The sequence below is a fragment of the Hippopotamus amphibius genome, chromosome 1 (genome assembly GCF_030028045.1).
Source record: "Hippopotamus amphibius kiboko isolate mHipAmp2 chromosome 1, mHipAmp2.hap2, whole genome shotgun sequence".
NCBI lineage: Eukaryota > Metazoa > Chordata > Mammalia > Artiodactyla > Hippopotamidae > Hippopotamus > Hippopotamus amphibius.
In genome coordinates this window covers 112867106-112928419 of record NC_080186.1, presented here as the reverse complement: position 1 = coordinate 112928419, position 61314 = coordinate 112867106, and the positions used below count along the sequence as shown (strand labels likewise).

The following is a 61314-nucleotide window of genomic DNA, read 5'->3' as shown; positions in this document are numbered from 1 at the left end:
AAGTCCCAAGTTCTCTTTAGATAGACACTGGAAGTAAGACTGTAGGTATCAGAGATGAAGGGAGGCGGGGAGGCGAGGGGCTGCCCAGGCTGCTCCTCACATCTCCCCTCTCCCAGCCTGGGAGATGCCTTGGATCCTGGGGCCCGACCTTACTGGCCTAAAGACTCTGTGCAGAGACTTTACTGCATCTGGACTGTGGGGAACATCACTCTTCTGCAGAAGAAGTAAAGGTGGTTGCGTGTCAACACCTCAAAAGCAGAGATTTCCTGACCAGAAATCGAACCCGGGCTGCAACAGTGAAAGTGCCAAATCCTAGCCACTAGGCCACTGGAGAGCTACACGCTCAGGGTTTGTAAGTGGTAACAGGAACCCTGAGAAGGGCTGCAGAGGCTGTTCATCACATCCCCCCTTCTCCCAGCCTGGGAGCCAGGGGCTCAACCTCACTGGCTTAAGGATTCAGTGCAGAGACTCTACTGCATGTGGACCTTGGGGCACCTCCCACTTGTGGGGAGGGAGTGAAGATTGCTGAGCGAGGAGATCCCTCAAAAGAACAACAAAAAAAAGAAAAGGCAAAAAATAAAAACTCAAAATGCCGAGACCAGCTCGGCGACTCGAGGTGAGTGACGGGTGCCGCAAGCTTGAAGAAGACACAGACACAGACTGAAGAGAAAAGTGGGACCGGGGGGCTCAAGACCTCTCGGATCAAGAGCCTTGCTGATTGATCCCACGTTGCTTTTATTGAGTTCTCGGCATAGTCTAAGGGTCTGACACTCCCAGGTTAATCCCATAAACAATCAAAGGCCTCACATGACTGGGGGCAATGATCTTTGTTTGCCTCCTGGGTCCTGATTTGAGCTGGGTGTGGAGAGCAAAGCAGCCCTGGGGGAAGGAGACCTCTCTCAGAAGGATTAAGGGTCTGTGCCCCACCCGTGTTGGCCCCTCTGTGACTGTGCCTGTCTTAGGTTGTTCCTCCCTTGAGGAATCTTACCCGTCTCTGGCTAACCAGTCATCCTCCAGGGCCAAACACGGTGATATAAGGAAGGCTCTATGCACCACCCCTGTTGGCCCCTCTGCGGCTGTGCCTGTCTTAGGTTGTTCCTCCTCTGAGGAATCTTACCCGTCTTTGGCTAACCAGCCATCCCTCAGGACCAAACAGGGTGATATTAGTCTCCACGCCCCGCACCCTCAGCTCCTCCACTGCTCAAGCAGGACATTCTGAATCCCATCGCTCGGCCCACATACTTCAACATTTTCAATGTTTCAAAAAGGTTCCAGAATGTCTTCCCACATCAAAACGGCGCGGAGGACGCCACAGAAGCGCTGAGGCGAAAGGGCTCGTGAGGAAAGAGCGCGCGGGTCGGGCGCTTCGGGGCAGAGAGGGCGGCGGGCGGAGCGGTTGCCGAGTGGGAGTCGAAGCAGCGCTCGTTTCCCAGAGCCCAGAGCCCTGACCGCCGGCGCCCTGAGAAGGGCCACCGAGGCGCGGGTCCGCGGTGCGGGAGGGCCGGCGTCTACATTGCTGGGCGTCCGCGTCGCCTGGGGCTCAGAGGCACCTAATCCCAGGCTCCTGCGGCGTCCGGGAGCTGGGGAGTCAGCGGGGGCGACCCCTGCCCTCGGGTGCGTAGCTGAGGAACTGGAGACCCTGCGTGGGATGTGGGAGCCCGAAGCTAGACTCCGCTGGCCCCAGGGACCTCGCTCCGGAGGAGGTGACGAACCCTAAACCAGGGCCTTTAAGGGAGCTGCAGTCTCCTTACCTGAGGTGTCGTCCGTGCTCCCAGGATCCTTTTCTTTCAAAATTGTGGGCAGTTGTGGCAAGAGGTGCAGTTCTTGGGTGTGTCATTTAGTAGGCTGTGTCTGTCGTTTCCGTAGTGTAGTGGTTATCACGTTCGCCTAACACGCGAAAGGTCCCCGGTTCGAAACCGGGCGGAAACATGCGAAGTTTTTCCTGAAACTTACATTCACTTTTAAAAACAAACAAACAAAAAAAAACAACGGGCGAGTGGGATGGATTGTGGTAACGCGTGCAGCTACGTTTTTATTCCCCCAAAACACAGGAGGAGTTCCGTTATTACCTGAAAGCCTACTCAGCACGAGGAACCAGCTCTCCTTTCTCTGCTCTGGGTCACTTTGAGGACAAAGCTACAGACAGTCCAAGGAGGGCACAGGAGAAAGCCAAGTTAAGGTTTTCTTTACATTCGGAAATCCCCTCACAGTCTCATCTGGCGCCTAAATCTCCTCTGCACGCTGACACGTATTTTGTCCCTGAAAAGAAGACCTTTCTCGCTGTGAAGCTCACTTGCTTACCGCCCCGCCCACCACCACCACAGCACACTTGCGGAACACCTCGATTTGTGTGACAGAACAAAAGAGACTGAGCCCAACTCCGCACGGGGTGCTCCACCCAAAGACAGACGAGTATCAGGCTCCAGAATTGCAGCTGGTTAGGGGCCCGAAAAGGAGTCCTTACACGTGCGGTTATCAGGAGCGCCCTGCAGTCAGGTCAGAGATTAGCAAGTAGAAGCAACCACGCCTCACCAACCCGCTGAGAATCAAGTTAGCCCCTGACAGAAGGAAACAGGTTCAGAAAAAGAGCATAACCTTGGCTCCACCGCACACAGCGCTAAAGCTAGACCAGGATGTGAACCCAGCCAGTTACCTTGCGGCCTGGCCTCAGAGCCCAAAGCCTCTCCCTGGCCCTGAGAGGTGAAGGGCAGTGAGCAACGGGCCAAGGGCTGGGAGACTTGCACAGCTGCATTCAGCCGTGGGCCCTGGGACTCGCCTCCTTTTCTGCTCTGCCATTGTCAAAAATGTAACCTTTACTGTCACAGTTTTCAACTAGAGAGGCCAAATTAGAGAGAGGTTTGTTATGTCTGGTTGCCTGGTAGCTACAATTGAGCGCTTTTACTGTTGCGTCTTGAATTCAATTTCAGGTCAGGAAAGCTCTAAATTGCACTAAATCTTCCTCTTTCCGACCAGAGGTAGTTTGCCCGAAGGCCCATGCAAGACCTTGTGCCCCGTTCCTACTGCCAGGTGCTCTTCAGGTGGGGGAGGGGAAATGCGATGACCCACCGGGGTTTCTACCCTCCACTCTTTTCTTCCTTTATTTCAGACACCTAGTGTCTCACATATGGCGTTTTCATCCAAAGAGAACCTGAGACTTGAGTTCCCAAAAAGCTCATTAAGAAAACAAAAACAAAACCTTTTAAATATACAAAAATTTTGAAATACTTACATCTTATATTCTGCACCTAACCGTACAGCTAACAAGTTTCCCACGTTTGCTTTCTCACTTTCTCTCCATATACACAATTTACTACACCATTTGAGAGTAACTTGCAGACATCTCAACTCAAGACCACTAGATGGGCCACCGTTGCTCCTTTTCTTTGGCATCTCCCTCAAAACCAGCTTCTGAAGGACCTGTCCTCCAAGGCCAGGGGAAGCCTTTGTCCTCGCGAGGAGGCCCCTCTTGCCGCTTCAAGAACCTAGAATCTGTTCTCTTCAGGCTGTAGAGAAGCTTCAGGTGGTGTTTTATTTGGCTCTCCCCCAAGTGCAGGCCAGGCTCACTCCGTGCTGGTAGAAATCCCCCAGGACCGACCGCCCTCCAGACTCCTCTCCATTCCTTTGGTGGGCAGTGGGGTCTTAGGTCAGTCTGAGTGCTAGAACCACCTATCTCAGGAGAGACACTTCAGGGAGGTACAGCTGCCCCCTTGGCTCTTGCCTGGCTCTCTGTGCCCCCAGGGAACATAAAGGGTTCTGATCAGACAGAAGGTGAAGGATATTTCCTGTAGTAGGAGGATGAGGGGAGCAGATGGGAAATGAGTCAAAGAGAGGGGGAAAGTTCTCAAGAGCTTCCCAGAATTGTCTGCATGGATGCTGTCAGGAGGGTGGCTGCCCTGCAATAATGGTACTTAGTTTTATGCTGTCCTGGCCTTGACCTGGTCCTGGGTCCAATCTGAGTCCAAGCAGACAGAGGCATTCTGACTTGTAGTATATATTCCACTGTGCCTCTCTCCAAAGTGGGGTAGTCACTGAGCTTCTAGTTCCAGGATCCCAGTGGATGGCATCCATGGATTGAGTTTTTGTTTTTACTTTTTCTTGAACTTTCTTTCTTGGTGACATGTAACTTGGGGGGAAAAAGTGTAGCCCCAAAAAAAGTTTAGCTCTGGATAAATTTGTGGTCTTTGGTGCTAGGCAAAAGAAAAAAAAAGACTTTAAAGAATTCTAATAATTGACATAATGGCGTAGACAATGTCTGTGTCATGTCATACTGCTAATGATGACTCCTTGTATGCATCACACCAGTTTAATAATTTCAGTCTAAAAGCTATTTTATGTTGTCTTCCAGATTTTCTAATAATGAAGAAAATGTTGGTAGCAAAGAACTCTAGTTCTATGTTTGTAAAATTCTCAGATTTATTTTCTATTCAAAATCCTAATGACAGTGAGCTGCCTAATTTTCTTATACTAGTTTTACTGGTCCAATAAGCAAACTTAAATTCCATAAATATTTAAGTTTATAAAATTTAAAAATATGTGTTGCAGTAAGTTAAATATACTATATCTTTTAAATGGAGATTGTCTTATAATTCTAGAAGTCACTGTGTTAATTTTTCCACCCACCATTTTTGGGTAATTTGTCTCGTATTTTTATAGATTATAAAGTGGCCATATGGTAACAGATTAAGAGGAAGTGTCAGTACTTTAAGGGATGTTGGTGAGTATGGCCATCACTGTCACTTTTAAGAAGTGTAAAACACATGCAATGTCTACTTCAGGAATTCAGGAGTTGTCACTGGAGACTCGCTGTTTTCCTGAAGTGTTATTTATTTTTTTAAAATTTGCGTAAGGGGTGTTCTTTGTTACCTGCCTTCTAGATCATGAGTCACACTTTTCCCATTCTTCGTTAGGTTTTCCCTGTCTTTTTCACTGCTAGTGCCAGGGGAGGGGAGGGGAGGACACATCTAGAAAGGACACAGTGCCAAGCTGTTATGCTTCCACCATGCCTTTTTTTTTTTTTGGATGCCTCTAGATGTGGGCTTAGCAGGGCAGGGACCTTGGGTTTGCTCACGATGCAGCATCTCACCCAGAGTAAGCCCCTAATATGTACTCGGTGATTGAAGGCATTCTAATGAGAGATCCTGGAAAGCAGAAGAGGAGAGAAAAGTAGGTAAAATTGGGGGCAGTCTAGCATATATATGGAATCTAGACAAATGGTACTGACGAACCTAGTGGCAGGGCAGGAATAGAGATATAGAAGTAGAGAATGGACTTGAGGACACCAGGGGGAAAGGAAGCTGGGACATAGTGAGAGAGTAGCACTGACATTACACACTACCAAATGTAAAACAGATGGCTAGTGGGAGACTACTACAGAGCACAGCAAGATCAGCTTGATGCTTTGTGAAGACCTAAAGAGATGGGATAGGGAGGTTGGGAGGGAGGCTCAAGTGGAAGGGGATATGGGGATATATGTATACATATAGCTGATTCACTTTGCTATACAGCAGAAACTAACACAATACTGTAAAGCAATTATACTCCGATAAAGATTTTAAAAAATTGAGGGCAGTCTAGAGTATGAGGGAAAGGAAGAGACAGACAAAGACAAACACAGAGAAAGAGAGAGAGAGAGAGACTGATTGTTCAGGAACCATATTTAGTGTGTAAAAGCCAAAGAGCTCAATTATGCTCATGAGATTCCACAGAAGAACCAAGGGAAGGTGAGCCAATAATTCTTTGTGTCCAGGTGTGCACAAGATGCATTATCAGCAGTAGGATTCTGTTGATTCTAATGATTTGTCTCAAATGGGATAATTTTTCTTTCAAAAATAGCCAAACACTGTGAAGGAATCACATAGAGACTGTTTTCAGCATGCTAATGCACCCTGGTATAGGAAGGAGACCAGTCACTAGATCGTGTGCATTCAACGAAGGCAAAAATGAAATTCACAAAGGAAAGGGAAGAGGAACAAATGTCTGAGAATAGTGGTTTGAGGGTTTCCCCACCTCCAGTCAATAAGCTGCGTGTCAGGAAGCAATCTCAGATCATTCTAGTCAGCCTTCTCTGGAGCTGTTTATGTAGATCACCACTGAGAACAATTACAATTGTTGGAAGACTTTCTAAACTTCTTGGAGGTTTAGTTGCTGAACATATGCAATAGGATGTCTCTGGGTAATGTCCACATTGTCCTTCTGTTGTATTTCTTGCTTAGTTGAGTCAGGAGAGCACCACTCCCCTTTTTAGAATATCAGATAGATGTATAGAAAGCTTGTTGTACTGGCAAGAAGAAGGATCTTTCATCAAGTTGGAATAATACATTGGAATATAAATAAGCACAACTCCTATTGAAGCCATATAAACATATAAAAAGGAACATATAAAAAGATGCCTTCAGCTTCTAGCAAATGTGGAGTGACAGAAATTATTGAGTACTTTCCTGCCCTCAAGAAAAGAAAAAGAAAAAAGACATGAAATACTAGTTTTCCAGACACTAGAAATCAGGCAACAAAGGAGAGAAACAAACAAGGTGAGCCCTACCATTGGCCCAGCTTACTGCTTTCAGAGAGATTCCAAGCTGGGCATGGGGAGTAGAATCTGAGGTTAGGTCCTCGAGTGGAGATAAAGCTGAGATTCTTTGGAGAGCAAGGCAGCTGGAGTCCATAGGACAAAGATCCAATGATGACAGAGATGGAAGAGAGACCCCTAGACTTATGAAAAAGATCTTCCTCAGGTAGTCAGCAGAGTTCTGGTCATGGCCTACATGCAGAGAAACTGCATGAAGCCAAGGAAAGAATATTTCGAAAAGACCCTAGAACTGTGACTGGTGCTCACACCAGAAAATCTTACTCACTCCCATAAGCCATACTGGACTGCTCATCATTTGTTGGGCATTGGCCAGAGCCCTTGGGAAGTTTGCCTCACTAGTGGGAACACTCAGTCCTAGAATGACCTACTGAGAAGTCATAAAAGCAAGATCTAAAGACATTAAACTGATTACAAGTCACTTAACTGTTCCCCAGAATAAATCTCAAGATTAATAGGATTGCCAAAATAGCCAGTTTCCCAAAAGGAAAACTCTGACAATGTCTGGTATCCAATCAAAGAATACCAAGCACGCAAAGAGGCAGGAAAACATGTCCCATAAGGAGGAGAATAATCAATCAGTCAAAACTGAACCAGAGCTGATATAATTTAAAATTAGTAGAGAGGATATTAAAATAATTATTCTGGCTGTGTTACATATGTCCAAACAGTTAAGTAGAGATGTAGAACAAATACAAAAAGCAAGAATCAAACTTCAGAGACAAAAAATATAACATCTGGGATAATACATTCACCAGCCAGAATTAACAACAGATGAGACATTGCAGAAGAAAAAAAAAAAAAAAAAAGACCATGGAACACAAAGCCACAATCAATTTTAAAATATCCAAAATGAAACTCACAGTCAAAAAACTTTTTTAACTAGCATGCATAAGTGAAGGGTAGGGCAACTTTAAAAGGCCTAATATAATTGGAGTCCCTGAAAACACTGGGGAGAAATTTTATGGAATAAAATACTTTTGAAGAAACAATGACAGAAAATATTCAAATCATAATTAAAATTATAAACCCACTGATCCAAGGAACCAAATGAACCCTAACACAAGGAACACGAAGAAACCCACACCTAACGCATTGTACTTAAACTGCTCGAACCCATCAAAAAAGAAGATACCTCTAAAGAAGCCAGGAAAATAAGATATGCTGCATACAGAAAACAAAAATAAAGATTATATCAGATTTCACATCAGAAGTGGTGGATATAAGAAGACAGTGAAGCAACATCTTTAGAGGACTGAGGGGGGAAAAGTTTACATAGAATTCTACGCTTCTTCCTCCCACAAAGTCTTTGGAAAATAAAATAAAAAAATTTACAGACACACAAATGTTGAAAGACTTCATCACCAGCAGACCCACACTACAAGAAATGTTAAAGAAGTCTTCCAGGAAAAAGGAAACACACCAGGTAGAGATCTGGATGTACACAAATTGATGAAGGAAAACAAAAATGGCATCTTCAGGGAAAATATACAACATGTATCATTATTATTATTAGTGGTGTTGTTATTGGTATTATTATTATTATTATTACTAGTTAAATCTTATTAAAAACATGGGGCAGTTTAAAGAAAAGTAACAACGATGGATTGTGGGGTTTATAACATATGCAAAGTAAAAGGCATGACAATAGCATAAAGGCCGGCAGGGGAGAAATGTGAAGAGGTGTGGCATCACTTGAAGGCAGGTTGTGGTTAAGTTACAGATGTATGCCCTAAAGGCCAAAGCAGTCGCTAAAATAACAAAAGAAAGACTTATAGCTAATAAGCCAACGAAGGTGAGAGAATGGAACAATATACAAAACCATGTAAATACTATGATAGAGTAGTTGCTCTTACAGAACTCTACTCTATAGACATGTGCACACGAATGATTTTTTTATTTGTAAAAGAAAAATGCATAGAACCAAATTAATTTCAAAAGTATATGGAAAGGGTTCAGTAAATACTAGTACAAACAATGGAAAAAGCTTCACTGCTAAAAGGAACCCAGAGTAAAACGATGAATTCTGGATTCCAAGTGACTTGTTTTCCTCCAGAGCCCTTCTGTGAGGATCAGTGATCTTCTCGGCTTATATCCTCCTGTCGTGCATAAGACTCGAGGGGCAAAGGGTAACGTGGGAATTCTGCACTTTTAGGGAAATGTACAGGGTAGAAATAACCGCAAAAGTTTTATATTGCAAACTGAGAGTCGTCCCTGGGTGGGCTCGAACCACCAACCTTTCGGTTAACAGCCGAACGCGCTAACCGATTGCGCCACAGAGACAACTGACAGAGGCTGCTTCTCCCCCCTCCCCCACCTCATCCGCATTGAGAGCAAGCATGACTTCCACTCTGGACAGAGCTACTCGCCTTTAGCAGGACAGTTGTACCGGCTCCAAAGCCTCGGAACACCGGAGATAACCGTGGGAAAGCCGTGCGTCCGGCGATTCCGAAGGCAGAAAGGCAGCCGAGCATCCCCGCCGCGCCTTGCTCCACTCCAGCCGCAGATGCCGGAGCCCCGGAGACGCCCGGGGCCACGACCCTCCCCGCCTGAGCCGAGTGGGGCCCAAGGGAAGCTGAAAGCTAGGTGGGCTTCGTGATGGCTCCCCGTTTGCTCCGCCTTCTCCCCACTTCTGCGCCCCTGGCGCTGCCCCCCTTCCTCAGCTCGGACGCGGAGCCGGAAAGAGGGGTTGAGGAGAGCTGAACAAAAGAGAAATATAAAGAGGCGAGAATGAAGCAGGGGAGGCAAGGACAAAGCAAAGATAACTTCCTGGAAGCCACTGCACAGACAAGGGCTGGACGCAGGGAGATGAGAAATGCATCAGAATTGGGAGGGAATAACGGAGGAAAGATGTAAAGGAAAATCAGGAGTGCCTGAAATTATCCAATAAGAAAGCAGCGCAGTAACCGGAACGGATTTATGTCAAAACGAGAAGAGCAAAAGCTGCAGCCTGCCACAAGCCTGGTGGCGCGCCGTGATCGTATAGTGGTTAGTACTCTGCGTTGTGGCCGCAGCAACCTCGGTTCGAATCCGAGTCACGGCAGTATTCTCTCCACATTTTGCGTTTTGTATCTACCAAAGCAACTCTTGGCTTGTCGCTGGCCACCAGACAGAGTAAGGTCACAGAAGAATGGAGGTCAACTCATCAGTGCACTAGGCTATAGAGCTCTGGATGTGCTCCAGTTCTTACTACCTAAGAGAAAATATCTAAAGTTCAGGTTCAAGTTCTAAATGAGTCTTGTGTGTAGCTTCCACGAAGGAAATGGTCTAGTCATACGGCGATTTTGTTTTTGGTGGAAATGTTTCAAACATCAGTCATGCTTTTTTACACAAAATAAAACAGATTTTAAAGAGTTTAGAATATACTGCAAACCTGTCATGGTCTACACTGGATGTTCTGACATCTGATCGCCAATTTTTAGGCTAAAAAGGAAATTATTAAGGAGTGTTTACAGAACAAAATGCACAAATCATTAATGGGCAGCTATTTGAATATGGAAATGTGTGCTCATCACCAGGATCGACAGAAAATTTTTGTTATTCAAGCATGGCTCTTTGATACATTCCAGGTAGTGCTTACGCATCCGCCGCTGCTTTAAACGTCTCTGATGGGTCCACCCCCTCAGATTAGGCTTGCCCTTTCTTCAAGTTCATGTGAATGAGTATATAATTTTTCTATCTAGCTGTTAACAAGCAACATTATGTTTTCCATAATATGCATGTTATTGAGTTTCTCACACCTTAATTTTGGTGTTGATGATAAGAATTACACTAATGTAAAACTATGTCACAAATGATGGACATTTGGTCATTTCAGACTACAGCATTGGGGAAAGGCTCATATGAATGCCATTCTACTAGTTATTTGTGGATATGAGAATAAACGTCCATTGAAGAAAAGGGAGCTATGGACAGGAATTTGGCAGGGAAAGCAAGACCAATGGCTTCTATCCTAGAGGTTTTAGTATGAGGGAATGAAGGGGAGCCATGAGACAGGTCATAGAAAAGTGGAATATTTACTGCCACTGAAGAGCACTTGAAAAATGTTTCCTTATTTGCCACCAGCAACAGCTGCAGAAAATTGCCTCTTCTCACTTCTGCAATTTCTCTTGAGTGCATCTAATGACAAAACATAATTTCTATGCAGAAGCCAAGCTGCAAGAGAATCTCAGACAAATCTAGACACAGACCTTACATTTTTCACAAAACATAACTCAAAATAGTTCATAGACCTAAAAGGAACACGCTAAATATAAAACTTCTAGAAGATAGCATAGGAGAAAAATCTATGTGACCTTGTGCTTGACACTAAGTTTTTTGGGTATGAAACCAAAAGCACCATTGATGAAAGAAAAAATTGATAAATTGGACTTCATTAAAATGAAAATCTCTGCTCTGCAAAAGACACTGTTAAGGGAGTGAAAAGACAAGCCACAGACTGGGAGAAAATATTTGGAAAACAAGTATCTGATAAAGGACTTTATCTAAAATGTACAGAGAGCTCTTAAACCTCAGTAATAAGAAAAATTTTTAATCCAATTTTAAAAATTGCAAAAAAGATCTAAACAGACACCCCACCAAAGAAGATATACAGATGGCAACTAAGCATATGAAAAAATGCTTAACATCATATGTCATTAGGGAATTGGAAATGAAAACAACAACAGGATACCATTATACACCCATTAGAATGATTAAATTAAAAAAACTAACAATACCAAATGCTAGTGTATGTGTGGAACAAGAGAAATCATCATTCACTGCTTGAAGGAATCCAAAATGATACAGCCACTTATAGAGCGAGTTTGGCAGTTTCTTACAAAAGCTACACATAGCCTTATAATATGATCTAATAATCGTACTCCTCCTAGGTATTTACAGAGATCTACTGAAAATTTATCTCCACACAGAAATTTGCACAAGAAAGTTTAAAGCAGCTTTATTAACAATTGCCCCAAACTGGAAGCAAGATGCCCTTCAATAGGTGAATGTATTGAACAAAATATGGAATAATACTAAGCAATAAAAAGAAATGGGCTATAATCAAAAGGCATGAAAGAACCTTATATGCGTATTACTAAGTGAAAAGCCAGTCTGAAAAGACTGCATACTGTATGACTCTAATTGTACGACATTGAAGGCAAAACTATAGAGATAGTAAAAGAGTTAACCTTAATGCAAACCATGAACTTTAGTGAATAATAATGTATCAACATTGGTTTATTAATTGTAACAAATGTATCACGTAAATGCAAGACATAAATACTAGAGGAAACTGTGTGCAAAGAAGGAGTAAATATGAGAACTCTGCTATCTGCTCCCTGTTTTCGTAATCCTCAAACAGTCCTAAAGAGTGTTAATAATACAAAGCAAATATCTACTGACCGCAAGATTAGAGTGGTGGAATGTAAAACCAAAAGGCAAGATAAAAAGATTTTCTCGTGGGTGCGCCTCTCCACTGGGGGCTCATCTTTGTTCTTAATTTTACCAAGACCAGGAAACCAGGGCCTACCTCTCCCAGGAAGGTCAGAGGCCCCCCTCCCCGACTTCCTTCATCTCCACACGAATTCCTCCCCACAAACGTCCCCCTCCTTGGGCCCCTGACGCTTCTCTTGCCACAGCTATGGTCCTTCAGTGACTGTCATTTATTGATCTCCACTCCATAGTGCGATGTAGCCCAAGGATAGGTTAGGAGAAAGGGTCTGTAGTAACAATGGTTTCAGTTTCAAGTATTCCAAACCGTACAGATCCAGCAGACACACTTTGGGCTTCAAAGACACGCTCTCTTCAAGGTATCAGAGGGCTGGGGAAAAAAAAAAAAAAAAAAAAAAAAAAAATATATATATATATATATATATATATATATAAAACATATACGTATATATATGCACGCTTATTGTCATCTAGTGAAGACTAAAACCGGCCGAGCAACCACCCATTTTAAGGGGGGAAACCGACGGAAAAAATCCATGCATGGGCTGGGAGTCCAACCCGGGTCTCCCGGGTGGGAGGCGAGAATTCTACCACTGAAGCACCAATGCTTCGGTCCAAGCAACTTACCTAACACTCCTCCAGAAGAGTCTTGGGGAGGCCTTTGAAACGTGTTCTGAAAATAACAGGCCTCTTTGGTAGACACGCAGAACAAACTGAAAAAACTAACAAAAAAACACACCCAGAGCAAAGGCTTGCATAGGAGGCTTACGTCAGGCAATAGCATCAAGGTGTGGCTTTCAAATCAAAATACCGCGCTTCACTTCCTCACTAAGGATGTGTTCATGCTCTTTGCCCTCCCATCGCTTGGTGCCTCCCAAACCTGTTGAGGCAGAGGGTGGTGTGTGATGCCAACAGGGAACTCACTGCTGTGTTGAGGTTTAGTATTTGTGACTCTGAGATGCATGGGAGACACTGACCTGTGAATTACGAGTTGTGAGTTGAAGTGCATGTTTGTAGTTTAGAAAGAGGTGTGGGAATACATGTAGATCTGGTTGATGTCGGTGGGAAATGAAAGCGCGTTGGTCAGAACTGGTGTGTGTCTTGGTTATTGGGCAGAGGGCAGACAGAACCAAAGCTCTTCAAGGTCAAGGTGATGGTCTTTTCCTTATTGAGCTCAAGTTTATGACAGCCTCCACCTAGCTCTGCTTCTCAGCAACAGAAGCATGACTGCATGTCTGCAGCTCCTATCTTTCAAAAAGTCATAAAGATTCCTAAGCCCCAACATGTGGGGGAACCCCCCCCCTTCTTCAGTGTAATTTCCCCAGGGAAAATTTGGGAAAGCAGTCTCTCCGTATTTCAATTTCATCAGAGGATCAATATGTTAACATTTCAACCCATCATTACTTTTCTAAAAACAGGTCTGCTCCTTGTGTAACCAAAGCACCAAAGCCTCACCTCATATGCACCTCAGAGTTACAAATGCTAAAACTCAGCACAACATGGAGTCCAATTTAGGAGATTAGATTCTCCTATATAAGCAAACATTGATTGCAAACTTAATATTAATTACTCTTTTAATGGTTATGATATGTCACATATCCATCCAAATGCTTTGAACACCTTAAGAAGTAGACACATTATTGTCATAACGGTTACAAGACTGACTCATTATTTTTGTACAAAAAACAGTTATAAAGAACTAACTCCATTAACCAATGTGTTTCTTCATTATCTCTGTTTTGATTCTGGCCCTTTTTTCTTCTATTTCCAGTCTAATTTTGCTTCTGTTTCTTATCTCTTCCCTGGATTAGAATTTTAGACCCAACAATTCTACTCCTGGGTATATATCCGAAAGAAACAAAAACTCTAATTTGAAAAGATACGTGCAGCCCAATGTTCATGGCAGCAATATTTACAATTGCCAAGGTATGGGAGCAACCTAAGTGTTCATCAACAGATGATAAAGAAGATGTGGTATGTATATACGTATATATATACTATTCAGCCATAGAAAGAATGAAATTTTGCCATTTGCAGCTCATGGATGGACTTGGAGGGCATTATGCTAAGTGAAATTAGTCAGAGAAAGACAAATACTGTATGGTATCACTTACATGTGGAATATAAAAAATACAACAAACTAGTAAATATAACAAAAAAGAAGCAGACAGATACAAAGAACAAACTACTGGTTACCAGTGATGAGGGAGAGGCAACGTGTGGGTGGGGGTGTGGGAAGTTCAAACTATTGGGTGTAAGACAAGCTCAAGGATGTATTGTACAACATGGTGAATACAGCCAATAATTTGTAATAACTGTAACTGGAAAGTAACCTTTAAAATTGTATATTTAAAAGTCTTAAAAATAAATTAAAAATTTTTAATTCAAAAAAATAAAGAATTTTACTTGCCTAACCTAGCAAGTTATATCATTTTCTCAGACTCTCTAAGGTAAAAATGTGAGGTTGACAGTTGAAAGTTTAGGGTCATAAACAAGAAATCTGGATGGATTTCTGATGTTTTTCTGCAGAGTTCTGTTCTGTGGTTGGAAAGGGCCTTTATCAGACTTGTGAACTGAGCTGACAAAACCGATATTTTTATATTTTCATTTGACTGTCCCCACTTCATGCTATTGCCTGATTGGGTGTCTCCTTCGCAAGGCTTTGTTTCGAATGCCTATCAGTCTGTGAGCTCGGTCTTCCAAAGACAAAGGTGTAAGCCTATTTTAGAACTTTTTTGTTTCCCTGCCGCCAGTCCCGCGATTGCTCTGGAGATTCTTTCTAGGGAGCTGTCAGAAGCGGCAGTCGACAGTGGCATTGGTGGTTCAGTGGTAGAATTCTCGCCTCCCACGCGGGAGACCCGGGTTCGATTCCCGGCCAATGCAAAATTTGTAGTTAGTTTCGCTTCCCTCTGCGACTTTCCACGCTTACTTCCTCTTTTGCCTGGTGCACAGTCAAGTCCGAGTATTCCATGGCTCTGGCCACCGGGACTAGGAAATGGCCACCAGGAGTAGGAAAATGAGAACTAAAATCCTCAGCAGTTCCGAGCAAAGACTATAAGGAATCTAGCTAAACTGGGGCTTCGCTGAGTGTTGGGTATGTGGAGTAGCATTTGACTTGAAGCGCAGCAACCACCTTGTTCTTGGGTTCGTACCTTTCAACTTGCAAGTGTTTCTGGAGGGCCTGCTATTTAGAATATTTGGACTTGTTACTTTCAGTTTTTCTCCTGGAATATCCTAGGAACGCAAAAAGCCATCAGTTCGCTGGTTCGCGCTCTGGACCTTGGATTGACGGCTGAGCCACGTCTCGCCAGGGAGCGAGAATCAAGAGAGGAAGGTCCCAGACGGAGGGCAGCTGCGGAGCCCGGCAGACACCCAGTGCCCCGCGCGGCGCCAGGGGCCAAAGAAAAGAAAGGCATGTGGGGAGGAATCCCAGTGGACAGGAGGGGAGATGCGGAGAGGGGGCCTTGCGCAGAGCTGGCGAGAGGCCTCTCAAGTCTGGGCACCGGACACTGTGCTGACTTTAACATCGTCAGCCACCTCGGCCTCTGCGTGTCCCGTGGGCCCATCGGTGTTCCAGGAAGGATCCCGTGTACCTGGCAACGTGTGTCAACAGATGTTAGCCTGAAATTATATGTATAATATTTTAAGGGAAAATGAGCTACCTAATCTGGGATATGTTTACCCAATTTTATTTTATACCTCTTGGAGGTTCCTTAGAAATGGTTCCAAGTTGAGGGTACTAGGGGTGTGGCTGCGTTGAGACTAGGAGTGATTAATTTTCACCCCAAAATCTGTGGAGGATCCCCCACCTAACAGTAGTTTAAAATCAAAGATCAATGGCATTGAGCAACTAAGCCCGTGCGCCACAACTATTGAGCCTGCGCTTTAGAGCCGGTGAGCCACAACTATTGCGCCCATGTGCTGCAACTACTGAAGCCCATGCGCCTGGAGGCCGTGCTCCGCAACAAGAGAAGCCATGGCAATGAGGAGTCCGCGCACCACAACGAAGAGTAGCCCCCACTCACCGCAACTAAAAAGAAAGCCCCCGCACAGCAAAAAAAGACCCAACACAGCCAATTAAATAAATAAATAAATAAATATTTAAAAAAAAAAAAAAAAGACATTTCAGGAGGTTCCCCCACGCCCGCCCCCTTCTGTTTTAAAGAAAAACATGGCATTCATTTTCAGGAGTTTCCATATTCTGAAATTGTTTTTCTACATTTTGAGTATAAAAGGATGGCAATTCCTCAATTCCTCCCAAGCTTTAACAGGTAATAACCTACCTCATTCCCCACCCCCCCACTTTCTTCTTCTCTTTCTTCCTCTTTCTTTCTCTTCTTCTTCTCCTCCTCCTCCCTCCTCCTCTGCCCCTCCTCCTCCCCACTTCTCCTATTTTTCCTCATTCACCTCCTCCTCTCCCTCCACCTCTCCCATCCCTACCCCTCTCCTCTTCCTCCTTCTCCTCTTTCTTCTCTTCCTATCTTCTTCTTCACCAATCTGTAATGTTATCTCATTTGGGTTTCCCTTTTAATGCCCCTTATTGGTAATGAATTTGAGCATGAATACATGTTTATTAGCCACTTGGATTTTCTCTTATAAGGGTTGCCCCCCCCCCAAGACCTTGTTAATTTTCCTATAGGTCTGTCTGTCTGTTTCTTCTTGTTTTGTAAGAATTCATTAAATATCTTCAGTACCAGTTAATTATGCTAACTGCAGATACATTTGCTCAAGTTGTGACTTGTCTTTTTACTCTTTATTCTGTATTTTGATGAACAGAGATGCTTGATGTATTCAAATTGATGTTTCTTCATTAAGAGACTGTCTTATTTTGAAAATCCTAGCTTACACTTGAGATCATGGAAATATCCTGCTATACAATATCAACTAAAATCATTTTAAGTTTCATTAGATATTTAGGTACTTAATCCACACTGAAATGATTCTGGTTATGGTAGAGGTAGGGGTTGCATTTCATTCCCCCATCGGCTCCCAAGTGCATGTGATTGAACTGTATGTTACAAATGTTGAATATTTGCAATGTTTTTAATGACTTTGTTTCTTGAACCCTTAATTTAGCCCAGTTTCTCTGATTTTTAAATTTTATATGTACCAAATAAACTCGATTTTCTTAATAATCCTAGTAATTTATCATTCATATACATGAACACTTATAGTATTCATTTTTCATCTTCACTTTTTTTTTCAGGTGTGTACATGTCAATCCCAAACTCCCAATCTACCCCTCCCCCACCCCTTCCCCCTGGTAGCCATAAGTTCATTCTCTAAGTCTGTGAGTCTGTTTCTGTTTTGTAAATAAGTTCATCTGTATCTTTTTTTAAACAACCCAATCAAAAAATGGGCAGAAGACCTAAATAGGCATTTCTCCAAAGAAGACATACAGATGGCCAAGAGGCACATGAAAAGCTGCTCAACATCACTAATTAGTAGAGAAATGCAAAGCAAAACTACAATGAGGTATCACCTCACATCAGTTAGAATGGCCATCATCAGAAAATCTACAAACAGTAAATGCTGGAGAGGGTGTGGAGAAAAAGGAACGCTTTTGCATTGCTGGTGGGAATGTAAATTGATACAGCCACTGTGGAAAACAGTGTGGAGGTTCCTTTAAAAACTAAAAATAGAACTACCATATGACCCAGCAATCCCACTACTGGGCATATACCCAGAGAACACCATAATTCAAAAAGATACATGCACTCCAATATTCACTGCAGCACTATTTACAATAACCAGGACATGGAAGTAACCTAAATGCCCATCAACAGAGGAATGGATAAAGAAGATATGGTACATACATACAATGGAATATTACTCAGCTGTAAAAAGCAATGAAACTGGGACATTTGTAGAGACATGGATGGACCTATAGACTGTCATACAGAGTGAAGTGAGTCAGAAAGAGAAAAACAAATATTGTATATTAACACATATATGTGGACTATAGAAAAATGGTACAAATCAACCGGTTTGCAAGGCAGAAATAGAGACACAGATGTAGAAAACAAACATATGGACACCAAGTGGGGAAAGTGGGGAGGATTGGGGGGGAACAAACTGGGAGACTGGGATACCAAATTGTACACTCTAAATATATGCAGTTTATTCTAAAAAATAAAAAAATAAAAAGTTAAAAAAAAGATTCTGCGTATAAGTGATATCAAATTATATTTGTCTTTCTCTGTCTGACTTACTTCACTTAGTATAATAATCTCTAGGTCCATCCATGTTGCTGCAAACGGCATTATTTCATTCTTTTTAATGACTGAGTGATATTCCACTGTACATTTGTACCACATCTTCCTTATCCATTCATCTGCTGATGGACACTTAGGTTGCTTCCATATTTTGGCAATTGTAACTAATGCTGCAATGAACATTGGGATGCATGTATCCTTTTAAACCATGTTTTTCTCCAGATATATGCCCAGGAGTGGGATTGCTAGATATGGTAGCTCTACTTTTAGTTTTTTAAGGAACCTCCATACTGTTCTCCATAGTGGCTGTATCAGTTTACATTCCCACCACTGGTGCAAGAGGGTTCCCTTTCCCCACAAGGGGAAAAGCATTCCCCTTTCTTCACACCCTCTCCAGCATTTTTTGTTTGTAGATTTTCCAATGATGCCCATTCTAACTGGTGCGAGGTGATATCTCATTGTAGTTTTGATTTGCATTTCTCTAATAATTAGTGATGTTGAGCATCTTTTCATGTGCCTGTTGGCCATCTGCCTGTCTTCTTTGGAGTAATGTCTATTTAGGTCTTCAACCCATTTTTAACCAAAGCAACCCAATCAAGGTTGTTTGTTTTTTGGTCATCCTCACGTCTTATACCGTTTCTTTTTTTCTCTTGACTTTCCTCAATGGCTAAGAACTTCATCACAGTGGTGAAAAGATGTGGTCAGAGTGAGGTCTATTTGTCTGACTCCTGATGGTTCCTGATTGGTAAGGGTGGGGGGGAGGCGGAAAGGCAGTATTTTATCATCAACTATGTTTGCTGAAGGTTTTTTGTGTGTTTCTTTTGTTTTCATTTTTGAAATTACCTGTTAGCAGATTAGGTCTGTTCTCTTCTATACTATTATGCTAAACTTTTAAAAAATAGTAAATCGATGGTGAATTTTTTCAAACGTACCTGTTCTGTGTTTTATTTTTATTTTTTATTGGCGCACAGGCTTAGTTGCTCCGCGGCATGTGAGATCTTCCTGGAGCAGGGATTGAATTTATGTCCCCTGCATTGGCAGGCGGATTATCAACCCCTGCGCCACCTAGGAAGCCCTGTTCTGTGTTTTAGTGATTATTATTTTTCTCCCTTACATTGTTAATGTGGTAAATTAGATTAATTTATTTTCTAATGATAGTCAACTGTTTTCCAGGATAAGCCCAATTTTGTCACAATATATACTTTTTTAATACATTGTTTGATTCAGTTGTTTGTTTGTTTGTTTGTTTTAAATTACAGCTATACTCAGCAATAAGACAGACCTATAATTTCTGTTTTTACATTGCCTTTTTTAGGGCTTTGGTTTCAATCTAAACTCATAAAATAAGTTGGAGAAAATATGCCATCTTTTAATTCTTTTGGAATTTATTTGCTTGGGAGTCATTTCTTCTAATGAACTTTTTTGGTCCTGGGGCTTTCTTTGCAGGAAGATTTTTTAATTCTGATTTTTAAAAAAGTTAATGCTTGTAGGACTGGTTCATTCCTGCCCCCCCCCCCCCAAATCGTTATTGGAATATGTTCAGTTCCGCTAAAAATTTTAATTTGTTGGCATATATGTGTTTATGAGATTCACTTCTTGTTTCCTTATGTCTACAAGTTCAGCAGCCATGACTTCCTTCTTCCCTCTTAACAGTTTTATCAGTTTTAGTAGTCTTTTCAAAGAGACAACCATTTATATTTTCTCTTTTGCATATTTATTTCTAATTTTAAAATTCCTGCCTTTCTATATAATTTCTGCCCCTAATTGCTTTTGTTGTTGTTGTTGTTATTCTTTTTGTAACTTTATGAGATGGAGATTTAGCTCTTCAGCAATCAGCCTTGATTTTCATAATTTACAGTTAAATCTGTGTATTGTCCTCTAAAGACTGGTTTAGCAGCACCTTCTGCATATAGATAGTATTTTCAGTTTTGTTTGATTTGGAATATTTTCTAATTTTCACATCTGCTTTGATACAAGGATTGGTAGACTGTTTCTAAAATTCCAAATACATGAGATTTTGTTCTCATAGTTTATAACTGAATTCTAGATACTAGTTGATTCTCTTGAAATGTTATTTGTGGATACCTCTACAGCCCTAGGATGAATATGTTTTCCTCTGAATATGTTCTCTAATAGGCTCTTGGGGTTTGTTACCAGCTGGGAAACAACACACCAAGTTGATGTCTTATGGTTTCCCAGACTACCCAGGCTACATGTACTCAAGGCTAAATTTGCTAGAGGTCAAGTCTGTGGTCACAATTTCTCAGGAACTTTTAAAACATTCTTATTCCTTATACTGTTTGTGGATGCAAGGGTGCCTTGTCCAAAGAGCCCTGGGGATTGAAGGGGCAGGACTAGATGGGATGACACTTACCCCTGAAGGCTTAAGACATTGGAATCCCATCTTAATGTAGTGAGGACCTCCTATAAGGCTTTCCAAGTTATTCTGGGACTAAAACTTGCCTTCTATTTTTCTTGTACTCATGGCCCCCTGGAACAGAATATGAAATAAGCTAACTAGACAATCCAACCTCAGAGTGTAAGCGGCTTTGATGCCACTGTTTTTATTTTTTGAACAGGCACCTGTAAATGTTAGTGACAAGCTTGGCATCTATCTTGGGTCTTTTTTAAAGCTACTGATCAAGCTTTAAAAAAAAAAAATCTCTCCATTGAAATTGAAGTAGATTGTATTCTCTTACTTTGAAAACTATATCTTTATAATCACCTGAATGTATAGGATTTTAGAATTCCTCTACTTTTTGGAGTGACACACCAGGAAAAGGAAGCATGGTGAGAATCTCCATCACCACTTGCCTACTGGCCTGCTGGAACCAGATTGTGTTTTGCACCTCCAACACATCCATACTGCATCCACTAGTTCTCCCTAAAAAGAGGTCTCTTGATACCACACTGCCTATAAGCCCTAGGTTTGAGTACAAACAAACAAAAGTACACTCTGCCCTCAGTTTGACAATTCAAGGAAGAAAGATCCACAATCTCTACACATGGGTTTAAAGACTCTTGAGCAAGGGATTCTTGGATTGGGTTCTTTGTACATTTGATAGGCCTATGGGAGAGGGAGGACATGGGCTCCATGTGGGAATGTCCTCCTCGCTCCACATGGTCCTTGCCTAATGGAAGAAGGCACAGCCAGAAAAGGGCCAGAGTGGGGCCCTTGGAAGAGCTCTTCCTCCTGGCTCCAAGCACAAATTGAGTAGACCAGCATGTGAACAGTGGAAGCACTAACATTCCCCAAGAAACAGTAATATACTTATGTCATTGCCAACCATTTTATTAGGATGTTGTTACCTAAGAACAGAAGAAAGGAGACAAATAAAACAGAAGAGAGTGAGAAAAAATTCTCCATTCTAGCTAATCCAGGGTATTGTGCCAATTGCCTAGAGTCCTTGAACTGAGACAAGCTAAGGCAATTGGCCCCAAGGATTTGATTGTTGGCAAATTTTTGTTAAAGATATTTAACACTGACAGGTTGGCTACAGGGTGGAAAAAAGGACAGTGTCTATCCTACAGAATTGCCAAGGATTTATAGGTAAGAACTCTCTGCAGCATTATTTTTGATACTAAAATATCAGAAGCAATTTATTATTCAACAATTATGTAACATTTAAGTGTGCATTAATATATTCAGACAATGAAAATGCAATTGTTAAAAAGGGAGTTAGACAATCCTGATGATTCAGATGATGCTACTGATAAAATAATGAGATCAAAATTTTTGAGCATTTGTGGCACCCTTACATACATTTCCTTATTTGAAGCTCAAGAAAATGTGTAATCTGTGGTAGAGGGTGAGAGGTTCCGAGGCACAAAAGGAAGATAAGCACTCGAGGAACACCAAGATGGAAAACGACAGGGGAGGGAGGAAAAGAGGAGGAAGAGGGGGAGAAGGAGGCTGAAGCAGCTGGTTAACCCTGGTGGGGAGAGGGCACTCTTGCTCCACAAGAGTCTCTGCAACCACAGAACTGCCATCTTCTTGGAGGAATCACTCTCCTTCGCTCTTGTTGAGACAAGACGCTAAGAACGCCTCGTCCTAGATGATTTCTCCTCTCAAGGACCGGCCAAGAGAAGCGTCGTTCCGAAGTGGTCCACTGAGCAGAGTCCGGGCTTCTGCTGGATCATTTCCCGGATACCTCTTCTGGGTAACAGTGGAGCCCGCAGGATTTCGTGCTGTTCCCTGAGGAGCAGCGGGGGAGACGCCAACCTGGCCGGTTCCGTGAGCCGCGCGACCCAGGCCCCTCAGGGAGGAGGGAAGATTCCAGGCCCCTAAGCCGGGCCCCTCAACGGGCTGAGCCAAAAGAATCAGCAAAGAAACGGGTTGCCTCCTGCCGCCGCAGGTTCTCTCTCCTCCCGTTGTTAGGAAACTTTGATTCAACTCCCTCCACAAGCACTGGAGGTGGGGCTGGGTCATTACCGTGGGCTGGGGGTGACAGGGAACAGCTTACTGTCCCCAAGAAGGCAGCTGGGGTGGAATGGGAGAAAGGAGAAGGAAAAGCCGGGTGACAGGCCAAAGAGGTTGGCCAACCCCGCGCAGGGATACAGCGCTCTGGCCCCCAGAGCTTCCTTGAGAAAGCAGGCCTCTGGCCTCCTTGTTCCTGGAAGGGGTGCCTACTTCCGATCTGGCCCCAAGGGGACTGTGGAGCTCGAGGCCTTTGGGGGACTTCTCCCACGCTTTCCCACCACCCCCGCCATGTGGTTTCTCTCTGGCTGATGCCTGCCGGCCAGCCTGCAGACAGAAAGCTTGAAACAAAAAACAGGGCCCATCCATACACTTTGGTCCAAAATAGGAAAGCCGGGAAGATGTGGGTTGGAGCCCTGGGTGTGGGGCGCCTCTTGCTCTGGACCTGAGCCCCCGGAGCGCAGTGAGGCACCATGGAAGAGAACTCGCCTGCCACACGCTGAGGGAAATCAGCGGAGAGCGCAAATGCATACCCCTACTGGCACAAATTCGGAGGTCAAGTTTCCCGCATTTGGGGAAATCTATGAAGTCAGCAAGCCCTGAGTGCAATGGGCAAGCGTCGCGCTGGGAAAACCACCATCGTGATTATGGCATCTCTCCTGCCAGGTAACTAGGGGCACATACCCCGCAGGCACAGTGCAGCCTCCCACCCCTCCAAGGTTCACTCAGGGTCGCCACCCTCCCTTCCACCCGCCCCAGGCTGTTTTTCTAAACAGCTTTATGCAAAGGAATTCAAGTGAAGACCTCCTCTCCCAAATCTCCCCAACCCTCCCCTCCCCCTCTTCGCCCCCGCCCCCCGCCCCCCCCAGAACTCTCAGCACAGTCCACAACACTGACCACCTTTCAGCAGCGGCTCCAACACAGACCAACCCACAGCCACTACGCTGTCTCAACTGACAGTTCTCTGCCCTCGCTCAACTGACAAGTGGGTGGAGATGGCAAAGGCCTGGGAGGCTGGGCGGGTGCTCTGATGCTGTTCCAGTCATTGGATCTGCACCTGTTGCCCCTCCAAACACCTCGATCTGGGTCTCTGTCTCAGAGAGACGCCTGGGGAGGATCCACCTGCACCGTGGTGATGGACCTCTCGATTCCTGTTCCTTCTGGGAAGGCTAAGCCAGGGTCTTCCTGGATTACAAAGGAAGATATCTTAATGACCAAAAGTTATAAGAAAATATTCTTGACATTTTTATTCATTAGGGAAATGCACATTAATACTATAAGGAGATATCATTTCACATCCTCCTCCAACATGGCTATATTTAAAGGAATTAGTATGGGGGGGTGGGGAGTAAAGGGGAAGCTGGGATGAAGTGAGGGAATAGTATAGACATATATATACTTCCACCTGTATAATAGATAGCCAGCGGGAAGTTGCTGTATAACAGAGGGAGATCAACTCAATGATGGATGATGCCTTAGAGGGCCGGGATGGGGGGGGGGGGGGAGTCGAGGGAGGAAGGGAATATGGAGTATGTGTATAAATACAGCTGATTGACTTTGGTGTACCTCAAAAACTGGTACAAGAGTGTAAAGCAATTATATTCCAATAAAAAAAAGGAATTAGTACACCAATGCTGACAAGAATGCTGGAGCAATTGCAACAATAGTTGCTGGTTTGAAACTATTCTAGCATACTATCTGTCAATTTCTAATAAAGTTACTCTTGTTCCTACTCCATGATTCTGCAGTTGCAGTACCCCTATGAATGCACAAGTATACAAAAAGATTGGTATGGAATATTCATCAAAAAACCAAGAATATTCATCAACAAATAACACCAAAATTACTCCAATAACACCAAAATTACTCCAATAATACCAAAATTAAGTGAAACACAAAATAATATGGATATGTTTAATGAACATAGTGTTGATATTTTAAAAGCCAGATACAAAAAATATACATTCATTTACTTGAATTTCAATAGCAGGCAATAGTAATCGCGGCAGTAGACCTCAAAATAGTGATTAACCAAGAGAAGGTAGGAAATGCCTGGAAAGGGGCTCAACGGACATTTCTGGGATGATGGCAATATTCTATAACTTGATCTGGGTAATGGTTTCATTTGCTAAAAATTAAAAAGAAACTGCTTTAAAGATTTGTGCTTTTAAGTCTATGTGAACTGTAGCTCAATGACACTGTTCCCATAAAAATTGTTGGATGATGGATGGAGACAGGCTGGTGTAGATGATAACTAGTTTGCATTTGATTGTAAACTCATAAAGCCTCATTTTCATTTAGTAAAAACAAACAAAAACACTGATACCTGAATTATCTTTAGCAGAAAAACGGTAATGACGGCATTATTATTAGTGGAATGTACAGACAAGACTCCTTGAGAGGCTCACTTTCACTCTTAGAGACCTTTTCTGCTCAATAGTAAGAGAAGGCCACCGGCAGATTTACTCCTCTTCTGACTGTGTGCACTATGTGGCCAGCGGTATACTCTGCTCTCTGACCACTTCTTAAGGGGCGTAGCTGGTGCTGGCATTAAAAGCAAACGGAGAGACCAGTCACAGACACCACCCTGCTATAGCTCGGATTATGCTGAGATTGCTGCAGCCACCACATAGTATTAACCAACAGACGGTCATGATGCTCCACAGGCTGGCTGGCAGCCGCTGAACTTCCCATAATTTTTTTTAAAGAACGTTTATTGAAACAAATGGGACCTCATGAAACTTAAAAGCTTTTGCACAGCAAAAGAAACCATAAACAAGACTAGAAGGCAACCCTCAGAGTGGGAAAAAATAGTTGCCTATGAAACAACGGACAAAGGATTAACCTCCAAAATATACAAGCAGCTCATGAAGCTTAATACCAAAAAAGCAAATAACCCAATCCACAAATGGACAGAAGACCTAAATAGACATTTCTCCAAAGAAGACATACAGATGGCCAACAAACACATGAAAAGATGCTCAACATCACTCATCATCAGACAAATGCAAGTCAAAGCCACAATGATGTATCACCTCACACTGATCAGAATGGCCATCATCACAAAATCTGGAAACAACAAATGTTGGCGAGGGTGTGGAGAAAAGGGAACTCTCCTGCACTGTTGGTGGGACTGTAAGTTGGTACAGCCACTATGGAAAACAATTTGGAGGTTCCTTAAAAAACTACAAATAGAACTACCATATGATCCAGTCATCCCACTACTGGGCATATACCCAAAGAAAACCATAATCCCTAAAGAAACATGTACCATAATGTTTACTGCAGCACTATTTACAATAGCCAGGACATGGAAGCAACCGAAATGCCCATCAACAAATGAATGGATAAAGAAGATGTGGCATATATATACAATGGAATATTACTCAGCTATAAAAAGGGATGAGATGGAGCTATATGTAATGAGGTGGATAGAACTACAGTCTGTCATACAGAGTGAAGTAAGTCAGAAAGAGAAAGGCAAATATTGTATGCTAACTCACATATACGGAATCTAAAAATGGTACTGATGAACTCAGTGACAAGAATAAGGACGCAGAGGCAGAGAATGGACTGGAGAACTCGAGGTTTGGGAGGGGGCGGGGGGTGAAGGGGAAGCTGAGACGAAGCGAGAGAGTAGCACAGACATATATATACTACCAGCTGTAAAATAGATAGCCAGTGGGAAGTTGTTGTATAACAAAGGGTGTTCAACTCGAGGATGGAAGATGCCTTAGAGGACTGGGAGGGGGAGGATGGGGGGGACTCGAGGGATGGTGGGGGGGGAGTCGAGGGAGGGAGGGAATACGGGGATGTGTGTATAAAAACAGATGATTGAACTTGGTGTACCCCCCTAAAAAAGTAATAAATGAAAAAAAAAAACAAAAAAAAACCAAAAAAAAACTAGATTATAAATATCTTCCATGATAGGTATCACATTTGAAAATGAAAATATTTCAGAAATTATTCTTTAATGAAAACGATTAGGGATAACACAATCTCCAAAATATTCTGTCGAATTGTGATAAAGCATCATACAGGCCAATGTTGGGTTCAGATCAGTATTCCCTCAAAAGGCCCCACAAGTTAAAAGAGGCAATTGGCCGCGCGGTTCTTATAGTCCACCAGTAACCTGGAGTGTTCCAACTCCTTATAAAACTTTCTTTAAAAAATTTTAAAATTGTGTTATTTATTTTATTTGCTTAGTTTAGTTGTGAATTAAAAAACTGACATTCTTTCCCTCTGATCGCAATGAATGTTAAGGACTTTAAGTAAACAGTAATAATGAAAATTATTAAATTTTCATTTTCAAGAAAAAAACGTTTATTGAGATATAATTGACATACAATAAGCTGCATATATTTAAAGTGTACAATTTGATATTTTTTCTTATTAGTAATGTATATATGGCAATCCCAATCTCCCAATTCGTAATTTTTTGAAGGTAAATATATTCACACTGTTTTTGCTGTTCAATTTTTGGACACTTATGGAAGTTGGTGCTTTTCTTTTTCACGCTCTTCTCCGATTCTGCCTCCCCATTCTGCTACTTAATAAAAGCAATTTTTATCTCTCAGGATCTGGCTCAAGCCTCCTCATAGGCTTACCTGGGAGGTCTCGTTGTCTCATCCACGCCTCTGCTTTCTTTCGCTCCTTTTCACGTTTCCTCTTTTGACCTGATCCTTTTCCCCCGTTGCAGCCATACCGACCACCCCTACTAAACCTGCGGCGCAGATGGTCGGGTGAAGGCGGAGCAAACAGGGAGCCGTTAGGGAGCCCACCTGGCGTTCACGGCGGGTGTGGAGCTTGGAGCGGCGGGGACGCCCGGCTGCCCTTCTGCCTTCGGAATCGTTCGACGCACGGCTTTCCCACGGGTTTCTCCGGTTTTCCAGGGTTTTGGAGCCGGTACAACTGTCCTGCTCTTATTTATTTATTTTTTCTTTCTTTCTTTCTTTTTTTTTTTGGTTGTCCTACTTTTAAAGACTGATGCCTCGGCAAAGAGTGGAAAGCGTGCTTGCTCTCTGTGGGGATGGGGTGCCCGGAGAGGGGGAAGGAAAAAAGTAAAAAGTTGAGGTGTCTCTGTGGCGCAATCGGTTAGCGCGTTCGGCTGTTAACCGAAAGGTTGGTGGTTCAAGCCCACCCAGAGACGCATCTTTCCTGCTTTAGGATGAGGGGATTCAGTGGTTACTGTTTTCTACACACCCTCTTCCTTTAAGGCCCAGCCAGCCTCCTCCACTACTATATTCCTGCCCCCTGTATTTTGTGCACAACAGGAGGATCTAACTAAGCCCAAATCACCATAGACCCTCGGAGAAGAGCTCAGGGGGGAAACAGGTCACTGGGAATTGAGGAATTCTCAAAAGAGTAGACGCATCATTACCCTGTGAGTTCTGTAAACAATGAAGTTTCTTCCATTGTTTGTACTAGTATTTATTTACCCCTTTGCATATACTTTTGAAATTACTTTGGTTCTATGCTTTTATTGTTACAAATAATGCTGCAGTCATCATTCTTGTACACATCCAAAGGGCAGAATGCCAGAAGAGCAACTGATGTATCATAGATTATATATGGTTGTGTATATGATTCCATTTTCTAGCCTTTGTTGACTTATTAGCTGTAAGTCTTGTTATTTCAGCAATTGCTTTAGGCTTTACAGCATACATCTGTAACTTACCACAGCTGGCCTTCAAGTGAGTCATACCTCTTCACATTTCTCCCCTTGCCTGCCTTTATGCTTTTGTTGCCATGCATTTTACTCTGCATGTTATAAACCCAAGGTTTATAACCATCCAAGTAAAAACAATCCAAGTAACAATAATCCAAGGTTATTACTTTTCTTTAAACTGTCCCATGTTTTCACCAGCCCTGGGACTGGCTGGGCCCTGGCCCCACCCACTAGTAGGCCAATAGAAGTGACCAGATACCAGAATCACCCACAGTCAGCTCTGTCAGGAACCAGCCCCACCCACCAGGGCAGTCTGACACCAGCTCTGGGACTGCTGGGCCTTGCAGCCAAACCCCAGGACCTGCTCTGCTCACCAGTGGGCCAGTACTAGCCCTAGCATCTGGCTTCACCCACCTGGGAGCCAGCACCAGCCCCGCCCCCAGGGGTTCAACAGCCAGCTGCCTCTTGACCTGAAAGTGCCATCTAGCGGCTGCAGATTCCAAACAAGGCAGGGCCTGGCAACCAAAGAGACTGGGGCCAGCTAATCCTATCAGACTATCTGTAGTCTGGCTACCTGTAGTCAGCCAGCCACAACAGAAGGACCCATGCAGGCCACAGACAGTTCACCCCTAGAGCATGTAGATCTGGTGATGAGAGGGTAGTGGGTTGCTGGGCTGCTGGGACCCACAGGAAGTCCCCTACAAATGGCCACTTCTCCAAGGTCAGGAAATGTAACCAACCTACCAGACACATAGAAAAAAAAAAAAACGACAACAACACATTAGGCAAAATGAGGTGATGGAGGAATATGTTCCAAAACCCCAGAAGAACTAAGGCAGTTGACCCCAGTAAAGGTTAGATATCAGAGAAGCACAGAGCAGGAAAAAGGCGATTCCTATAGCCCATGGCTGAAAGCAGCTGTGCGAGCTCCCAGCCTTTGTTCCACTGCTCATCACCTTTCATCACTCTCCACCTGGGCAAAGCTTTGGGCTCTGAGGCCAGGCCACAAGGTTCCAGGCTGGGTTCCATCTACTCTAGCTTTAGCGCTCTGTGCAGCAGAGCCAGTCATGCTCTCTTTCTGAACCTGTTTCCTTATGAGTCAGGGGCAGACTTGGTTCCCAGCGGGTGATGAACGGATCTGTCCACTTCCTAATCTCTCACCTGCCTCCAGAGCCTCTTGATAATACACGTGTACTGGCTTCTTTCCCTCGGCGACCAGCTCAATTTGTGGAGCCTGAAATTATTTATCTTCGTGTCTTTGGCTCAAGACCCCGATGCAGACTTGAATTCGTTCTCTTTTCTTCTGTCACGCAAATCAAATTGTTTCCACAAGTGTGCTGGGGTGAGGGAAAGCCAAGGTTGCTTCACAGGGATGCATTTCTTGGTTTTCAGAGATATAATGTGTCAGCGTGTAGAGATCTAGGCGCCTGAAGTAAAGGTGAGAGGATTTCCAGATGTAAAGATAACCTGAAGTCAGCCTTCTCCTGTGCCCTCCTTGGAATGCCTGTGGCCTGGTCTCCAAAGTGACTGTGAGCAGAGAAAGGAGGGCTGGTTCCTATTGCTCTGTCGGCTTCAGGTAGTAACCGAACTCACCCTGGGTTTGGGGAGAGAAAAACGCAGCTACACATTCTGCCACAACCCATTCCACTCGCCCCATGTTTGCTTTTTAAATGTGAATGTAAGTTTGGAAAAAAACGAAGCCGTGTCCGTTTGGTTTCGAACCGGGGACCTTTTGCGAGTTAGGGGAACGTGATAACCACTACACTACAGAAACCACGGTGTCGCAAGTGTCCACAGAAACATTCAAGACATGTATGTGTTGCCACGACCGGCCCGCCAAAGCATTTTAAAGGAAAAGGATCCTGGGAGCACCTGCGATCTCTCAGGCCGGTACACTGCAGCTCCTGAGAGGCGTTAGCTTAGGGTTCGTCACCTCCTCCGGAGCGAGGTCCCTGGGGCCACCAGAGTCTAGCTTCGGGCTCCCACATCCCACGCAGGGTCTCCAGTTCCTCAGCTACGCACCCGAGGGCAGGGGTCGCCCCCGCTGACTCCCCAGCTCCCGGAAGCCGCAGGAGCCTGGGATTAGGTGCCTCTGAGCCCCAGGCGACGCGGACGCCCAGCAATGTAGACGCCGGCCCTCCCGCACCGCGGACCCGCGCCTCGGTGGCCCTTCTCAGGGCGCCGGCGGTCAGGGCTCTGGGCTCTGGGAAACGAGCGCTGCTTCGACTCCCACTCGGCAACCGCTCCGCCCGCCCCCCTCTCTGCGCCGAAGCGCCCGACCCGCGCGCTCTTTCCTCACGAGCCCTTTCGCCTCAGCGCTTCTGTGGCGTCCTCCGCGGCAAAGGGGCTTCCTCCGTTCCTGCCGCTGTGGCTTACTCTAGGCGTCTAGTTTAAGTCCAAGACTACACTTTCACGTTTAGCAGGAACCGTAGCAAAGGCTGGCGGCCCACGTCTGTTGGAAAGTATCGAACAGCCACGCAGCCTCGCTTCCCGGCCTGCATTGAATCAGTTTGAAGAGCGGGCGCAGCAGCAAGCCGCGGAGGACCCAGGCGCCGTCCACGCAGATCTCACGGTTGTTCATCCCTCCCTCACCGTACTGGAGATTCTGCTTGAGGAACAGTTTTGTTTTACCTTTTACAGTGTCTGAAACGTCTCCTATTTGCGTTTTATAATTTTCCAGTTCAACAGGGCATGGAGAGCGAATTTTATTTAACCTAGGACGACAAAGAGGGAAAGGCGGTTTTCCCCAAAAGCCGGTGTCTGGAGGGATTTTCGTGTGCACCTCACAGCACACGGCCAGCAGGCAGATTTTCTTTTTGCTGAAAGACTTTAAGGTAATGTCTGTCTGTCTGTCTGTCTCTGGTTTCCACAAACACACCCGCGCCGCCGCGGCCCGCATACCGGGTAAGGCGGCCCCTGGAGCCTCCCTGCAGCCGCAAAGGAAGGCGCGGGGCTCCAGAGCCGGCGAGAGGAGCGCGCTGAGGGGACCCGGCTCTGCCCCTGCCCTCGAGGACGCGCCCAGAAGAGGGACGCAGCCCAGGAAAAGCGCAACGGCCGCCCAACGCCCCCCACACACCATCCGAGGTTCGGGTGAGGGAGCCGAGCGTTACACTGATCGCCCCGCCTTTGTCAGCAGAGTCGTTCGCCCAAATCCAGAGCCGCCAAAAGGAGGCCGAAGTGTAGGCCAAAGTCGACATGGACCGAGAAGCAAACGCCAAGTCCTAACTAACTGGCTGTGGGGTCTGAGGAAAACGCTGCGTCAGAGACGACTCGTGGTCTGAGCCTAAGGGAGCTGGAGTTGGCGTCATCCGAGGCGGGAGAACGGCAGGCGCAGCAGGTTGTGGGGGGAAGACCCGGAATCCAGGTCTGGGCGCGGAGCCTTGTTGGAAAGCGTTTTCCCTCCAGCCGTCCCCGTTCCTGCATCCGCCGGGAGCCTTCTATGGTGTTGGGGATCCCGGGGTCTCAGCCAGCTTGCCTCCCCTCGCGTGTCTCCCGCCCCCGCGCCAGCGGCCTCCTCTCCACAGCGGGTCGCCGGGCAAAGGCGCGTCTCCAGGGCAGTTGTGAGGGGCGGCCCAGACGGGGCATCCCGCGGGCGCGTGCCCTGTCCCGCAGAGCGCTCGGCCTTAAACGTGTGGGGCTCCTCTTTTTCAGAAAGCAGGAGGGAACGTTCTCCGGGTACAGTTCCTTGGAGGGATGCGCGACTCTCGGCACGGGAGGGCGGGAGATAGCGCACACTCATTGTAGGTGTCCTATGATCTTTTACAAAGCGTTGTAACCCGGTTCCTTGGTGGTCTAGTGGCTAGGATTCGGCGCTTTCATCGCTGCGGCCCGGGTTCGATTCCAGCTCAGAAAACGCCTAGCGCCGGTTTGTGTCTTTACTTTTTGCCTTTTCTTTTTTTTGTTGTTCATTTGAGGAATCTCCTCGCTCAGCAATCTTCACTCCGTCCCCACAAGTGGGAGGTGCCCCAAGGTCCATATGCAGTAGAGTCTCTGTACTGAATCTTTAAGCCAATGAGGTTGAGCGCCTGGCTCCCAGGCTGGGAGAAGGGGGGATGTGATGAACAGCCTCTGCAGCCCCTTTCAGGGTTCCTGTTATCACTTACAAACGCTGAATGTGTAACTCTCCAGTGGCCTAGTGGCTAGGATTTGGCACTTTCATTGTTACAGCCTGGGTTCGATTCCCGGTCAGGAAATCTCTGCTTTTGCGGTGTTAACACTCAGCCACCTTTACTTCTTCCGCAGAAGAGTGATGGTCCCCAAAGTCCAGATGCAGTAAAGTCTCTGCACAGGGCCCTTAGGCCAGTAAGGTCGGGCCCCAGGCTCCAAGGCATTTCCCAAGCTGGGAGAGGGGAGATGTGAGAAGCAGCCCGGGCAGCCCCTTGCCTCCACTCCTTCCTTCATTTCAGAAACCTAAAGTCTCACTTTCAGTGTCTATTTAAAGAGAACTTGGGACTTGAGTACCAATTACTCCTTTAAAAAGAAAAACACAAAAAACTTTGACAGCTGCGAACATTTGCAAGAAAAGTAACAGCATGTATTCTTCACCTAAATGCACCAGTTAACTTTCCCCACGTTTGCTTTCTCACTCTCTCCCCAGGTACATGATTTGCTACACCATTTGAGAATAACTTGCTGACAACTCAGCTGGAGGTCACTGTTTGGGCCACTGTTGCTCCCTTCCTTTAACGTGTTCCTCAAAACCAGCTTCTGCGGTACCTGCCCTCCAAGGCCAGGGGAAGATTTTGTCCTGGAGAGGAGGCCCCTCTTGCTGCATTCTCCGAAAGCTGTAAGGAGCTTCAGGTGGAAATTTATTTGGCTCCTCCTGATAGTGCAGGCCAGGCACGCCTTGGGCCTGTAGGAGGATCAAGGGTATGCTGGTATCCCCCCAGGACCTGTGGACTCTGCTTGGTTGCTTTGGTGGGCTGTGGGGTCTTGAGTCAAATTGGGTGCTGGAACCACCTACCTTGGGAAAGACCCTTCAGGAAAGTGCAGCTGCCTCCTTGGTTCTTGCCTGGCCTTCTGTGTCCTGTTAGGATTTTTGTTTGTTTGTTTGTTTATAACAAATTAGTTTACTCACTTCCCCCTCCCTCCTCCTCCCTCCCCTCTGGGAACCATTACTCTACTCTCTGTACCTATGTGTTTGTTTTTGTATAATTTGGTTTGTTCATTCATTTAAATTTTCTTTTAAATTCCGCATATGAGTGAAATCACATGGTATTTGTCTTTATTTGCATGACTTATTTCACTTAGCACAATACCCTGAAGTCCATCCATATTGTAGCAAATGGCAAGATTTTTTTTTTTAAAGGCTGAGTAGTGATCCATTGCGTATGTATGCCCAATCTTCTTTATCCATTCATCTGTTGATGGGCATTTGGGTTGTTTCCGTTATCTTGGCTATTGTAAATTATGCTTTGATGTACATATGGGTACATATATATATCTATTCCAATGAGGGGCTTTATATTTTCTGGATAAATACCCAGAAGTGGAATAGCTGGGTCATATGACAATCCTAGTCTTAATTTTTTGAGGAATCTCCATACTCTTTTTCTATAGTAGTTGCATCATTTTACATTCCTACAATGTAAACACTGTAAAGATTCTGACTTGACAAAAAGGTGAAGAATCTTTCCTGTGGTGAGAAGATGAGGGGAGCAGGTGGAAAATTATCCCCTCAAAGGGAGGGGATGATTCTCAAAAGCTTTCCAGAATTCTCTGCATCACTGCTGCCAGGTAGGTGGTTGCCTTGTAATAATGGTGCTTAGTCTTTTTTTTAAAAAATAAAAGATAACCTCATTAAATCTTTTTTAGATATTTTGGGATATCTCTCTTTTTTGAGAATCTGGCAGTTAGTAAGATAAGTTTCTGGCAGTACACAATATTGTTCTACTCTAAAATCACCCTGGAACTGTTAAGTGACTTTCATATATTTAGATTATTTAACATTTAATTACTGAATCCATGCTTTAACAACCAAGTAACAATGGTGCTTGGTCTTCTCCTGTCCTGGTCTTAAATGGTCCTGGCTCCAGTCCGAAGTATCCTGATCTGTGGGTCATATTCAGCTGTGCCTCTCCCCAACATGGGGTAGTGACCAAGCTTCTATATCCAGGATCCCAGAGGAATCTAAGGACACACTTGATTTTTTTTCCTTGCCCTTCCATAAACACCCCTGAGAAAAAGGATACATGAAAGTCTCTCACAAAAGCAGTTTCTGCCTGCTTTCCATCTGAGATACTTTCCTGTAAGAAGGACCAACCAAGGGAACAAACTTTAGTTGTCTTAAGGAAGCGTCTCTGTTTTTTATGCTTTCCTTAATCCTGAGTAAAATATCTCACTTGATGACCTGTAGATCAGCATAAATAAACACATACACACACATGAAAATAAATAAAAGACAGGGAAATAGATGATGCAGATATTGGAAAGGTAGATACACAATTGCCCCCTTAGAAAACAGCATTATCTACATCAAAACAAAGAATCTAAAGTCAAAAGAAGAGACAGAGTCAACATGGTAGTCTGTGTTTCCTGGATCTTGGCTGTGCACTAGGTCGTGGCCTAGTGATATGATTAGTTGACACTTGGCTTCATGGCTGGTGTTCTGTCCAATTCAAGCATGTAATCAGGGGCTGCCTTGGAAAAGATATTCACCACTTTAAAGCAGCCAAATGCCCTGAGACCTTCAGCCTTGGCTAGGGAACTGTTTAAAATATGAAGGCCTGGTTGAAGTGTTAGACTTGAAATTTAATCAAATAGAACAAAGGTAAAGGACAAGAGCTAGAAGAATCTATTTCTGAGGGAAAAGCAATCAAGAGGCACTGGAGCTTGAGAGAACTGACCTGGCAGAGCAATGTAATGAAGGGGAAGGAAAAGGTGGGGGAGAGGAGAAGTCCCACTGTTCTTGGCTTGCAAGGAGCTCTCTCATGCCTCTAATCTGCGCACGTCCCCTAGCTCCTACAGCTTCCGGGAGATCCAGGGTCCAAGGAGTCCTCAAATCAGGAGTCCTGACTGAGATGTGGATTCTGAATCCAGGATGTGAAAATTCTGGGCCCTTGCTTCCAGGGAAAGGCAATACAGCCCTAAAGCAGGAGCCTATGGAGTGCTGAGCTCTCATTTAGCTGAAGCACTGTCTTAATTCTTTCTGGAGATATTGCTCCTAGCATAGAATCCAGTCAAATTTTGGACATCGCACGCCCTAAATTTGGACACAGCAGGAAGCACTGAATTCAGGAAGGAGTGGGGACACTACAGTGGAGAGGTTGCCTCAATGTGAAAAGTGTTCACTCAAGAACTGGGTAGAATCATTTTTTTTTTTTAGGACATTAATGTACTCTTTTCAGAATGGTCATGTTTGAAAATACAAGAAATATAAGAGACATCTTGCATCCTTGGACTCCAAAGGAACCTTGGAGATAGATCTAAGCTCACTGAACTAAGCAAGAGTTGGAAACAAGTTTGGAGCACGCCAAGCCTGCCTTCCAAGAATACACAATTACAAAGAACCAAATTCTGCCAATATAAGAAAACTACTTTGAGGGCAAATTTTAGCCCTAATTTCCAGAGCTTTATTTTTTATTTATTTTTTATCTTTATTGGAGTATAATTGCTTTACAGTATTGTGTCACTTTCTGCTGTACAACAAAGTGAATCAGCTACATGTATACATATATCCCCATATCCCCTCCCTCTTCAGCCTCCCTCCCAACCTCCCTATCCCACCCCTATAGGTCTTCACAAAGCACCGAGCTTATCTCCCTGTGCTCTGTGGTAGCTTCCCACTAGCCACCCATTTTACATTTGGTAATGTGTATATGTCAATGCTGCTTTCTCACTACGTCCCAGCTTTCCCTCCCCCTGGTGTCCTCAAGTTCATTCTCTGCATCTGCATCTCTATTCCTACCCTGCTGCTAGGTTCATCAGTACCATTTTTCTAGATTCCATATATATGTGTTAGTATACCATATTTATTTTTCTCTTTCTGATTTACTTCACTCTGTATGACACACTCTAGGTCCATCCACCTCACTACAAAAATAGCTCAATTTCATTCCTTTTTATGGCTGAGTAATATTCCATTGTATATGTGGGCCACATCTTCTTTATCTATTCATCTGTCGATGGACATTTAGCTTGCTTCCATGTCCTGGCTATTGTAAATAATGCTGCAGTGAACATTGTGGTATATGCATCTTTTTGAATTATGGTTTTCTCCAGGTATATGTCCAGTAGTGGGATTGCTGGGTCATATGGTAGTTCCATTTTTAGTTTTTTAAGGAACCTCCATACTGTTCTCCATAGTGGCTGTATCAATTTACATTCCCACCAACAGTGCAGGAGGGTTCCCTTTTCTCCACACCTTCTCCAGCATTTATTGTTTCTAGATTTTTTGATGATGGCCATTCCGACCAGTCTGAGGTGATACCTCATTGTGGTTCTGATTTGCATTTCTCTAATGATTAGTGATGTTGAACGTCTTTTCATGTGTTTGTTGGCCATCTGTATGTCTTCCTTGGAGAAATGTCTATTTAGGTCTTCCACTCATTTTTGGACTGGGTTGTTTGGTTTTTTTTTTTTTTTTTTTTTTTTTTTGATATTGAGCTGCATGAGCTGCTTTTGTATTTTGGAGATTAATCCTTTGTCAGTTACTTCATTTACAAATATTTTCTCCCATTCTGAGGGTTGTCTTTTTGTGTTGTTTATGGTTTCTTTTGCTGTACAAAAGCTTTTAAGTTTCATTAGGTCCCATTTGTTTATTTTTGTTTTTATTTCCATTATTCTGGGAGGTGGATCAAGAAGGATCTTGCTATGATTTATGTCATAGAGTCTTCTGCCTATGTTTTCCTCTAACATTTTTATAGTGTCCAGTCTTACATTTAGATCTTTAATCCATTTTGAGTTTATTTTTGTGTATGGTGTTAAGTAGTGTTCTAGTTTCATTCTTTTACATGTAGCTGTCCAGTGTTCCCAGCACCACTTATTGAAGAGGTTGTCTTTTCTCCATTGTATGTTCTTGCTTTCTTTGTCATAAATTAGGTGACCATATATGTGTGGGTTTATCTCTGGGCTTTCTATCCTGTACCATTGATCTATATTTCTGGTTTTGTGCCAGTACCATAGTGTCTTAATTACTGTAGCTTTGTAGTATAGTCTGAAGTCAGGGAGTCTGATTCCTCCAGCTCCATTTTTCTTTCTCAAGATTGCTTTGGCTATTTGGGGTCTTTTGTGTTTCCAAACAAATTGTAAAATTTTTTGTTCTAATTCTGTGAAGAATGCCATCTGTAATTTGATAGGGGTTGCACTGAATCTGTAGATTACTTTGGGTAGTATAGTCATTTTCACAATATTGATTCTTCCAATCCAAGAACATGGTATATTTCTCCATCTATTCATGTCACCTTTGATTTCTTTCATCAGTGTTTTATAGTTTTCTGAATACAAGTGTTTTGTATCCTTATGTAGGTTTATGCCTAGGTATTGTATTCTTTTTGTTGTGATGGTAAAGGGGATTGTTTCCTTAATTTCTTTTCCTGATTTTACATTGTTAGTGTATAGGAATGCAAGAGATTTCTGTGCAATAATTTTGTATCCTGCAACATTTCCAAATTTATTGATTAGTTCAAGTAGTTTTCTGGTAGCATCTTTAGGATTTTTCTATGTATAGTATCATATCATCTGCAAACAGTGACAGTTTTACTTCTTCTTTTCCAGTTTGGATTCCTTTTATTTCTTTTTCTTCTCTGATTGCTGTGGCTAGGACTTCCAAAACTATATTGAATAAGAGTGGTGAAAGTGGACATCCTTGTCTTATGCCTGACCTTAGTGGGAATGCTTTCAGTTTTTCACCATTGAGAATAATGTTTGCTGTGGGTTTCTCACATATGGCCTTTATTATGTTGAGGTAGGTTCCCTCTATGCCCATTTTCTGGAGAGTTTTTTTTTTTTTTATCATAAATGGGTGTTGAATTTTGTCACAATGTTTTTCTGCATCTATTGAGATGATCATGTGGTTTTTATCCTTCATTTTGTTAATATGGTGTATCACATTGGTTGATTTGCATATATTGAAGAATCCTTGCATTCCATGGGTAATCTGTACTTTATTATGGTGTATGATCCTTTTAATGTGTTGTTGGATTCTGTTTGCTAGTATTTTTTTGAGGATTTTTGCATCTATGTACATCAGTGATATTGGTCTGTAATTTTCTTTTTTTGTGATATCTTTGTCTGGTTTTGGTATCAGGGTGATGGTGGCCTCGTAGAACAAATTTGGGAGTGTTCCTCCCTCTGCAATTTTTTGGAAGAGTTTGAGAAGAATAGGTGTTAGCTCATCTCTAAATGTTTGATAGAATTCACCTGTGAAGCCATCTGGTCCTGGGCTTTTGTTTGTTGGAAGGTTTTTTATTACAGTTTCAATTTCATTACTTGTGATAGGTCTGTTTATATTTTCTAATTCTTCCTGATTCAATCTTGGAAAGTTGTACCTTTCCAAGAATTTGTCCATATCTTTGAGATTGTCCATTTTATTGGCATATAGTTGTTTATAGTAGTCTCTTATGATCCTTTGTATTTCTGTAGTGTCAGTTGTGATTTCTCCTTTTTCATTTCTAATTTTATTGATTTGTGTCCTCTCCCTTTTTTTCCTGATGAGTCTGGCTAAAGGTTTATCAATTTTGTTTATCTTCTCAAAGAATTAACTTTTAGTTTTATTGATCTTTGCTATTGTTTTCTTCATTTCAATTTCATTTATTTCTGCTCTGATCTTTATGATTTCTTTCCTTCTACTGATTTTGGGTTTTCTTTGTTCTTCTTTCTCTAGTTGCTTCAGGTGTATGGCTAGATTGTTTATTTGAGATTTTTCTTGTTTCTTGAGGTGAGATTGAATTGCTATAAACTTCCCTCTTAGAACTGCTTTTGCTGCGTCCCATAGGTTTTGGGTCATTGTGTTTTCTTTGTCATTTATTTCTATGTATTTTTAAATTTCTTCTTTGATTTCTTCAGTGATTGCTTGGTTATTTAGTAGTGCATTGTTTAGCCTCCATGTATGTGTGTTTTTTACAGTTTTTTTTCCTATAATTGATTTCTAATCTCATAGCATTGTGGTCAAAAAAGATGCTTGATACTATTTCAATTTTCTTAATTTTTCCAAGGCTTAATTTGTGACCCAAGATGTGATCTATCCTGAAGAATGTTCCATGTGCAATTGAGAAGAAAGTATAGTCTGCCACTTTGGGTGGAATGTCCTATATATATCAATTAAATCTATCTGGTCTATTGTATCATTTAAAGCTTGTGTTTCCTTGTTTATTTTCTGATTGGGTGATCTGTCCATTGGTGTAAGTGGGATGTTAAAGTCCCCTACTATTATTGTGTTACTGTTGATTTCTGCTTTTATGGCTGTTAGCATTTGCCTTATGTATTGAGATGCTCCTATGTTGGGTGCATAAATATTTACAATTGTTATATCTTCTTCTTGGATATATGGACACTACATAGTGATACTTTGATCACTATGTAGTGTCCTTCCTTATCTCTTGTAACAGTGTTTATTTTAAGGTCTACTTTATCTGATATGAGTATTGCTACTCCAGCTTTCTTTTAATTTCAAAATATTTCTATTATGTCCACCAACACTCTACTAATTAGGGCTTTCTCTTATCTGATTTAAATGATAAGGGCAAAGTGGGTGAGATCACTGCTGAAATGACAGCAAAACTCAACCATGTAGGGAATCTACCTGAAAAGACTTAAAAGGAAACTTTGATTCCAAGTCGATTTATGCCACCAAATCCATTTAGTGGATAGCCCAAGGGACTGGAGACCCTGAAGTCTTTGTACGACACTCTGGAATATGCTTATGAGAACCTAGGCTTGTGTCCCTTTCATCCTCTGCTCTTTCAAACTCCTCTAGCTCTGGGAGCCTGGGGCAGCTTCAGACATTGGAGACATGACTGAAGAAGTCATGTCATGGAACACATTTTGGAGTTCATGAGAACACCTGTTAGTTCAATGATTTCAAGGCTAGACTGACAGTCAACTGCCCTCCCATAACTTGTTCCTTATCTCTCTCAGAATGAAAGCTTCTATAAATTCCATCTACAAACTGAGAAGTGGAAACATTACTTCCCTTTGGTGGAAGTGATGTGTCTTGTGGACTCAGAAGCTTCCTTTCAACCAATTTTGACTGTCATTTCTCCTCAGCCCCATGGTGAATGCAAAGGCTTCCATTTTAGCTTAATACCCAGAACCAACTTCACAGCTGCCAGCAGTGTCACTTCAAATTTCTCTTTGTAGGAAAAGCAAATATTCGAGTGTTAGTTTTCTAAGCTTTTTTCTACAAAAAGCCCTGAGACTGACAACAAATGCTCTTCTTTGAGTTGATGTCTATCAAGCGAACAAGCCTGTAGTAATGTCAACAATATCACAATTTTCCATTTATCTCCTGTTCCTGAGAGAGAGGGTCAGGGGCTTGAAGAAGGACATGCTGCAGGAGGGCAGGAAGAAATGAAAATCTAATGAGCGGAAGTAGAAGGATGGTGAGGCAAATGGGACAGAAAACTGAGGCCTCCAAGGTGGTTCAAGTCTTGCCTTGTTTTGTTGAAATGCTAGGTAGTACAAATCCCTGATTTAATATTTGGGAGGAGGAAGTAAGATATGTGTTTGAGTTTGTGTGTGTGGGCACAAGAAAATGGCATGGTAGCAGAAATCCAGTACGCTGAAGTTCCTACTTGTCTTTGTGTAGTGCCATTGTTCTACTGTGTTTAGCATTGTTGTAGTCATACCCTTGTTTAGAATTGAGTGATAATAAATGGAGTGGTTCCATATTATCTGGAACTGGATCTCGGACCTGATTAGATTTGAAATTATTAATGACCCTGATGTCAGAGAACACTGTCAGTTCATGGCATGCAGTAGCAAAACATTTTCCCAAATCATCATCTGCAGATACCTGTATTTAGATTCCTATAGAAAGTAAGGATTAGAGTGGTCAAATAGAACATTTTAGTGAAGATATGAGTATAATGGGTTGGTTATTTGCATGTAAACTGGTGGAATTGGGGAAACAAAATGATGAGTTCAAGGTTCTAAGTTGCTAGCTCAAGGTTCTAATTTCCTAGCTCAAGATTAAGGTTAGGGACCTGAAAGTTTCTATAATCATATTTAAAACAAAGCAAAACAACCTAAAAACCTTGTCTAGTAGTAGAACTGTAGGCCCGAGTTCTGCAGACTAAACCTAAATGAATTCTCAACATCACAGGATCTCTTATGTTCAACTCAGGGAATTTATTAAGATGGACTGGTATCATTGGGATGGGGTCTTATGGACAGATTCTGATGAAACTGGGGTTCTTGAAACCCTAAATTGCACTGGGCCTCAGGTTACCTGAGAAGCAGCCCTTCCTCCCTTGTTTGAGGAGGTTACCTGAAGTAGGTTACCTCCACTTACCTGAAGAAGCGTGAAGGTCTCCCTCTAATGTCTGAGTAGTTGCCTTACATGGATCTGTTGATCCTCCTCAAGACCTACTGCTACTAAGTATCAGATTTGCTTTAGACACATAATCAGACTTATTTTTTAGAAACAATGACAGAAAAATTTCTAGCCACAATTAAGATGATAAACCACTGATCCAAGGAGTCAGATGAACCTCAAGCACAATAAATATGAAGACCACACTTAGTCACATAATAATTAAATTGCTCAAATGAGTTAGGAAAAAAATCTCAAAAGCAGCCAGAGAGATAACACATGCTACATACAGAAAATAAATATAAAGATTATGTCAGATTTCTCATCAGAAGCACTGCAAGTAAAAAAGACAGTGGTGCAACATGTTTAAAGAACTGAGATAAAAAAAAGCCAATGTGGAAGTCTATGGCTCCTACCCCCAAAAAAGTCTTTCAAAAATAAAGGTGAATAAATATATTTGCAGACATACAAATGCTGAAAGATTCATCACCAGCAGACCCAAACCACAAGAAAGGTTAAAGGAATCCTCCAGGAAGAAGGAAACACACCAGAGGAAAATCTCCATGTACACAAAGAGATGAAGGACAACAGAAATGGTACCTGCATGAAAAATATATAATATTTTTTCTTATTTAAATCTTTTTAAAAACATGGGAGAGTTTAAAGAAAAGTAATAAACTTGGGTTGTAGGGTTTATAACATACGCAAAGTAAAATGCATGACAACAATAGCACAAAGGCAGGCAGGGGAGAAAAGTGAAGACATCATTTGAAGGCAGGCTGTGGTAAGTTACAGATGTCTGCTCTAAAGCCTAAAGCAGTCGCAGAAATAACAGTTATAGCTAACAAGCCAACAAAGGTGAGAGAATGGAACCATTTACAAAACCGTGTAAACTCTCTTATAAAACAATTGCACTTCTGGCACTCTAGCCATAGGTATGTGTACAGGAATGATGACTGCAGTATTGTTTGTAACAATAAAAGCATAGAAGCAAATTAATTTCAAAGGTATATGTAAAGGGTTCAATAAATACTAGTACAAGCGAACAAGGGACAAAACTTCAGTGTTAAAAAGAACCCCCCACCCCTCATCCCCCCAAAAAGAAACCCAGAGGGTAACGATGAGATGACGGCTCTAATCCTTTTTGAGGAATCGTGGATTCCAAGCGATCTGTTTTCCTTCAGAGATCTTCTGTGAGGATCAGCGATGATCTTGGTTTAGGTTCTCTTGTTATGGACAAGATATAGGTGACAAGGAAGGTAATGGAGGCCTAGCTCCGTGTTTACGTGAAAGGATGTGCGAGGCAACCGCAAACCCTCTAATTACATCCTAAAAGGAGGGCCAGTTGGCCTCTCCGGGTGAGCTCGAACCACCAACCTTTACGGTTAACAGCCGAATGCGCTAACCGATTGCGCCACAGAGACAACTGAAGGTTGCTTTCTCTCTTCCCTTCCCCTCCCGGTGGAAAGCAAGCAAGCCTTCCACTCTAGGCGGAGCCAGCACCTTTCGCAGCACAGCTGTACCGGCTGGAAAGCCTCGGAAAACCGGAGAAACCCTTGGGAAAGCCGCGCGTCTGGCGATTCCGAAGGCAGAAGGGCAGCAGAGGGTCCCCGCCGCGCCTTGGTCCACACGCGGAGCAGATGCCAGCGCCTCGGAGACACCGGGGGCCCCGACCCTCCCCACCTGAGCGGAGAGGGGCCCAAGGGAAGCTTAAGGCCGGGTGGGCTCACAATGGTTCTTTCAGTTCTTGGCAACGCCTTCATCCGACTGTCTGTGCTGCTGACGTTGCCCTCCCTCTGCTCCACCGCGGTTGGTGGGCCGGGAGCCGGAAGGAGGCGGTGGCGAGAGTTGGTCAAAAGAAGAAATGTAAGGAGGAGGGAATGAAGCAGGGGAGGCAAGGACAAAGCAAAGATACTTCCCAGGAGACCTGTGCTGAGGCATGGGCTGGACACGGGGGAGATGAGAAATGCATCAGAATGGGGAGGGAATAACGGAGGGAAGAAGAGAGGCAAACGAACGACTACTTGCAGTTATGTAGCAACAGAACAGCTAAATAATTGGAATGGATTTATATTAAAATTCGTAGCGCAAAGAGACAGCTTGCTGCCAACCCAGTGGCGCGCCGTGATCGTATCGTGGTTAATACTCTGCGTTGTAGCCGCAGCAACCTCGGTTCGGATCCGAGTCACGGCACTCTTTCCCCTATCTTTTGCATTGTGTCTACCAAAGCAACTCTTGGCTTGTCACTGGCCACCAAACAGAGTAAGGTCAGGAGAACGGAGGTCAACCCAACAAAGAGTGCACCAGGCTGAAGCGCTCTGGACTTGATCCACATCTCACCATTTGGGAGAAAATATCTAAAGATCAGGTTCAAGCTCTAAATGAGCTGTGTGTGTAGCTTCCACGAAGGAAATGGTGTAGTCATATAGGGATTTTTTTTGTTTTTGGTGGAAATATTTCAAACAGCAGTGAGGCTTTTTTACACAAAGGAAACAGACTTTAAATAAACAATTTACAATGTGCTCCAATCTGGTCATCATCTTCACTGGATTCTCTGCCATCTGACCCCCAATTTTTATCCTAAAAGGAAATTATTAAAGTGTGTTCACAAAACAAAACACACAAATTAATGGGCAGCTATTTGAATATTGAAATACATAATTATCACCAGGATCACGACATAGAAATTTTTTGTCATTCAAGCGTGGCCCTTTGGTACACTTTCCAGGTAATGCTCACCCGTCCCCTGCTACTTCAAACAATTCTGATGTCTACCATCTCAAATTAGGCTTGTCCTTTCTTCAAGTTCACATGAATGAATATACAACTTTCTATCTAGCTATTATCAAGCAACATTTTATATACGTATATATGTATTTGCGTTTCTCACACCTTAATTTTGTAATGATAAGCATTACACTAATGTAAAACTACTTCACATATGGTGAACGTTGGGGTGATTTCAAACTACAGCGTTAGGAAAGGCTCATATGAATACCTTTCTACTGTAACTTGTGAATATGAGAATAAATGTCCAATAAAGGTAAGGGAGTCACGGACAAAATATTGGCCAGGAAAGCAAAACCAGTGGCCTTCAATCCTAGAGATGCTAGAGTGGGGGAGTGCAGAGAGTGAAGCAAGTCAGAGAAAAGTGGAATTTTTGCTGCCGATGAAGGGCATAACCTCTTCAATCATTTCTCTGCTCTCCAGGGTCCACTGAAGGAAGAATGGCCAGTGGAAGCTTCACTCCAAAATGGTTCATTGCACAGATTCTGGGCTATACTGGAACGTATTCTGGGCATCTCTTCTGGGTAAGAGTGGACCCTGCAGGATTTCCTGCTGTTCCCTAAGGAGCAGTGGGAGAGATGCCAACCTGGCCAGGTCCCTGGGCTGTGCCACCCAACCCCTCAAGGAGGAGTGTTGATTCCAGGCCCTCATGTCTGTGGAGAGAACCCATAAAACAAGGGGTTCCCTCCTGCCACCACAAGTTCCCTGTCCTCCAGAGATCTAACTCCTTCCTCAAGCACTAGACGTGTGTTGGGACATTTGTGCTTGTTGGGAGGGGTGGCTTACACTCCTCAAGAACACAGCTGGTGTAGAGAAGGAGGTGGGAGAAGGGGAAGCCCTTTGAGAGGCCACGGAGTTGACTAGGCCTGGAAGGGAAAGCTCCCGTAGGTCCCGGGAACCTCCTTGCGAAGGCGGGCTTCTAGTCTCCATATTCCCAGAAGGGGTACCTCCTTGCGGCCTGTCCCCAAAGGGATTGTGGAGCGCGAGGCCCCCGGGGCGATGTCTCCCATGTTTTTCCACCACCCCTGTTGTTTGGCTTCTCTCTTGCGGGTACCTTCCAACCAGCCCACTGAGGCTCCCCAGCAAAGTGCTGAGCCCAACGGGCAGGGACCCCGAGCGCACGCATAGACAGGACAGTCAGGAAGATTGGCACAAGAAGCAGGACCCATCCATACACTGTGGTGACGAAATAGGAGGGCCAGGAAGATGCGGGTGCTCACCCGAATTCCCAGGCAGTTGAGCACACGGTGTGGCGCGCCTCTTGCCCTGGGTCGGCGGAGCACAGTGAGGCATCACGGAAGCGACATCGTCCGCCGTAAACTAAGGGATATCGGGAGAGAGCCGCAACACAAACCCCCTACTAGCGTCAATTCCCTCCCACAGGTGAGGAAATCGCAGCTGTCAGCTTTTCACAGATGCAATGGACAAGCCTGACACCCTGGGGAAAGTATCTTCAAGATCATGGCATATCTTTCTCCAGGTAACTAGGCGCACATATCCTGCAGGGGCAGTCCAGCCTCCCATCCCTCCAGGTTTCACTCACAGTCACCACCCTTCCCTCCACCTGCCCTTGGCCATTCTTCAAAACTGCTCTCCCCAAAGGAATTCTAGTGAATACCCTCCAGATCTCTCTGCCTTCCCCCCCCCCCCCACACACACACAGGAGAACCCACAGCCAGACCCATCAGACTGACCAGTCATCAGCTGTGGCTCCAGAAGGAAGAACCAACAGCCTTAGCGCTGTCTCATCTACACACTCTACCTGCTGTCTCTGCAGACTTGGTCCACATCATCTCCCACTCCCTCTCCCTGGCTATCTTCTTGCACTACAATGGAAGCAACATTTGTCCTAACAGGTCTTCAGTGTGCTGTGTCCAAGGGAAAAAAGAAAACGTGCTCACTGCCTGGTAGAGACCATGGGGATTTGAATCAAGAGCAGTTGGAGAAGTTGCCTGGATCACCATCCTTTTGGTATTCTGGGATTGATTTTTACACCTACCTTATGATTATGGCACCAATAGCAGTCTTCTGTTTGTGGTAATGAGAGGAAAAGTCAAATTACTCAGGGAAACGAATATGACTCAAATGAAAGAAAATATTTAAAAATATATATTCTGCCCTGGCTCAATATATATTTGCCCTGGAGATGGCAAAGGCCTGGGAGGCCGAGTGGGTGCACTGATGCTATGCCAGTCATTGGATCTGCACCTGTCACCGCTCCGAACACCCCCAACCTGGGTCTCTGTCTCTGAGAGATGCCTCGGAGGATCCATTTGTACCATGGCGATGGATCTCCTGATCACGTTTCCTTCTTTCTGGAAGGCTAAGGCAGGGTCTTCCTGGATCACAAAGGAAGATATCATAAAGATCAAAAGTTATAAGAAAATATTCTTGACATTTTTATTCATTAGGGAAATGCACATTAATACTATGAGGCGATATCATTACACATCCTCCAGCATGGCTATATTTAAAAGAATTAGTACACCAAATGCTGACAAGAATGCAGAGAAATTGTAACTGTAGTTGCTGGTTTGAAATCACTCTAGGGCACTGTTTGTCAATTTCTAATAAAGTTAATCTTGTTCCTACTCCATGACCCCGCAGTTGCAGTACCTCTATGAGTGCACAAGTATATGAAAAGATTGACATAGAATATTCATCAAAACAGAGAATATTCATCAACAACAAATAACACCAAAATTACCCCAATTATACCAAAATTAAGAAGTGATCCCTATACCCCAATAATATTTATATGCTTATTTTTAAAAAATAAACATTTATTTTTGCACAGAATCTAGAGCACAGGCTCAGTAGTTGTGGCACAGTGTAAGCTGCTACGCAGTAAGTGCATAAGTGAGAGTCTTCCCGGACCAGAGTTCAAATCCATGCGCTCTGTGTTATCAGGTGGATTCTTAACCACTGGGCCACCAGGGAGGACTTTGAATATGTTTAATGAACATAATATTGTATTTAAAAAGTCAGATTAAAAAAATACATTCATTCATTTGAATTTCAATAACAGGCAACAGTAATCTTGGCAATTGACCACACAATAGTAGTTAACTAAGTGAGATAGGGTAGCAATTGTCTGGAAAGGGGCTCAGAGGACATTTCTGGGATCATGACAATTTTCTATAACTTGACCTGGGTGATGATTACGTTTGCTAAAATTCCACAAATTGTGCTTTAAAGATTTATGCTTTAAAGATTTGTGCTTTTAACTCTACCTGAACTGCAGTTCAGAATATAGTTATATATCTGGTGAATGAAGACAAGCTGGTGTAGACAACGAACACTAGTTTGCATTTTATTGTAAACTCATTAGAAACTCGTTCTCGTTTAGTGTAAAAACCCTCACTGGTATTTGAATTATCTTTAACAGTAAAACGGCTATGACCATACTATTTTATTAGTGGGAGTTACAGACGAGGCTCCTTAAGAGGCGGTATTTCACCCTCAATAGTGAGACAAGGAATCGTCCTAGGTTTCACTTTGACCGACTGCCCGCGGGTTTGTGCCCTGTGGGATTTACTCCCCTTCTCACCGCACCGTGCTCTGCGGCCAGCAGTAAACGTTGCTCTCTGACCGTTGCTAAGGGACGTAGCTGGTGCTGGAATTAAAAGCAAACCGAAAGACAGGTCATAGATTAACTTGATGTAACTTGGATTTGAACCGAGATTGATGCAGCCACAACACAACACTAACCACTGTACAGTCACGATGCACCAGAGGACCCCAGGTAATTTCTTTGACATAAATACATTCACATTATTTTTGCTGTTTAATTCTTAGACACATGCTCGTGCTTTTCTCTCTTTCATGCCCTTCTCCTGTTCTCCCTCCCTATTCAGCTACTTAATAAAAACAATTTTCATCTCTCAGGATCCGGCCTGTGCCTCACAGGCTTCCTGGGAGGTCCCGCGAAGGCGGAGCAAACAGGGAGCTGTCACGGAGCCCACCCGGCGTTCCGCTTCCCTCGGGCCCCACTGGGCTCAGGCCCGGGGCGTCTCCGGGGCGCTGGCATCTGCGCGGGGTGTGGAGCGAGGCGCGGCGGGGACCCTCGGCTGCCCTTTCTGCCTTCGGACTCGCTGACGCCTGGCTTCCCCATGGGAACAAACACGCTTGGTCGACTCCACCTCTCAGGTTTTCTGGGCTTTGGAGTGCGCACCGCTGTCCTGCGAAAGGTGGATGCCTTCGCCTACCTTGGAAGATTTGCTTACTCTATATGGAGGTGAGGGGAGCTTTTCTTCTCACGTCTCTGGCGCAATCGGTTAGCGCGTTCGGCTGTCAACTGAAAGGTTGGTGGTTCAAGCCCCCCCAGGGACGCCTACCAAACTTTTAGTTTGTAATCTGAGTTTGCAGTTATTCCTTCCTCGCACATCATTTCTTCGTAAACTTGGAGGAAGGCTTCGTGTACTCTTCTTGTCACCCGTGTCTTGTCCACAACAAGAGAACCTAAGCCAAGATCACTGCTGATCTGATCCTCACAGAAGAGCCCCTGAAGAGAACAGGTCCTTGGAATCCAAGATTTCTCGAAAGAGAGTAGAGTCATCACCTCATCGTGACCCCCTTTGAACATTGTTCCTTTGAACAATGAAGTTTTATCCATTGTTTGTATTAGTATTTATAGCACACATCTGTCACTTACCACAGTTTGCCTCAAGTGATGCCTTACCTTTTCACATTTCTCCCCTCCCTGCCTTTATGCTATTGTCGTCATGCATTTTACTTTGCATGTATGATAAACCCCAAATCCAGGGTTATTACTTTTCTTTAAACTGTCCCATGTTTTTGAAGATATTTAATTGATAAGAAATAATCTTATGTATTTTTCATGCAGATACCATATCTCTTCTCCTTCATTCCTTTCTGTACATCCAGAATTCTATCTGGTGTGAATTTCCTTCTTCCTGGAGCACTCCTTTAACGTTTCTTGTGGTGTGGATCTGCTGGTGATGAAGTCTTTCAGCATTTGTATGTCTATAAATGTCATTATTCACTTTAATTTTTGAAAGATATTTTGTGAGGGAAGATGCATAGAATTCCATGTTGACTTTTTTCTTGCTCAGTTCTTCAAAGATATTGCTCCACTGCCTTTATTTTTGTTTTCTGTATGAAACACGTCTGATTGCTTTGGCTGCTTTAGTGATCTTTTCCATTTTTTATGGATTTGAGCAGTTTAAGAGTAATGCACTAGGTGCGGCTTTCTTCATATTCCTTGTGCTCATTTGCCTCTTTGGACCAATGGCTTTATAATTTTCATTATAATTGGAATATTTTCTGTCTTGTTTCTTCAAAATTTTATTCTTCAAAAAGCTTCTTCAGGTCATTTCAGGGACTTCAAATGCTCCCATGTTTAGACCTTTTAAAATTGTCCTAGCATTCAATGATGCTATGTTCAATGAACATTAAACCATGAACTTTGTTTTGGGTATTTTCAATTGTTCATGACTTTGTGTTCCTTAATCTTTTTTTTTCCTGCAATATCTAATCTGTTGTTAATTCCATTTGGTGAACTTATTATATCAGAAGCTATAACTTTTTTCATCTTTTAAGTTTTATTTTGGCCATTTTTATGTGTTCCACTTTTCTACAACTCTTTGGACATACGTAACACAGTCATGGTAACTGTTAAAGTCCTCTCTGTTGATTTTAACATCTTGTCAGTTCTGGTTCAATTTTGCTTCATTGACTATTCTACTTATCTATCATGTTTTCCTGCCTCTTTGACATTCTTTGACTGGATACCAGACATTGCCAAAATTTACCTTCTTGGGTACTGGCTATTTTGGTATTCCTATAAATCTTGAGTTTTGTTCTGTGGTAGAGTTAGGTGACTTGTAAACAGCTTGATGCCTTTGAATCTTGGTTTTATGATTTTTTTAGGTAGGTCAGTCCAAGGCTGATTAATCCAACTAGTAAGGCACAACCTTCTTTGAATGTTCTTTTCAATGGCCCTTATGAGTAGTCCAGTCTGGCTGTGGGGAGCAAGTACAATTGCCTGTACTATGTGAATACCAGGCACTGTCCCATTATCTTTTCCAAAGTTTCTTTTTTTGGTCTCATGCATTTCTCCACAAGCATGTTCATATCAGAACTCCACTGACTACTTGAAGGAAATCCTTTCCAAATGCATGGATTCCCTCTGTTCATCCCTCTCATCACTAAATCTGTCCTATGAACTCTAGCTGCCTTGTTCTCTATGGATATACAGCTTCATCTCCACAATCCAAGGAGCTGGCCTCAGATCCCCTCCTTGTGCTCAGCCTGGAAACTCTCTGAAAGCAGTAAACTGGGACAATGATAGGGCTCACCTTGTTTGTTTCTCACCTCTTAGGGATTTCTATCCTTTATTGCCTGATTTCCAGTGTCTTGAAAGCTGATATTTTATACCTTTTATCTTCTTCTTTTCTTTGGGGGCAGGTGAGAAGGGTAGGGTGAGGTTTCAGGCAGAAAGGTAAATCCCAATTCTGTCACTCCACTTTTACCAGAAGCTGAAGGCATCTCTTCATATGTTCCTAGTTTGACTTCAATAGGAGGTGCACTTTGTAGACCAATGTATTTTTCCAGCTTGATGAAAGATCCTTTTTCTTTGTATTCTTTCTAGTACTGTGGTGGGAACTCTAGGAGCTTTAGGACCCAGAGGTCATAACTCAACCAGAGAGAAATGTGGCTGGGTCCAGTTGTTATCTCTATGTGCCTGTTTACTCTGTAACTCCTCTTGCATGTTTCCTGCATGCCTCTGTTACTATGTGGCTCTTGTAACTCTAAAGTGGCCCAGAGGCCATGAAAGAAAAGTATCAAATCAAATCACATGCTACTTTCCTTGTTACCTTATTTGGGAGACAAAGAAAGCCTAATGTATAGGAGCTTAACAAAGGTTGTAAAAGACAATGCCCCAATGTGTTCAGTACTCCACCTTTGGATACAAATCCACTGAGCCTGTGCTGGCACAAATAAATGCTGCTTCCTGCATATAGCCTCGGTGTCTTGCTTTACTCTGTAAAATCCCGCAACAGTACCACAAACTTTCTATAAATCTATCTGATACTCTTACAAGGGATGTTGGCTTCCTGACTCAACTGAGAAGGGGGTATGACAGAAAGACAATGTGGACATTACCCAGAGATACCATATTGCCTATGTTCAGCTGATAACTTCCAAGATGTTTAGAAAGTCTTTCAATAGTTGTTATTGGTTTTGGTGGTGACCTACTTAATTGAGTCCAGAAAAGACTGACCAGAATCACCCCAGGTTGCTTCCTGCCAAATAGGTGATTGATTGGAGGGGAATAGCCAGACACTTATTCATCATCTCTTCCCTTTGTGAATTGCATTTTTGCCTTCTTGGACACTCACAACCTAAGGACTGGTCATTTTCCTACTCAAAGTTGGGTTAGTAATCCAACAGCTGTCTCTGTATGATTCCTTGACAGTGTTTGTCCATTTCCAAAAAAAAAAAAAAAAAAAAGTCCCATTTGAGACAAAATGTTGGAAGCAACAGAATCCTGCACCTGACAATGCTCCTTATGCAGATCTGGATACCAAGAGTTGTTGGCTTACCCTCTCTTGGTTCTTCTGTTGAATCTCATGGGCACACATGAGCTCTTAGGCTTTTATACTCTAAATCCAGTTCTTGAACATTCTACCTACTCTCTTCATGTGTGTTTTTGTCTGTCTCACTCTGGCCCTCATACTCTAGACTGCCCCAATCTGCCCACATGCTTTTCCTCTTCTTCAGCTTTCTAGGACCTTGCGTTAGAATTCCTTCAATCACTGAGTACTTATTATGTGCTACTAGGTGTCAGGCCCTGCTCCAGGAGAGATGCTGCATCTTGAGGAAACTCAAGATCTCTGCCTGTGGTGTCCCCTTCTGGGGGCATCAAAAAGGGTCAGTGCTGTGGGAGCATAATTTACTTGGGCCCTGTAATTCCTGGCTCCTCTGCCCACCTGGACCTAGGGGCACTAGCAGTGTTTGAGACGGAAGAAGCATAAGGAAGAATGGGAAAATGGATGAATTCAGAGCTGGAAGGCAGGTAAATAAGAAACAAAAAACAAAGTTTTTTTTTTTTTTTTTTTAAACAAGCAAGCCCTTTATGAAAACAGCTGGTCTTCAGTGATAGTTCCTTAGTTTCTGGAGAAGATATTCCATGTGTTTTACATTTCTTCAAGTGACATGGTGGCTGTGCTCATCAATATCCCCTAAAGGTACCCACACCTCCTCTTAACCTGTTAAGCTATGTCCACACTATAATCTATAAAAATATGCACCAGCATTATATAAAAACAGGGTTTTGTTATTTATATCTTAATTAAAAATTATCCAGGCAAATATTATATGTTAATTAATTTAATACTCATCTAGGCACTCAAAGATAATGATAGACCTTAAAAACATAATTTGAGCTGAATCATAATAGAGAAATGCATGTTGGAATCACATATTAAATGATACCTAAAAACATTTACTCCCAAATTGTAAGTGGAATAATTGTCACAATGATTTCTAGAGTTATGAGTTAATCTCCATTTAAAAGTTATTAAATGGTATATTTAACTTACTGGAACACATAATTTTAAATTTTATAAACTTAAATATTTATTGGAATTAAAGTTCTGTTATTGGACAAGTAAAACCAGTATAGAAAATTTAGGCAATTGAGTGTCATGAGGATTTTGAAGAGAACACAAATCCAGGGTATGTGTCAACTAGAATACTCTGCTACCAATATTTTCTACATTATTTGAAAATCTGAAAGATAGCATAAAGTAGTTTTTAGACCAAAATTATTAAACCGGTGTGATGCATAAAAAGAGTCATCTCTAAAAGTATGACATGACATAAATATTTTTATGCCATTATAGATCAATTTTTAGAATTCTTTAGAGTCTTTAAAAGCATTTAAGACTTATCCTTATTATCAGCTTAAATTTATTTTTCTTATACCTGGCACAAAGACCACTAATATATCTAGACCACTAAGTTATCTACTTTTTAATTTCCCCGATTTCCATTTTAGCAAGAAAGAAAGTTCAGGGATCTGTGAAGGAGAAGAGAGAGAAAAGGGCCAAAAATGTATTTTAAAAAATTATGACTGAAAACTTCCTGAACCTGAAGAAGAAAACAGATATCCAGGTACAAGAAGTATAGAGGGTCCCAAACAAGATGAACCTAAACAGGCTGACACCAAGATGTATCATAATTGAAATGGCAAAAGTTAAAGACAAAGACAGAATTCTAAAGGCAGCAAGAGAAAAAAAATGAGTCATACACAAAGGAAACCCATGTCAGCTGATTTTTCTGCAGAAACTTTGCAGGCCAGAAGGGAATGGCTTAATAAGAGGGTGAGTCAAAAAGTGTCCTCACTCCAGTTATATTAAAACTTCTGTTGGCCATGCTCTCTTATCCATGTTTTCCGTTCAGGGTTACTGTCTCCTCAGTCACTGCTGTGCAGGTGTGAACGTGTTACATCAGTTCATTTGTAAGTGTGGTGTGAGCAAAAATGGATGCCTCACTTGTGATTTGTACAAAAGAGGAGCAGCATGCAGTAATTCATTTTTTGTGGTCGGAGGGTGTGCACGTTTGCACACTTCTGCCCACATTGTTGACACTCTGCAAAACTTCGTTTTGAGGTGTTACAGCATCCTCCCTACGGTCCTGATTTTGCTCCATCGGACTTGCACATATTTGGTCCCCTGAAAGCAGCCCTACAAGGACAAAGATTCACTTCTGATGAAGAAGTGAAGACATTGCTGCATTTGTGGCTCACAGCTCAGCCTAAAACATTTTTTAATGAGGGAATACAAAAGCTTGTTGACAGATGGACAAAGTGTATTGAAAAGCAAGGAGACTGTGTCAGAAAGTGATGTATTTATCTTTTCTAAAAGTTAATTAAAATAAAATCTACAGCCAGAATGCAGATAATACACTCACCTTCATATATTTAAAGTGCAGAAAGGGAAAATGTACAACCTAGAATACTCTACCCAGCAAGATTACCATTTAGAATTGAGGGAGAGGTAAGGAATATCTCAGACAAGAAAATTCGTTCAAGAAACCCCTTGGATGCCATCCACTGGGATCCTGGAACTAGAAGCTCAGTGACTACCCCATTTTGGAGAGAGGCACAGTGGAATATGTTCTGCAAACCAGGATGCCTCTGTCTGCTTGGACTGAGACTGGACCTGGGACCAGGTCAAGGCCAGGACAAAACAAGACTAAGTACCATTATCACAGGGCAACCACGCTCCTGACAGCACCCATGCAGACAATTCTGGGAAGCTATTTCCCCCTCCCTTTAATGCATTTCCTACATGTTCCCCTCAGCCTCCCACCACAGGAAAGATCCTTCATCTTTCTGTCCAGTCAGAACGCTTTATGCTCCCTGCAGGGCACAGAGAGCCAGGCAAGAGCCGAGGGGGCAGCTTCACCTCCCTGAAGGGTCTCTCCTGAGGCAGGCAGTTCTAGCGCTCAGGCTGACCCAAGACCTCACTGCCCACCGAGGGAACAGGGAGGAGTCTGGAGGGCAGCGGGTGCTGGGGAGGGCGAGGTGGGGGGTGGTGACAGCGTAGTCCTCTTCCTACAAGCATAAGGCACGACTGGAAGGAAATTGGGGGAGAGCCGAATAAAACACCGCCTGAAGCCTCGCTGCATCCTAAAAAGAAAGGATTTCGAGTTCTGAAGTGGAGGGGGTGGGGGTGGGGCCTCCTGGCGAGGACAAAGCTTTCCCCTGGCCTTGGAGGACAGGTCCTGTACAAGCTGGTTTTGAGGGAGGTGACAAAGGAAAGGAGCAACAGTGGCCTAAACAGTGAACTTGAGTTGAGATGTCTGCAAGTTACTCCCGAAAGTGTCGCTGTTCATGTATATGAAGAGAGAGTGAGAAAGCAAATGTGGGAAAATGTTAACTGTTCACGGTTATATACAGAATATACGATGTTAGTGTTTCAGTTTTTTGGTATGTTTCAAATGTTTTATGTTTTTGTCTTTTACTGAGTTTGGGAACTCAAGTTCCAAATTCTCTTTGGATGAAAAACTCCGAAAGCAAGACATTAAATTTCTGAGATGAAGGGAAAATGAAGTCGAGGGGCTGCTCAGCCCTGGCTATTCATCACATCTCACTTCCTGCAGCCTGGGCAATGCCAGGGATCCTGAGGCAGGACCTCACTGGCATTTAGGTACTCAGTGCACAGGCACTTCTGCATCTGGGCCTTGCAGGAAAACATACCTGTGGGGTCGAAAAGGAAGACTCCCAAAAGGGGAAACGCCAAGAAAAAGAACTTCCTGGGCTGCGGCAGTGAAAGCTCCGAATCCTAGCCACTAGACCACCAGGGAGTCACTCTGAAACTCCCATTTGGCCTCTCTGGGTGATAATTGTGAAAGTAGAGGTTTAGCTTTCAGAGATGCGAAGAGCAGAATCGGGGTTTCCCAGGGCCCAGGGCTGAACACAGCTGTGCAAGTCTCCCAGGCCTTGTCCTGCGGCTCATCACCCTTCACCTCTTCCTGCCTCGGCAATGCTTTGGGCTCTGAGGCCAGGACACAGGGTAACTGGCTGGGTTCCATCTTGGTCTAGCTTTAGCACTGTGTGCAGCAGAGCTAAGGTCATGCTCTCTTTCTGAACCCCGGTTTCCTATGAGTCAGGTGTCCACTTGGTTCTTAGCGGATGGTGAGTGGATCCATTTACTTCCTGATCTCTGACCTGACTCCAGGGCTTCTGCTGATAATGGCACATGTTCAGGCTCCTTTTCCTGCCAGGACAGCTCAGTTAATGGAGTTCTTTATCTATCCGTCTTTGGCTCCAGCCGCAGGTTCTGTCTCGCTCTCTTTTTTTTTTGTCACACAAATTAAATTGTTCCTCAAGTGTGCTGAGGTGAGGGAACGCCAAATGTGCTTCACAGGCATGAACTTCTTGGTTTTCAGAGCCATAATAGGTGTCAGTGTGTAGAGGAGATTTAGGTGCCAGAGGAGATGAGGGGATTTCAGGTAAAGGTGACCTGAAGTTGGCTTTGTCCTGTGCCCTCCTTGGCGTTACTGTTTGTGGCCTGGTCTCCAAAGTGACTCAGACAGAGGAGAGCTGGTTTGCAACGCTGAGTGGGCTTTCAGGTGGTAAAGGAACTCTCCCAGGTTCCCTGGGGATTGAAAATGCGGCTGTGTCTGCTGCCTCACCCCACACCTCCAGCCAACTTTTGTTGTTGTTTTTCCAGATCTTTGTTGGAGTATAATTGCTTTACACTGTTGTGCTAGTTTCCACAGTACAACAGACTGAATCAGCTGTATTTGCACATATATCCCCATATCCCCTCCTTCTTGAGCCTCCCTCCCACCCTCCCTATCCCACCCCTCCAGGTCACCACCAATAGTTGACTTGATCTCCCTGTGTTATGCAGTTGCTTCCCACTAGCCATCTATTTCACATTTGGTGTATATATGTCAATGCTACTCTCTCACTTTGTCCCAGCTTCTCCTTCCCCCCATCCCCGTGTCTTCAAGTCTGTTCTCTACATCTGTGCCTCTGTTTTGCCCCTGCCACTGAGTTCATCACTACCATTTTTTCAGATTCCATATATATATACACACATACATATGCATCATTTTTTTGTTTTTAAAATGTGAATATAACTCGGGAAAATCAAACTATTTCTGCCGGATTTCGAATAGGGGATCTTTCGTGTATAAGGCGAACTTGATAACTACTGCATTACCAAAACAAGGCATGTGCTTGAGCTTAACAATAGATCTGAGAAAACTGTAGGTCATGCCAACACTGTTCTGGCCACCAACCTTTTAAACTGAATAAACCTGGAAGCACCAGCGGTCCCTCAAGCAAGGAGACTGCAGCTCCAGAGAGGCCCTGGTTTAGGGTTCCTCGCCACCCCCAAAGCAAGGATCATGGGCTCCCCACAGTTTGACTTAGGTATCCTGCATTCAACGTCGGGTCTCCAGTTCCACAGCTATGCACCCGAGTGCAGGGGTCGCCCCCACTGACACCTCAGCTCCTGGAAGCCGCAAGAACCAGAGGATTTGGAGCCTCGGGGCCTCAGGAGCCTCCCAGCACTGTGGACGCCGCCATCCCGCGCTGCGGACTCGCGCCTCAGTGGCCCTTTTCACGAAGCTGGCGGTCAGTGCTTTCGGCTCTTGGTAATGAGCGGTGCTTCGAATCCAGGGAACCGTAGGACCGTCTCTCCCCGCCCTCTCTTCTGCTCAGATGCTCCGGATCTTCCCGCTCTTTCTTTTCCAGCTCTTTTGCCTCAGCACTCCTGGCGTTATCAAAGCTGATCTCTCCTGCATCCTCCAGGCGAAAGGTATTCCTCCGGTTTCTATCTCTGTCGCTTAACTTTTTCGATTCAATTTAAGTTCAATATTTTAACCACACATTTATGTTTTAGCCAGTACCTTAGCAAAGCTATGCCTTAGGGCATTTGGCAGTTTTAAAATATCGAATGAACATATAACATATCAAAACTTGTGGAAAACAGCTTAATCAGTCCAGCAAGGGAAATTTAAAGCCCTAATGGTTACATCAGAAAAGAGGTCTCAAATCAATAACCAGGGTCGCACATCAAGAAACAAGAAAAAGTAAAAGAAATCATGCAAACAGAAGGAAGAAAATAATACAAAGCAGAAATCAATGACATTGAAACGAGAAAGCAATAAATAAAGTCAGTAAAATAACAGCTGATTCTTTGAAGAGATCAATAAACTTGACAAAGGAAAAAGAGAGAAGACACAAGTAACTAGTATCAGGAATGAATAGAGACTACAGTCACTACAGACTTTGCAGATATCATAAGGATAATAAGGGAATAACATGAAAAACTCTACACAGATAAATTTGACCATGTAGATGAAATGGATAAATTCCTCATAAGTACAAATTACTACAACTCACTCAATATTGAAATCGATCATTTGTTTAGCTCTATAACTGTTCAGGGAAGTCAATTTGAAACTTAAATATTCCAAAGAAAGAAATCCCACACCCAGATGGTTGCACTGGAGAATTCTATCAAAAGATTAAAGAAGAATTAATACCAATTCTACATAATCTCTTCCAGAAAATAGAGGAATACAAAACACTTCTCAATTCATTCTGTGAAGCCTGTATTACCCTGACACCAAAACTGAGGGTGGGGGGTGGGGCAGGGTTAAAAAAGAAAACTATAGCTATCTTACATAAATATATAAATATTCCAATATCCTACAAATTTCCCTCAGGAGTATAGATGAAAAATATTAACAAAACATTAACAAATAGAATTCAGCAATATGCACAAAGAATTACACACCATGACCAAGTGGAGTTTACACCAGAGCTACAGGGCTGGTTCAATATTCAAAGAAAAAAAAATAGTCTAAATGCTCATAGCTATTATCATACTCAATGGTGAAAAGATGAAATCTTCTTCTCTAAGATTAGGAAAAAGACAAGGATGCCCACTCTCACTACTTTTACTCAACATGGCATTGGAAGTCCTAGCCAGAGCAATTAGGCAAGGAAAAGAAAGAAAAGGCATCCAAATTGGGAAGGAAAAAGTAATACTGTCATTATTTGCAGATCACATGATATTTTGTATGGAAATAACACAATAATACAAAAATCTTTTGTATTTCTATACACTAATAGCAAAAAAAAAAAAAAAAAAAAAAAAAAAAAAAAAAAAACCACAAGGAGAAATTAAGAAAACAATCCCATTTACAATTGCATCAAATATAATAAAACACCTAGGAATAAATTTAACCAAAGAGATGATAGACCTGTACACTGAAAACTATAAGACACTGATGAGAGAAACTGAAGAAGACACAAATGAAAAGATACTCTATGCTCATGGATTGGAAGAATTAACATTGTTAAAATACCCATACTACCCAAAGCAATCTACATATTCAATGTAAACCCCATACAAATTTCAGTGGCATTTTTTACAGAAATAGTAGAAACAAAACTAAAATTTGTATGGAACCACAAAAGCCCCCATATAGACAAAGCAATCTTGAGAAAGAAGAACAAAGCTGGAGGTATCATGCCCTCTGATTTCAAACTATATTACAAAGCTATAGTAATCAAAACAGTATGGTATCAACATTAAAACAGACACCTAAATCAATGAAACAGAATAGAGAGCCCAGAAATAAGCATATAATTAATTTATGACAAAGGAGCCAAGAATACAAAACAGAGAAAGGGCAGTCTCTTCAAAAATGGTGTTAGGAAAACTATATAGCCACATGCAAAAGAATGAAACTGGACCACTATCTTATACCATACACAAAAATTATTTCAAAATGGATTAAAGACTTAAAAGTAAGACTGAAACCATAAAACTCCTTAAAAAAATAGACATTTGCCTTGGCAATGAGTTTTTGAATTTGACACAAAAACCAATGGCAAAAATAACAAGTGAAACTACATTATACTAAAAAGCTTCTGCATAGGCAAGGAAACCAATAAAATGAAAAGGCAATTTACCAAATAAGAGAAAATATTTGAAAATCATATATCCGATGAGAGATTGATAACAAAAATATATAAAGAACTTATATAACTCAATAGCAAACAAAAACAAAAACAAAACACCCTCCCCCTGAAATTCCAAGTACTAACGGGTAGAGAATCTGGATGGACATTTTACCCAAGCAGAAATGCAGATGGCCAAGAGGTACACGAAAAGGTGCTCAACATCACTAATTATCAGAGAAATGCAAATCAAAACCACAATAAGGTATTACCTCACATCCTTTAGAATGGCTATTATCAAAAAGACAAGAAATAACAAGTGCTGATGAGACTGTGGAGGAAAGGAAATCCTTGTTCCCTGCTAATGGGAAGGTAAATTGGTGCAGCCACTATGGAAAACAGCATAGAGTTGCCTTTAAAAAACTAAAAATAGAACTACTATATGGTCCAGCAATTCTCCTCCTGGGTATATGTCCAGAAAAAATGAAAACACTACTTCGAGAAGATAAGCATCCCCATGTTCATAGCACCCCACAGTAGCCAAGAGATGGAAGCAACCCAAGTACCCATCAACAGAGGATTAGATTAAGAAGATGTAGTAAATATGTGTGTGTGTGTCCCCATAACAGTTTTCCATTTGCAGTTGCAAGATGTATTGGAAGCTCAAATTACTGGGGAAATGAATGTGAATGAATCAATTGAAAGAGAATATTTGAAAAATATATTCCGTCCTCGCTCAACTGAGGAGTGCATGGAGATGGCAAAGGCCTGGGAGTCTCCACACCTCCACTGATGCTGGGCCAGTCATTGGATCTGAACCTGTCGCCACTCAGAACAACACCCAGAGCCTGGGGCTCTGTCTCTGAGAGATGCTTTGGAGGATTCACCTGCACCACAGCAACCAACCACATGACCCCGTTTCTTTCTCTTGGGGAGGCTAAGCCAGGCTTTTCCAGGATCACAGAGGTAGATATTCTAATGACCAAAATTTATAACAAAATATTCTTGACATTTTTACTCATCAGGAAAATAAGCATTAATACGATAAAGTGATATCATTACACACCCTCCAGCATGGCTGTATTTAAAAGAATTTGTACACCAAACGCTGACACAAATGTGGAAGAATTGCATCTGTAGTAGTTCGTTTGCAATCATTCTAGAATACAGTTGGCAATTTCTAATAAAGTTAATCTTGTACCTACCACATGACCAAGCAATTGTAGTACTTCTATGAATGCACAAGTATATAGAAAGGTTGGTATAGAATATTCATCAAA

The 61314-nt window shown here is 43.1% G+C and overlaps 6 non-coding genes across 6 annotated transcripts; 4 read left to right on the top strand and 2 right to left on the bottom strand.

Moving 5' to 3' along the window:
• The first annotated feature begins 1856 nt into the window (after window positions 1–1856).
• Window positions 1857–1929, top strand: TRNAV-AAC (transfer RNA valine (anticodon AAC)). Its single transcript has one exon. It is a non-coding gene; the product is annotated as a tRNA-Val (tRNA).
• Window positions 1930–8792: 6863 nt separating this feature from the next.
• TRNAN-GUU (transfer RNA asparagine (anticodon GUU)) lies at window positions 8793–8866 on the bottom strand. Its single transcript has one exon. It is a non-coding gene; the product is annotated as a tRNA-Asn (tRNA).
• A 688-nt stretch (window positions 8867–9554) lies between these two features.
• TRNAH-GUG (transfer RNA histidin (anticodon GUG)) lies at window positions 9555–9626 on the top strand. Its single transcript has one exon. It is a non-coding gene; the product is annotated as a tRNA-His (tRNA).
• A 5202-nt stretch (window positions 9627–14828) lies between these two features.
• TRNAG-CCC (transfer RNA glycine (anticodon CCC)) lies at window positions 14829–14899 on the top strand. Its single transcript has one exon. It is a non-coding gene; the product is annotated as a tRNA-Gly (tRNA).
• An 8259-nt stretch (window positions 14900–23158) lies between these two features.
• Window positions 23159–23322, bottom strand: LOC130841955 (U1 spliceosomal RNA). Its single transcript, XR_009050312.1, has one exon. It is a non-coding gene; the product is annotated as a U1 spliceosomal RNA (small nuclear RNA).
• Window positions 23323–27723: 4401 nt separating this feature from the next.
• On the top strand, window positions 27724–27797 carry TRNAN-GUU (transfer RNA asparagine (anticodon GUU)). Its single transcript has one exon. It is a non-coding gene; the product is annotated as a tRNA-Asn (tRNA).
• Window positions 27798–61314: the final 33517 nt, after the last annotated feature.